The sequence below is a fragment of the Nannobrachium achirus genome (assembly GCF_963921795.1).
Source record: "Nannobrachium achirus genome assembly, chromosome: 9".
NCBI lineage: Eukaryota > Metazoa > Chordata > Actinopteri > Myctophiformes > Myctophidae > Nannobrachium > Nannobrachium achirus.
Window position 1 is genome coordinate 31,325,422 of NC_137818.1, and position 60,948 is coordinate 31,386,369.

General features: G+C 44.4%; 1 protein-coding gene across 1 annotated transcript; it reads left to right on the plus strand.

Moving 5' to 3' along the window:
- Positions 1 to 7,089: 7,089 nt before the first annotated feature.
- Positions 7,090 to 60,055, plus strand: wnk3 (WNK lysine deficient protein kinase 3; the record flags this gene model as incomplete). Its single annotated transcript, XM_080732683.1, has 27 exons — positions 7,090 to 7,821; positions 33,918 to 34,090; positions 34,368 to 34,588; positions 35,824 to 35,981; positions 36,160 to 36,248; positions 36,381 to 36,600; positions 37,820 to 38,141; positions 38,339 to 38,454; positions 38,561 to 38,761; positions 39,083 to 39,801; positions 40,196 to 40,608; positions 40,770 to 43,186; positions 43,398 to 43,441; positions 43,990 to 44,125; positions 45,429 to 45,545; positions 45,638 to 45,739; positions 45,873 to 45,921; positions 46,033 to 46,185; positions 46,298 to 47,082; positions 47,716 to 48,141; positions 48,331 to 49,128; positions 49,793 to 50,092; positions 52,596 to 52,939; positions 56,760 to 56,995; positions 57,211 to 57,300; positions 57,512 to 57,678; positions 59,483 to 60,055. 27 exons carry the CDS (start codon positions 7,090 to 7,092, stop codon positions 60,053 to 60,055), a joined length of 10,101 nt encoding a protein of 3,366 aa, XP_080588809.1.
- Between the last annotated feature and the right edge of the window lie 893 nt (positions 60,056 to 60,948).

Sequence of the window (60,948 nt, forward strand, 5' to 3'; positions counted from 1 at the left end):
CATGTGCCGACGAGTATTTGTCCTACTTTGTTGAACTTTGACAAGTTTGATATTTTGGTATGCGTTGGTCACTCCCCTGCCATCGTGCGTGTGTGACCGGAGCCTTAGAACTTTGGCCAGTGGCCTGGACTGTGGCTTAGCGGTCCAGGAACCTAGGCCCTCAAGTAGCCTGACAGTGCATCGCAGGTTAGAGTCCTGTTCCTAATGATCTTTACTGCATGTCTCTCCCCATCTCTCTCTCCGCGTTTCCTCCACTTTCGACTATAAATAAAGGGAGGCCCCCAAAAAATTTTTTTTGGCAGCAACTCTGTTACTACTGCCCTGTCTCCACATAGGTCTGCGCACTTCATCTCCTCCTTTAATCACTGTGGGGAGAAATGAAGATGAATGTAGAACGGAGTGGAGAGACTCAAACTGTTGCATTAATCATGCATGGAGAAGTTGCTGTTATAGGGAAGCACGGCAGGTCAGGACTTGATCTGCATAGTGCAATAGATGATGACCGAGCAAGTCCTTTGAACACAGCAGCATTTATTTTATGATAATATCTATTAGGACTGGGCTATATTATATCGATATCAAGACTTGACATCATCTGGGATTTTTTATGTTGCCGTGAATCCGTGATATAGCATATATTAACGAGTACCTATTTTGTCTTGTGTTTTCAAATAAGGCTAAAAATATAGCTTAAAAAGGCAATCTACAAGTAAAAATGTTGTGATATTCGATTTGGTCCATATCGCTGAGGCCTAATATTGATCTGGGAAGAGTTAAAGGCTGAAATAGGATTGTAATGGGCAATTCGATTGTCCCTGGATTTTGTAATGGCCTTAATTTAAGCCTACACTTGGTATGCAGCAGTGGCTGTACTTGCATAATACATCGGGAATGTCTAAAGAGTGGGTCTTTAACAACCTTTACCAGAGTCCCCCCTCACCCGGCCCACTGGATGTACCTACACAAACTGTTCCTGTGCCAATGCAGCCTTATGTAATTTATTCAGCCCATTCCAACCCATGAAATGATTATCTTCCTATAGTACTCCATGATATTACACTCTCCTCTCCAGTCCATGTACAACTGTAGTTGTTTTTGTTCAAGCAGAAATTTAGCTATAGTCACTGCTTTCATTCACACAAACACTGGCACATATTTTATCAGGCAAAATCCCCCCAACCCCTTTTTTGTCTGTGCCTCCCCCTCTCTTTATCTCTCTCTTGTTCTCTTTCACACACACATTTTTCCCACCCCTGCTACTAGCCAGTCCCCCCTCCCTCTCTCCCCCTCTTTCTCTTCTCTCTCTCTCTCTCTTTCTCTCTCCCCCTCTCTTCCACTGTCCACTGTCTCCCTCTCTTTGCCTCTCTCCCCGACCCCCCCTCTCTGTTCCCAGTTTGAAACCTTGTCTGCTCTGACCAACCAACTACAATCCCTTCCTGTCCCCCCCACCCACTTTTTTATTCACACTTTTCATCTACATGTCCCCCTCAATCACAAAACCGCGCTGTCTGCCTGCACACGCCCACACACACGCACATGCACACGCACACACACACACACACGCACGCACACACACACACACACACACACACACACACACACACACACACACACACACACACACACTGTCCCCCTGGCTTCTCCTTTGTCTGCCTGACTAATTCTCCAGCGGCCGTTCGGTCCCAGGGGATTAATGTGTGCGCGCCCATGAAGGGAGGGATGAAAAAGTGCAGGAGACAGAAGAGAGTGTGCGATATTTGTTATGTTTGCAGTTTGGAAACTATTGGAGAGAGGAAGGAAGCTGTGTCCTTGTCTTTGTCTTTTTTCTGCATGATGGAGAGTGACACTAGGCGATCTAGGGCACTTTATTTCCTTTTAATATATATTTATGTCTCTCTTTGACAGTCTCTAAACGTTTGGGTTCAGGACCACTGAAAGTTACAGCAAAAACAAAGTTTGAGCCTCATTGGGCTTGAGGGTGCAGTACAAATAATGTGTGAAAACTGCGTGTGAACAGATGCATTTCTGACATGATTTAAACCAAGCAATAGGCTGCAGGTGTTTCACCAAAGTAAAAGCTTAGTGGAAGCCTGCAGGGCAGGCAGAATGCACCCTGTCAGATGGCCCCTTCTCATGTGCTGTAGTGTCGGTAGAGGAATAAATGAATTAATTAATTAATGAACAATGATTCTGACATGTGAACACATCAACACGGCCTGTAGGCTGCATGTGCGGCTGAATTCATTTTTGTTTTCTTCCTTTTTTTTCCTTTTTTTTTTGCTGCCAAAGCGAGATGCCATAGTTTCAGTTGTTGTGCGTTTGTTATCCTTAACTCTTATAACCTCTGTGGTTTACAACATTTGCCCACATGGGCAGCCATTTGGTCATTTGGCTGGTGTCAGGAAATTCCTTTTTGACATTCTTCTTTTTGAAAGGGGACATGTGGTTTGGTTTGCGTGTGTGGGTTTACTGTGTTTGAGAGATAGAAAGAGAGAGAAAAAGAGAGAGAGAGAAAGAGAGCGAGAGCTTGTATACAGTACAGTATGACTGGTCTGGTATGTGTCTATTCACTTTCTGGGATGTACTTATGTGTAGTGTGTGCATGCATGCGTGCCGGCGCTAGTGCACCGGCACTGGTGTGTTTCTGATGTGGGCATCTGATGTTGTGCTTGCGTCATGTGTGTAGGTCTAGGACTGTGCGTTTGTGCACTAGTGCAGGGGTCTTCAACGTTTTCAGGCCAAGGACCCCTTAGTTGAGAGAGAGATGAAGCAGGGACCCCCACAACCTTATCATAGATTACATATAGTTTCATTGTTTGACAGCACAATCGACAGTGTATTTTGGATTCATGTCAATTTGTGTTTTCAATACTTAATACATTTGACCTTTCACTTTGTACTTAGTCTGCTCTTTTTCCCCTCTACACCAAAGCTCTTTGGTGTAGCCGATCTACAAGCTCACAACGCCTGCGCGAGGCATTGTGAGCTTGTAGATCAGCTATTCTTGGCTTAAAGTACTCAGAATATGGACGCTAGGGTTCAAGTTGTTAATATAAAAAGGATTGGAAGATTTGGAGGACCCCCTGTAGTAACTCTGACGACCCCCTAGGGGTCCCGGACCCCCTGTTGAAGACTCCTGCACTAGTGTGTCTTATTTTTTATTCGAATGCACTAGTGTGTTTTGCATGTGTTATTTTGTGCATTGCGTTTGAAAGCGAGTCTGGGAGGGTGTGAGAGACAGCGACGATGGGACTGAATGTGTTTGATGTACTGTGATAACTCTGTCCGGTATGTGGCTCTCATGGGAACTCCTTGCCCTGGGGACACTGGCAAATAAGCTCTTGTTTAAAGGAGAACTTCCCTCTCTTTATCGCCTGTTGTTTTTCCCCCGTGTCCCCCAACATCCTGTTAGCCTTTACCTTTTTTGTCCCTCTAGTGTCTAGGGTCACCCTAACACTGATCCCCCTGATTTAGGCCATATAAAAGGCAGACGCCATTCATTTGTGTGACAGGTAACTTATGGGTGGACGATTTGCATAAGAGGAAAACCAAATGCTTTTGGGAATTCACCTGCTACTTTTGTACGACTCAAGCATGTACTGAGACCTAGTCTCAGGCCCCTCCCATTAGTCAGTTGGTCTTTGATGAACGTATTGTATCTTTAATTTGACTGACAGCTATTGGCATTGGGTTGTCAGCCTCCCTCAATTTGAATCAGGCGAGAGGACATGCTTGACGTGAGTGCTAATGACTGTTTTATAAAAGAGTTAATGGCTGCTGTGAGCTACTGTACTTGCCGCCCGCAGCTCACAGTGGTTTTTGCTCATTAGAGCCAAAGTATTTAGGGGGGAAAGAAGCCCCAGCTTGCCTATAGTTTGACTGAGGTTTCCTTACCCCAAAAATGCATTCCGGTGGTTGTGATAGCTATAGGCTGTGTGGTCCGTTGAGCAGATCTCCAGGATTCTCAGTAATGTGTGAACAGTAACCTTAGACACGGGCAGTGAATGACAGTGGCACTTCGGTTAGTCAGTCATGTGTTCAGTTGTAAAGCAATATCCGAGCAGTTTGTATCCTGACCTGGAATACTTAGGCTATATATTGCTCCCCACTCAGTGCACCATTCATTATGTTAATTGAGACCATGTTTCTTCACCACAGCGTTTACTGGTGGCGTAGTGGTCATTAGTGCTCTCTCTCTCTTCCGGCAGGGTCACTTGTATAATCATAATGGTGACATCAGGCCTCATCATGTCCTTCATTTTAAGCCCAGCCTTGTGTGTTGGAAATTGGCCAAGTAGATAGTGTTACCGCCCTGTAACCTAAAGATCACAGGCTTGAATCCCCACAGCAGCTGATGTCATCAACAACCAAAGTGTCCTTGAGGAAGACACTGAAATTCCACCTGCTAACGAATTCTGAGTCACTCTAGATGAGAGTATGTAAACATTGTAGGCCTGGGCTCTCGCGGGCCACTGCCCAGCGCTGGTGAGACCACAGACAAGTCATGATCTGTCAGAAGTGAGAGCAGATATGACCGCAGGGCACAGATGGGTGGGTGATAGAGGAGAGGAGCCGATAAAGGCCTTCACCCAAGGGCCACCGAGGAACACACACACATACTGTACGACACAAAAACAGACACACAAAACCAATCACTCAATCACTGTGGCTTACAGCATTGCGGAGCATTAGCCAATGTCAGTTGAAACCCCTACTGATCAGTTTCACTGTCTGGTGAAACAGGATAACGTTAAGAGCCACTTAGAATCAACTCAGCTTGCCCTCCCTATCAAACACAGACTGAGTGGATGGCTGAATGTGTGTGGAGCGTTAGTGTGGGCAAACGCCTGTTGCTAATGATAATTACATTGATAACTCTGTATATTTATGAGCCCTTTGTGCACATCTGTGGCATTCACCAGCACAGTTCTACAATCCATCTGCTTGTAAATAATTCATGCTCAACTGGCCCATAGTGCATCATACATATTTAATGGTCAGTATCACATATTCCTAACAGCAATAGTCTATTGGCCAATGGTGCCACTGACACATGTGAAGTTGCAAGACATAAAAAACTAGACCAGGTCAACCTGGTTGTGCCAGACCCCCTGTCTGTCATCATCATTTATGACATCATGCCTTTTGTAGGCATGTCATCATCATGTCATCATCATATATACCCTTTATATAGAAAACCCGGACAGACATTTGCTTATGTAGGCCTACCCATTTCATGGGTCTGGCAAAAACATGCTTGATGAAAGGTGAAATGTGGAGGCTGTGGTAGTGGTTAGTCTTCTATTCTATGAGGTGGCTGTTCATTGAAACCCATAACAAAGATAAAGTTCTGTTTGGTTTTGATTAGCATATTTAATGGAGGCTGTCCTGTGCAGGATTTCGGATGTCCTCACCATATATGGGAACTTGTGGAAGTGGTTAGTGCTTAGTTTCCACCACGTCTAAATTAACAATGGACCAGTTAATCACCTTAAGTTCTTCTCTCGACCATTTAGAGCCATTTTTACGAGCTCAAGTTTTACTGTGTATCCGATTACTGAAACCTTCCACAAGTTCCACATGATCGTTTAAAAACAAATGTTATATCACAACCACCTACTAGGAAATATTACAAAATCTACTGTTCATTTATATGATGCTACATACCGTAGTAATATAATAGTATTATTATCAATGCTATACAGTGCTAAATAGCGGATAGGTCTTCAGGCAATCAACACCTACAAATCATATAATATAATCATATAATATGAATGTATGAAAATATCAATGGTCAGCTACATTGGGATACAGGCTGCTCCTGTATTTCAGCATTTTCTATTGAAAAGAACATTAGAGTATTTTCTTTTTTGCTTGTTTCGTCTGTATGTAGCATATTATTGTCCTGTATATGTTGTTTTGTATGTCTCTTTAAAAAAATGAAAAACAAAAATAAACATATTGTAAAAACTAGACCAGGTCAACCTGGTTGTGCCAGACCCCGGTTCTGCCAACCCTCTGGGCCTATAAATTTAATGGTACATTTATAGGCTGTCTGTCCCTTTATAGGCTGTCTGTCCCTCCCTCTGCTGACTATTTCCCTCATGATGTCTAAGCCCTAAAACCTTCTCTGCAATAAGTGTAAATACAAGCTTCTAATACTTGGCAGAACCCCGGTTCTGCCAACCCCCTGTCTGTCATCATTATTTATGACATCATGCCTTTTGTAGGCATGTCATCATCATGTCATCATCATATATACCCTTTATATAGAAAAGGGACAGACCGACATTTGCTTATGTAGGCCTACCCATTTCATGGGTCTGGCAAAAAGAAGAAAAAAAAGAACATTAGATGTCATTTCTAGTCTGATCAGGAAACATCTGTCTTGAAAAATGCATTGGAGGTTGGTGATATTGGTTTGTTTTGTGCCCGCACTGGTTTGCACACTTTCGGACCTTCCATCATCACCTCACTAATATTCTCCCAAAGCGTTCCACTTGAAAGGTTTGAATATGATAAACAATGTGACAATGTACTGTATATTCTAGTCTGGTGCATACTAATGGGTTGTTGTTGTTTTTTCTTTTTTTTTTTTTTTTGCAGGATTTACCTGAGGATATTCACACAGCGCTTTGAAAGAGGGACGTCTCGGAGAGGAGGCCCCTGGATCGGCCCACAGGCAGAGACTTAAAAGGCCCTTCCCTGGTTTAATGTGTGTTTCGTTATGTGAGAGTTGGACGAGCTGAGCTTTTTTTTTGGTCAAATATTGAATCCCAAGGGGGGAACGGGTATGTAGGGGATGGGGAGGGGTCAAGTGAGGACAGAACATCTTTGGTCTCAAACCCCTATGCTGCTGTAAGGCACCCAAAACGCAGAAGTACACGTATAGGGAGAGCGGGAGAGGGAGGTCAGTTCAGTTGAGGAAGACTCTTGAGTCACCTGCAGCACTGGAAGAGCAGACTGTTTGCAGGAGGTGAGGGGGGGATCACAGAAAGACAGAGAGACGGGGACTGACAGAGAAGCAGAGGTTCGGAGGAGGAGGAGGGGGAGGCGGGCGAGGAGGAGCTGCAAAGAAGGCCCTTCGCCATGGCGACCGACCCGGGCGAGCCCACGGGCACAGAGGACTCCTCTGAGAAACCTGATGGACAGAGGGAGGAGGATGCTGAGCGGGAGGGCAGGGCCGGCGGAGAGAGGGAGAGGACGCGCAGCACCCCCTCGGACTTCCCCTCCTCCCAGACCCAGGAGAGGAGAGCAGCAGGGGGGGAGGATGGAGGACCCAGAGGAGGAGGAGCAGGGGGAGGAAGGACGGTCAGCCTGGGGGGCGAAGAGCCCCTGGTCAGGCCCATGTCTTTCTCCACACCCTCCTCGCCAGCCGCCCAAGGCCGCAGCAGGCTGAGGAGGGAGAAGCGCTTCTTCAGGAAGAGTGTGGAGATCTGTGAGGAGGAGGACGAGGTGGAGGATCCCCATGTAGCGCCCCACAGTGCCCCTCACCTGGAGCTGTGCTCCTCAGACTCAGTTTTCACCAGCGGCCCGCAGCCGCAGGGGGCCGCCTCTGCGTGCGCCGCCCTGGGCAACGACCCGGCCTGCGCTGGCTCTGCTCAAGAGTCCGGCAAGGATGCTCCTACGTCTGCCACACTGCAGAAGGGCAAGGAGAGGGACCGTGAGCAGGAAGAGGAGGCAGAGATGAAAGCCGTGGCCACCTCACCTGGAGGCCGGTTCCTCAAATTTGACATTGAACTGGGCAGAGGAGCCTTCAAGACTGTGTATAAAGGCCTGGACACTGAGACATGGGTGGAGGTCGCCTGGTGTGAACTTCAGGTGAGAATAACTTCTCTGTTTCATTCATGATGAGAAACATGCAATTATAAACGTAGCACAAATGTACCGTATAATACCGAATATAAGACGATATTTTATTCTAATAAACATATACTCAAAATAGGGGGTCGTATTATAATCGGGGATTAGTCTTTTTCACCGGAGAGATACGTTATGTGTCTTTCAGGACCTTTCCCTGCTCTCGTCACAGCCCCCGCGAGCTCCTGTGGTAATTACCGTACACAACATATTGCTCAGCCTCCCGTTTGGCAAAGTTGGATGGCTTTGGCATTGAACTTACCGGGGCGCGTGCGTGTGTGTTGTTCTCGCGAACATCGGCGTGGGTGACGGGCGCACATGAGATCTTTAGCGTGGAAGTTTAATCCAAACAGCACATGAAGCTAATGCTGGCTGCCTAATAGCCTATGGTTCCTGTTTACAATGGAGAGTCGCATCTGAATGACGAAACGGGCTGCTAAGCTTGATGGGAAATGTAGTGTTTTTTATTCCCCAGCAGTATGCAGTATGGACTGAATTCTATTCTGATACACATTATGAGGAGCTGATTTTCAGTAAGAATTGGTTAATGCAATACAATACAGCAGAATGTTATCTCTGTATGAGCTTTTCTATTATACTTTTACAATAAAAACGTGTTTCTTTATAAATAACTTATAATATATATAATATTTTGTCTTCAACATATTTTTTTCCAAAAATGATAATTGAAAAATATCGGTCGTCTTATAATCAGAGTCGTACTATATTCGGAATAATACAGTATTTTTCACACACATTCACGTTATTCACACTTCATACCTGCTCCAATACAATCCTGTATATTTTTGGCCACAAGAACAATTGGGCTCTGGTGCCATGCTCAAGGGCACATGATGACCAACTGAGATGATTTTCACTTAGTCTGCCTGACTGCTCAGAAGTGAATTGCACCAGATTAATTTTGGAGCTCTCTCGCCTCTTCCTTGGAAAATCTCACTCTATTGTCTGCTTGCCATTCATTCTGTGAGAGTGCTGTTCAGTGGAGGCCAGGGTGAGAAGGCGGTGTAACACTTGTTGAGTGACAGACAGTGTTGTATGAATGCATGGGGCCTTTCTAGGATTTTTATGAATAATAGAATGTGAACTGCTGTAAGACGTTACCGTATTGTGATAGGTTGCAGAATATATTGGAACAGTCATCTTCAGTCTTGAATTAATATATTATGTTTGAGGTTTTTTCTTTTTTTTTCCTCATGCATAAGGAATCCGTGCCCAATGATAGGAATTGATATGGATTAAATAGCTTTCATCAGGAATAGGCGAATAGCTCAGACTCTGTGTGTGAGGTTATTCATAGTTGATGAGAGCTGTATTTGGGTCCATTAAGTTTAGCCTCACTTTACCTCGTGGTAGGCTGACATTTTGTTTGTTAAATGAGTGAATGTATTATCTACACATAGATTGAATTTCAATCACAAGACCCAAAGTCAGAAGATAAGAAATCTTAACTTAAAAGGTTAAGATAAGAAGGTTAGGACTTTATTATGTTGGTACATATAGTACATGTACAGTATGTTCCAACATATTTGTTTTTGTTGGCTAATATTTGAATAATATTATTTTTTAGAAAACTTAGGTCAGGCCTAAATGGGGAAGATTAGCCAAAAGATTTATAGTTAACATTATTTAGCTAATTAGCTTAATCTAAATGTACATGTTATATACTGCTCTATAGGGTCTTTACAGTCTTGGAACAATTATGAATCTACTGTATGACTCTGTTTTCTTGTGTCTCGGTCTGCACATGATGCAGTAGCTAATAAGGCAGAGATGGGAGATGAAATGGGCGTAGACATGGAGGACAGAAGCTCTGAATGGGCCATAGTTTCGGAACAAAGATGAAAAAGGACCACTGTAATGTCAGTACTCCTCACTGTAAAGAACTCTGTTCTGTGCTGCATGGACTGACGTGTGGTGGTGGAAGTCAAATGGGATCTTAATGGCGGTTTTCTGCTCGAGGAACACTCTTGGAAGTCTTTACATAGCTAACGTAATTTATGGCATTTTCAAAGCAATGGGGAACATTGTCAAACGAAGTGAGCTCAACATGTGGTGGGAGTGGGAGACGCGCTCGAGGAGGGGAGCGAAGAAAGTGGATACGTCTCTCTCTCTCTCTCCCCGACTCTTTCCCCCACAATAGAGAGCAGTGTGGTGGTTTGCCAGCTGATTTGGCTGCCGGCTTTTGTGTGAGAAAAAACTTCAGTCATGTGTTTGGTTTGGTGCTAATTCCAAAACAAGAGCCATAACTAATCCTCTGGTTCAGAGTCTGCGTGTTGGACTAACATGGGCTGCCATCCCCGCCCCCCCCCCCCCCCCCCCCCCCCCCGTTACCTACCTTGGTCTCCTTCCAACAGCTAGTAAATCAGCCTCACATCAGCAGCTCGCCTCTGTCTAATATCACTCACTGAGGCAACTGCTGCTTCTGGCCATACCTCCATCAAAGGCAACGGTCCCGGATAAATACTCGCTCCATCTCACAGAGTTTATCCAAGAGACCTGCTTAAGCTTGTAAAGATAGTCTGTTTAATTTAAAGTGGTGTTATATTGTTAACCACATCAACCCTTGCGTGCCTTTGATGGGCATGACATAATAGGGGAACATTCAGTGAAAATAGTAGATCTACAAGCTCACAACGCATTGTTTTGCGATTTATTTATAGATCATTGATCATCTAGAGATCTGTTGTAGAGGGGGGAAAAGAAGGGGGTGATACTTAAAGGGATATTTCACTTTAAAAAAAACTGTTGGTAATTTTATCGTCTAATCAGGCTTTTATGAACACCTTGAACAGTTTTTAATTTGCTTGATTCAATATTTAGATATTTGAGTAAATGTTACCAGTCCCTCCAGGCCCAGGGCCTCTCCCAACACACACCCATTGTAACTTCACACTTCATTTTAACCATGATAGATTCATTAAAAACACCCATATTACCCTCCTAATACGTGAGCAGGCCGTGTTTTTTCGATAACTTTTTTCATTTATTTTTAATATTTATTTTTTGTATTTCATTTTTTCCATTTTTCCAAAGAATTATTAAAAATAAATGAAGAAATGTATCGAAAAAACACAGCCTGCTCACATATTAGGAGGGTAGTATGAGTCACCAGAAAAAATAATGGATGTTTTTAAATGAATCTATCATAGTTAAAATGAAGTTTGAAGTTACAATGGGTGTGTGTATGTGAAGAAAAGCCCATGAGCTGTTTCCCTGTTGAAAGTGGAATATCCCTTTAACAATAGTTTTGCAATAGGACAGAAACATATAACACTGTAATGCAAACGATCCATCTCAAACTCAATGCTGATACCTTTGTTGTAGAGATGTTACCGATCAATCGGCAATGGATCGGATCGGGCCGATCAAAGCGTGATCGGCGATAATCGGTGGTTTAGATCAAAAGGTAAATTCACCGATCCGATCGGATCCGTGCATCCGATCAACCAGCCGTTCAGTATGCCCACTTGAGGCCATTTTGGGGTATTGATTTCCACAGTGCTGAAGGAATAATTAGTTACTGCTATGATAATAAATACATAGTAATGCTGGTAAATAACTATAAGGCAAATATATAAATGAATTCATGAGTGAATGAATGAATTAAAGTTAAAACATTAACATTTAGAAAATATAAATAACTAGAAGCAGTGCTCTTCCGAGCACAGGTCTCCACCAGGCCGTGCGTCCTGGTGGTGCAATCCTGCAAACTTTGGAAGCTAATATTAGCCAATCAGGATGGCATATGAAATATCAGACGGATCGGACTTGATCACATGACAATAGAGATACTGTGTACCGATTTGCGTGATTTTTGGATAAAATCTCAAGGAGTAATATCCAAAAATGTGTTTTACATAAGTCGGCCCAAAGGTGGTGCTATAAAAGGCTTATGTGAAAAATGCAGGGCAAAGGTTTATCCTTAGCTTCTAGGGAGTGCGCTTGCAAAGTTTGAAACTGATCGGTGGAGTTATAGGTAAAGGGCCTCGCAGACGAGGCTAAGATCAGATCTCGTCCCCGGGGGTTTATCGGTGGTCATTTCAAACGACAGCGATCCTCTGTCTTGAACTCGGGCCCGGTATATCCCGCTGTGCCAAGTGAAATATCTGATACCCTTTCAATTGAGCCAGATATCCTGGATGACCACCCCTAGCGATCTCGGGCCAGAGATGAGTGGGGAAAAAGTTTTATTTTATTTTTTCTGGCAGTTGATTGAATAAAGAAACAAGGCTCCAGCCTCCACGGATTGAGAAAGTGGCAGCGGTTCTCAAACTATGTGTCCCGACCCAACGTGGGGTCGGCGGATGGTGCCATGGGCTCGCACATTGCCGACCAATAGAATAAAAAATAAAGAATGAATAGGTCTATAACCAAGAAACGCTAAAAGTGAAGTCGTTGCGACCAGCGTGAAGCCAACGGACACGTTATATTATACCTACACATATACTGTGTAGGCTATAACGTGTATTTGCCCCTTTCCTTTTCTTTTTTTGCGCAGCCTATTAAGAGTTTTTTTTGTATATTTAATGGGCCCAACCACCCTATTCTACCACCCTATTCTATCACCTCTCAAAAAAGCCTTTCCCCACACGTGGGGATATATACTATCATTATTATATTTATATAAGATAGGCTAATAATATATTTGGCTTGGTCGGAGTCACAACGGTGAGGTTTGGTTTGACATTTAATTACCTTGAGTGCTGCATCTGTGATGTGATGTAGTCCACATTTTGAAGAATTAATCCGGTTTTAGGTGATATGCAATACCCTGACAGTGTAATGGAACTAAATGAATCCTACATGTCCATTTTCCTTTTTGGACAGTTGGTTGAAGGCTTGGATGAGGCGGTGGGACAGTCAGACCGACAGAGTTCAAGTTTAATCTCTCTCTCTTTTTTTTTTACTTGGCCTTTGAGCGCGGAGAAAGGCTCACCTGAAAGCATTCTCACTGATTAGGCCTACTTTTACCATCACTGCTCAAATTAACTGTTAATCAGCGTGAATACTTTCAGGTGTGTATCTGATCAATAGATGCCTTAATGGTCCACGTCACATTGATATAAACCAGTATGCGCACGCCGGTCGGCACCAAATGAACCCCACCGTTCATAGGATGCAATGGATGGCACTCGTGTTTAAAAATGCATTCCATCAAACTTTCAGATGCCGTTTTTCTCCCAGTGTGGAGGAAGAATGCTTAGGATTTTTACTGTAAATTCTCACTCTTGAAATATATAATCTTTAGTTTCTGTTGATTGTAAACAATAATAGCGATTCAAAACAGTTGTCCTTCAAACCCCACCTCTATTCACCGTCATCAGAACAGAGGGAGCGCTCCTCATGATCACCCACCCGATCCACTGGATCACCAGAGCGTCTACTGCTCGCCCAGCTGCAATCCATGAAGCCTAATTTATGCTCCGTCCTGCGACGGTGTCGCGCGCAGAGCCGCAGACCTCCAAGCTCAGAAGGGTTGCATTGGTGACGCGATGTCAGTTTGTATATCAGCTACTCTTGACGCGGAATACCGTTGCGCAATGAAGTATATATGTCTCGATAAGGGCGCTCCCATGGGAGCACCTCACTAGCACACAAGAGGAGGATGAATAACCAGTGCACCCCAAAACAACAGGTTTGGGGATCTGTTGGGAATTGATTACATGATACAGTCAGCTGTGCATTCAGTCTCAATGTTTGTAAACAAATAATTGGTCTATAGGAAATTGCCCATTAGGCTACATTCTGCATGACATCAAAGCGACATGTTGCGTGAGAGAGTTTGAACTTGAACATGGGCTTTGCCGACCAAAATAAATAAATAATGAATATTGTTGTAACCAACAGCGTGAAGCGAACAACGCGTCCTCTCCCTTTCCACACACACACACACACACACACACACACACACACACACACACACACACACACACACACTCAGTCAATCAAAAAAGCGTATAGGCCAAACCAATTAAGATCCACAGCTGATTCTAGACTTGCTAATAACTTTCCAGCTCTGCTCTCCTCTCCGTGCCGTCAGATTTGCAGGCCGTCGGAATATCGAGATTTAGCCACTTGCACGCCACTTTAAAGCCTATTCAGTTATTTTAAACAATAAGCCTACAGATCAGATCATATTCATATAGGTTGTCAGTTGTCAGAACGTGTCACTTTGTTGTCATGGTAGCTCTGTTTTGGACCATTGAACAAAGATGGATAATGATGGAATGGAATACCTACCAGCCAACGTGAGTAGCCGTTGTGACGCCGTAAAAGATGATTTGACAACTCCAAGCCAAATATATTATTAGCCTATCTTATATAAATATAATAAAGATATTATATATCCCCACGTGTTGTCGTGGGGAAAGGCTTAAAAAGTGAGGTGATAGAACAGCATACACTGCCCTAGCCAAATCTGCGCAGCAAAAAAAAGAGAGAAAAAAGAACGCCAGTGTCCACTCCTAAAAGGCATCAACCAGCATTTTAACGGCAACCAGCCAGACATTAAACAGACATGAGCTTAATCAGCTATGCAATTATGAATGTCCAAACCTAGGCTATTCTATTGTGAGGTGACAGAATAGCCTACACTCTGCGCAGCATGAAAAAAAGGGAGGAGGATCTGGCTTCATATAATTTGAAGCAATCCCGTGTGCTCATTCAGACGACAATAATTGTAAAGGATTCCTACCCGATGACCCGAGAATATCAAGCTTTTTTGATATTATCGGGAGCGCTCCCGACGAGTCCCGAGGTCATAAAAAGCTAATTAACATAATCCGATCGTGTCGGGGTACTGTTCAAACCCAAGACCGATTCCGGGGCCGACCAAACGATTTCCCCGGGGGATCATCCCGACAATCGGCCCCGGGGACTCGGCTCCGGGATCGGCTCAATGTGTATGGGCCTAATAACCACAAATCGGCCTGTTATAGTGCCACCATGAGGCTGATTTAAAAAGAATTAAGTGGAATTTCTTCCTCGGCCTAGTGGGAACGTGTGTGCACGGTTTCATGATAATCGCACTTTGCGTTTGTGATTTGAGGCATTTTGTTCAAAACGGCTCGATCCTAGAAACTTAGGAAGCCAATCTTAGCCAATCAGGATGGAATATGCAAAATCGGACAGATCCGTGTCGATCACATGACTGTCGAGATACTGCCTACCGATTTGTATGATTTTTGGACAAAATCTGTAAGAGTAGTGCACAGAAATGTGTTTTGTGAACATCGGCCACTAGGTGGCGCTAGAAAAGGCCCATTTGAAAAATTTAGGGCAGAGGTTCTAGATTGGCATTCAGGGAATGTGTGTGCTAACTTTGGCAGCGATCGGGCCAACGGTGACTGAGATTAGGTGCTCACAAACTGCGAGGACGCACGCACGGACGGACGGACGGACGGACGGACGGACGGACGGACGGACGGACGGACGGAGGGGAAAACATACTCTCCCCCATGCCTTCGGCTGGTGGAGACAATAACTTGATCGGATCGTTGATTGATCGGTATCGGGTGATCAAACTTTTGTGGTCGGTGCTCGCTGATCGGTTCCAAAAAACCTGATCGGACCATCCCTACTTTGTTGTATGCACCTCTACTTGTATGTGTGTCTCGGGGAATAGATCTTTGGGGGACACCGATCAATGAAGTATATACAGTAGGTGTTAAGTGCTTAAAAGGCTGTAACACCAAGCAATAAGTGGCTGTGCCCACAAGGCCTTTTGTTCCTGAGTGCAGCATATGTTTTGAATAGTTTTCAGTGGCAGCGCCATGTATTTACACTATACTGGAAATACCAGAAGCATGACGAGGTGGATGAGCGCCTTGTCTTCAACTGTGTAAAACGCTTTTGTGGACACACAAAAGCGTTTCTTTCCAGCATATCGTAAATATGAAAACAATTAACAAGAAAAAAGAAGGAAAGGTGGATACAGCCCTGAAGGTTTTTATGGCATGGTGCGCCATCTAGCAGAGCATTAGTCTGTATGCATGTCCCCAAAAATGTTGTGTCCGTCCATCCAGCCATCCGTGTCTGTTCGCAGCTAATCTCACAACCCACTACATGTTACCAGTAGGAAGTCAGTCTCGTGGCTCTGCAATAGGCTAGTCGTCTATGAGAGGGTCTGTGTCACACAAACCGCTGGACAGATCTGTGCCATTCTAATTATGCAATCTATGCATGCTGACAGTAGACCACAGAGGTACATAGTGCATACACTATTCTTTTTCACATATTTATTAAACTTACATTTTATACTGGAAGTCAATGGGGCTGTGATGAGGCTGAAACATTGTGTGAAGTCATACTTAATAGATGCATCATAGACAACTGATGCCATAGATGACTGAATGTCTGTGATACTCATTAGAACCACAATACCGTTCTCATATTGCATGTGAGCAGTCTCTTTTTTACATTTCAGTTACAGGTATGTACCCCTCTACTAAAGCCTGAGTTGTATGCCAATCTTCAAGCTCAACCGGTTGTTCTGTACAACCGGATCTCCACATACTTTATACCCATATATGGGCATAGTGGTTGGATTTGTCTTATCGACCGACTAGATGTCAGGCACCACACTTCCTCATTGGGCACCGGTCTACTCGAGAATAATGCAAGTCGGGAATGATGCAAGTTGAAAATGCCTTCTCCGTATGCAAAACCTGTTGTACCTGTTGTCAGAGTACCAGTTGTACCGTCTGTCTGTATGGAGATTTCTGTATCTGTCTGTGTCCCTTTTAATGCCCATAAATGGAGTTCTGTGTAAGGCACTACGAAATATGGAGTCTAGGCCTGTCTATGACATCATATTGATGACATCAGTATAATACTCACGAGTATGTGCACAACTTATATGTGGTTATGCCACATAAAATCTACAAGCTCACATAGGCCTCATGCAGCAATGTTTTTTCAAATGTCTCATATGTCACATCTGTTATATTTTCTCTTGATATAATTGGTCCGACTCCTCACTAATGCATTCATTATTCACCAGTAAGACTCCCTAATCGGGAGATAAGCGACCATCAGGTCGCATGTAAAAATCGCCCTGATGGTGGCGCTAAATGGGACAGATCCATGTTGATGACATGACTCTAGACATACTGTGTGCTGCTTTGTGTGATTTTAGGGCAAAATCTGTAGGAGCAGTGTCCAAAAATGTGTTTGAAAAATCGGCCTGATGGTGGCGCTAGAAGAGGGCCATGTGAGAAATGAGGGATGGTGGTTGTGGTTTGGCAGCCAAGAAGCGAGTGTGCAAAGCCGCGTGATTTTAGGGCAACATTTGTAGGAGCAGTGTCCAAAAATGTGTTTAGCAAGAATCGGCCTCATGGTGGTGCTAGAAGAGGGCCATGTGAGAAATGAGGGGTGGAGGTTGTGGTTTCGCAGCCAAGGAGCGTGTGTGCAAAGTTTGGCATGGATAGGGGCAACGGTGACGGAGATATGAGAAAGGGGAAAGTGTGATGTGACGTGACGTGACGTGACGTGACGTGACGTGACGTGATGTGACAGACAGACAGACTGACAGCCGGTGGAGGTTATGATAGTAACTGCGACCTGGCGGTACCAATTATAATATAATAATAATTTAAAACATCTACTCAGTTTGTGTCTCAGGAGGGCTGTGGGCAGTTCAGAAACCCACCTATCAGTGACTTCTTTGATGGGTAATCCAAGCTACAGTATTAGAAACCGCAGGCTTTCTCTTCCTGGAAAGTTAGCATGCTATACTGTAATTGAAGCCATTGGGCCTCATTCCCTATTAAACCTTGTTGTACAGGTGTATCTAAGTCACAAGCAAACAGACAGGTTATGATGACAGAGGTTTCCTTATTATTTAATAGGATATAAGGATATGGGCAAAAACTATATAATGGCCGCTTTTGAGATCCGGATCTGCAGATCCAGTCCTGGTCTTATTCCTAATTCAAATAGTAAAATTTACATGAAATTGTAATTCTTGGTATTATGCCGTACTGGGTAGTGAGGGGATTTTATAAGATATTTGACCAATCTGCGAAGTAAATCGTTACCAAGAAATTTCTTCACCAATGTGTTTCTAAAGGTGTGTAATAATATGTACTAAAAGGTTGAAATTCAACTCCCGGGGGAAACCTCATAAAAAAACTGATTTGTGTTTGTGTCCCATTAACTTTACTATACAGGAAAAAAATACAAAAAAATAAATCTGCTTTAAGTAGCATGTGAGGGGTCAAACTAGGGGTTTTTCCTGATGCTGAATCCATTGCAAGCATTTGTTTTGCACGAAGAACATTCCTTGGGCTAAAATCGGACCCACAAAACAATGGTTTAGTGATGAATCATCACTTTTCACCGTTTTGTGGGGGCCATTTGTCGCCCATGGAATGTTTTTCGTGACTTAAAGCAGATTTATTTTTTGTATTTTTTTTCCTGTATGGCAAAGTTAATGGGACACAAACACAAATCATTTTTTTTATGAGGTTTCCCCCGGGAGTTGAATTTCAACCTTTTAGTACATATTATTACACACCTTTAGAAACACATTGGTGAAGACATTTCTTGGTAACGATTTACTTCGCAGATTGTCTTATGTTCCCCTTACTATAGGTTATATATTGTCAGAATTTATTGTACAGTATGTGCTAAAAGAGTGACATTGAAAATAATATCAATTTACCAGTAAGACTCCCTAATCGGGAGATAAGCGACCGTAGGTCGCTTATCTCCACAAATAGGGCAAAAATGTGTTTTTCCAAAATCTTCCTGATCCATGTTGATGACATGAGTGTAGACATACTGTGTAGTGATTTTCGTGATTTTAGGGCAAAATCTGTAGGAGCAGTGTCCAAAAATGTGTTTTTAAAAATCGGCCTGAAGGTGGCGCTATATGGGACAGATTCATGTTGATGGGATGAGTGTAGACATACTGTGTAGCGATTTGCGTGATTTTAGGGCAAAAACTGTAGGAGCAGTGTCCAAAAATGTGTTTTAGAAATCGGCCTGAAGGTGGCGCTAGAAGAGGGCCATGTGAGAAATGAGGGGTGGGGTCTCCGCGTTGCCTTTGCGGACGAATAGGTACCGGCCCCGGCTCTCCCGGACGCTCCTAGCCGGAGTTACGGCATTTTATGTGAGTTGCAGTGGAGGGGGTCCTCCACTGGGGGCGCCACCACTTTTGCATCCGTTCTGGAGCACCAGGAGTGGGTGGTCCCCAGGAATTCCCCGTGAGCAGCCCCGTTGGGGTGGTCATTTGGTCATTTTTGCACATTTGGTCATTTTTTACACCTGGGGGTCCCCTAGGGACCTGGGGGTCCCTGGAGCTCCGGGGGTCCTTGGAGGTTGTAGTTTGGCAGGTAAGGAGTGTGTGTGCAAAATCTGGCATGGATGGGGGCAACGGTTGTGGAGATATGAGCAGGGCAAAAGTGTGACGTGTGACGTGTGACAGACGGACGGACGGACAGCCGGTGGAGGTTTTGATAGTAAATGCGACCTACGGTCGCAATAATCAATGTAGCTGTTGAAAATGGTTCCCCAGTGTTTGGAGTGTTTTGAATGAAGGCAAGTTAATTTAACTACACCCAAACATTTACCGAAAGTGTGCTTTATAAGTGAAGCAGAGCACACATCAAACATTACTGAGACAATTCTACATCATGAACTCTGCATATTCCACCGTCAAACTACCTCTCCTTCATAATATCAAGAGTAAGGCGCAGTCACTGAAAGAGTGAGTCACACAAGAGGGCCGTAGAAAGAAAGCAAAAGTGCACGACTTGAGTGGGGAGACAAATGTGTGAAAAAAGAGGTCCTGTGTTGGTGAGAGGGAAAGAGACAGAGTGAGAGAATTATGAGCCAAACACTGGATTATGGCATCCCTCACAGAGATCAGCCGTATGGCAAACGCTAAGCTACCCCACACATGCAGACAGACACGCGCACGCACGCACGCACGCACGCACGCACGCACACACGTACGCACGCACTGGTCACATGCCTGCCTGCAACTAGATCTAGGGCCACTGCAGGAACACTCTGGTCTGGTGACCTGTCCCATTTCCTACATCTGATGCCTGTTCTCACTTCTCAGTCTCCAGCCAAAGTGGACTGTGATTAGAATGACAACAATCATTAGATGGGATTGGCCGGCAGCATTAATGATTGGTTAGTTAGACAAAGTCATTGATTTGTCATCTGACTCCTGCCATGGGAACCAGTACAGTATGTAGCGACTGTATATTTCCATTTCAATTCAGGTCAATGTAATACAGATGTAATACAGAAGAGGGGGTTTTGTTCAGTATCCTGTGGATCATGGGATGTTAATGTGCCATTCTTAAAGGTGCTGTAAGTGATAGTCATTTCATTAAAACAAAAAATGTGTTACAAAGCTTGTGTTCCAGTTCAAGTTTTGTCTGCTCATTTATTATTAGTTATATATTGTCAGAATGATCTTTGTTTGCCTGGGTTTATGTCATTAAAATAATATTTTTTTGAATATTTCTAATCAATGTAGCAACTAATTTATTTATTTACTTATTTAATCACTTCCAATTTCAATTGTTTATCTATCCTGTGTACTGTATGAGTTCACTTTCCCGATTGGACGAAATTGGTATTCTGACATGAAAATGTATTTATTTAATAAAGCACTGGAGAGAGACAGTTTTCTTGAACAAACACTCTATAGCAGTGATTGCTGTGCGAATATAGAGCTATTGAACACTTGTTTTAAGAATATCACTTATAGCACCTTTAAGAAAACATGGGAGCAGAGAGCTAAGAGGTAGAATGTTATTACATATCTTTCACTTAGCCAAATTGTATTTACATTTTGCTGCATTGACTAACACAGCCAATAGCTTATTTTAGTTTGGAATGACACCCATTATACTGACTTGTCAAATCATATAAATATCGTCCATTGTTCGTTTTTTTTTTGGACAAGCAACATTTGTAGCCCAACTGCAGCTGCCAGTAATTAAATAAAATCACACCCAGTGTGAAATGAGCCTAATTTCATTAAGATGAGTTAATTTCATTAAGTGTCCCGCAAAGCTGGCCATGCAAACAAACACCAATTGACCAATTGTCCAGCCTGTCACAGGCTGGACAGACACGGGACAAACAGAAAAAGCTTAAATTTGGGCCTCATGCAGCAATATCCTACTATGATAAGTGTGCATCTCTGTCTGTCTGACGAGCAGGGGTGTCGCATCAAATTCTGGGCCCTGGGTACAAGGATTCACTGCGGGCTCCCCATGAATGTTCTTTATAGGGGGAGGGGGTTTAACCCATTTAGACTGGGAACGCATTATGACGCATTATTTTGTGCTTTAACTCTTACCACTTGGATCCTGGTTGTAAAACAATGCTATATGCTCCTGTAGAAGCCGCAAGTCTGTATGTAATCACTCTAGTTTTAAGAAGCACGTGTTTAATTCGCGATCTCACTGAGAAAAACGTAACTTGGTGGAGGTTAAGTTACTATAGAAATATTTCCGCTCCCACCCCCATGAAAGTCACGTGTGCTTTTATTTCCTTGATCCCACTGTCCGGAGTAGCAGATTTGCACAAATCAACAACAATATTAACACTATAATAAAGACAGCAATCTTTTTGTCTAGAATCGTTGGAAAGGTATGTGCAATGGCTCATGGGAGAAGCAGTTCCTTTAGTCTTAAAACATGTACACAGTCTTGTACCTTCGCCTTTTTTGTGGTTTCCACAAATTTGTAGACACAGAATCAAATGCCTTAAGGTTACGATTCATCAGGAGCCTGGTTGGCTTGGTTCAGGCTTTTTCCTGAAAATAACTTTAGAGATACTGTACTGTGTACCGCTTTGCGTGATTTTCGGCCAAAACCTTTTGAGCGGTGCTCCTGGAAGGAGCTAAGCTCCAACGTCTGGACGCGAAGTGTGGCCTACATCTGGCCTTCATCTTGGCACAATTTCACAAAGAGCTCAAAGTTTTACTTACTGGTTTATACTTACTGGTAGTTACCCACCTGTGTCGCTCATCATGCAAAATAGCAGCTATTTGGCTATTTATGGTGCACAACACCATGCACAACTATAAATCAGGCATAAGAATGATAAGCATGCATCATATTAAAGAAAGAAATGCATGTCCTTTAAACAAGTTAGCAACTTGAAGGGAAGTTAATACTACACACTACAATCTGCCCAGCTGTGACGAGCTACTCAGCCAACTTGTGTGGGAGTGTATTCAATAATCAAGTCAAATCACGCTTTGCTGGATAAACTTATGTACTGATGACAATGTTTAGAAATGACCTCAAGCTCTTTTTATGGCGTGGCCATTTCTTGTTCATACTGCTAGTACTAGTCTGTAAGCCACAGAAGTACGTACCTCCACGGCTCCACCCCAAATTAAGTCCATCCAGTATGCATTTGGCGTGATTCCTAAACCCACCAGGATTGAGTTAAGACCCGCCTCCTCTCGATAATCTTAAGTATGAAAGTGCCCATGAACGTTAGTGCTGCTCGCTCAAGTGCAAAGTACTACTACCTACTGATCCATTACAATAATACACACAGCATAATAGGCCCAAAGCCATATCCAAACCATAACAATTTAACTGATAATCAGTAAGAGTTTTTATTTTGAGCACAGTATAGTGACAAATTAATAGCTTTCTCAGTACGTTTTTCTCTTTAGCAAAGTTACAAAGTTTTGCCTTTATTAAGCACAGTACAATTAGTCAGTTTCAAGATTTTTTAGCACAGTTTATTTTGAGCACTGTTGTGAGAAATTAATAGTTGTGCATTGTGCAAATGCAGGCTTTTCTCAAGTACAAGTCTTCATGCCTCTGACTTTATCCACCCTCCATGTGTCAGGCAGGGATTTCAGCCACTCCTGGAAGTCCTCGCGTTTCCACAAGGCGGGTCTTAACTCAAGCCTGGTGGGTTTAGGAATCACGCATGCATTTGCTAAGGATGTATAATTTGCATAACTAGCCCTACCCGTTCAAAGATATGAGCTCCAAAATGATGTGCAGTGTGTGGGTTATGGGATGTGCACTGTGCATACAGTATATGAGGGATGGAAAGTAACTTTAACTGGTGCTTGCATGATAATATGTAGGAGCATCAATGTAAGAAATACCCGTTTCGTTTAATGGCTGTGTGGGTATATGAGGGATGGAAAGTAACTTTAACTGGTGTTTGCATGATAATATGTAGGCGCATCAATGTAAGAAATACCCGCTTCGTTTAATGGCTACAGAGATACTGTGTTCCAACCCCCCCCCCACACCCCCCCCCCCCCCGCCCGCCCACCCGCCTGCACACACACACACACACACACACACACACACACATACACAGAGCTGGTTAAACATGTTGCCCCATGCTAGATGCAGAATAGATATGCCTCATGCTAGATGCAGAATAGATAGTAGTTACACCATAAAAATGCTAATATACAGCATACGATTTGTGAAAGTGACAAACGGGCTTCACAGTTATGTCAGGTGTGTTCATATGCTAATGGTGATGCGATTTCAGATCAATTGCTCCAGCCACTGAGGAGAAACGCTGTGACAGACAGACAGACAGACAGACAGACACTCACTCACTCAGACAGACATTCGCAAAATTATAGTATAGATGTGTGCAGGAGTAGCTCTTGTACTTTTCTTTCTCATATGAATTAGTAGTTCATATGAGTTGTATGAGTTCTAATAGTTCTATCTCTCCCTCTGTGTCCCATGAAGATAGGGAAGCCACTCTGAGTAGGCACAGTAGTAGGAGACAGAGTTTACAGAACATTCCTCAACTGAAGGGGCAAGAGTATCATTACATATTTGTTGTTGTTTGTATCATAAATGTCAACATCCATCACAATGTGTTGGATGTAATGGTCCCCCCACATGAAAAGCGATTTTTTGAGGACATAGAAAATATTAATCTAAGATATTATTATTATTACCCTTATTATTGTTATTATTATCAATGTTTTTGTGTGTTTTCATGTGTATATCTATACATGATTTTTCTATGCAAGTGTGAGTTTGAGTGTACATGGCCTGGATGTAATTGGATGTACAGCGTCTCACTGCAGCTGGATGTAATTGGATGTACAGTAACTGTCTCTCTGCAGCTGTGTGGTTTTTACACGCTGCTGTCCAGAGTACGCATATGCCACCCTACGTGTCTGACCCCTCCCCCACCCGTCTACCCTCTCCCTGTCTCTCTCTCTCTCTCTCTCGCTCTCCCTCCCTCCCTCCATGCCTCTTTGTCTGTGTGAGTGAGTATACAGAGTGATCCAGGGAGTTAATTACAGTGGGTGCCTGTCAGGCTGGAAACAAAAACCCTGCACAGACAGCACAACTCGGGCGGCAGAAACCTGACTGGTTCAACCCAGTCCGCCCAGACTGGCCAAGCCTGGCCCAGCTCAGCTCAGCCCAGCCCAGGCCAGCTCTGCTCAGCTCAGCTCAGTTCAGTTCAGCTCAGCTCAGCTCAGCTCAGCTCAGCTCAGCTCAGCTCAGCTCAATTGAGTTCACCCCTAATCAATGTACACAGGCACACATCAGTCAACACCAATAGAAAGCTAGACCATACTACAGTAGCCCAGGGGAGGAGGTTGTAACGGTGGAATAGAGCTGTTCAAAGTCACATACACGTAGATGGCAATGGGATCACATAATCCAAACCTTCGGTCCTTGTTGGCTCCACCAGTTAATGCACCAACCAAACCTTATAGGCCCTATGTTACCCTCATCTGTGTACTGACCTTCCCATCTCGTAATAATGCGTAAATACCAGCACTAAGGTTTCTATGATACGATCTCAAAGTTGTGGTACTTGTGTCTCGCCAGAAACAGGCAGTAGCCTACCCCCTTTGTCCATCTGCAGATGGTAGCCAGCTTGAGCCTGTTTCTAAATACTTTGTCATACAGTATGACAGTGTTGTGTGCCAAACAACGCCTTGAGAATGGGACACGTGGATCTGCTATTTTCAACGCACAACACTGTCGTACATACAGTAAATTAAGCATTTGATATACAGTCTGCTACAAACACACAGCACAGTGTTTCCTGGCGAAATGGAGGTCAGGACATTAGAGTTCCTGACTTCCAGTCTACCCGTTTCACTTACTCACGTTTTTGAGCGGTGGTCACACCGTCTCCTATACATGGCCGTGTGTGTGGGTATGCGTGCGTGCGTGTCTGTCTGTCTGTCTGTCTGTCTGTATGTAGCCTGCAATACCTTTTCTGACCACACATGTTAAGGGAGGGGCGCTGCACACTCACACTCACATTCACACATGCACACGCACACACACACACACACACACTCACAAACACACACACACACACACACACACACGCAGCCTCCACCGCTCAGTTCACACGAGTGTGATTTTTTTATCTTCGCCAGGCCGGAACGGCTGGTAGGCACTAGGCAGAGAATATATTTTCGCCCCTGTCCATCTATGCGTATGTGGGTTTGTGTGTGTCTGTGAGCAGGTAATCTCCGGCACACTCCCAGTAGACCCAGATTTGTCTAATCATCCTCATGGTGGCAGACTTCACGTTTTGGCCTATAACTGTTGACCCATAGGTTGTACGGGTGCGCAGTGTTATTCCGACATCTCATTACTCCGACGTCGTCAGACTCTCCCCATTGACTAACACTATCTCTAACACTAACTCTAACCCTAACGCTAACCCTAACCCTAACCCTAACCCTAACCTCACACCGGAAAAATTAGACGTCAGACTTTCGCAATGTTCAGAGGTCGTACAATCGGTTTTCCTTGGATCATGACGAACCCATATAAGCCACGCCCGTTTCTGCCTGACAAGGTTTTCTGCCAATTTTTGTTTTCATATTGCGACCAGAGGTTGCAGTTTACCATGAGAAATGTCACAGCTTGTCCGCGTCCGTGTAGACGTGTGACGTGTGTGTACACATTTTTACAGTCTATGGGTTGGTTCCCTTGACACATCACTGTGACATCACAGGTGACATCACCTATGTAAAAGTCCATATATGGGTATTCCCCAGAATCCCTTTTATGCCCATATATGAAGGTCCCTGATGTCATCGATATATATCACTGGCCAGATGGCCAAGACATGGCCCATATCTGTGTGGCTGGTTCAGATAGGGAGCTCCATGTATTGGCAAAAAAGATATTGTATGTTGTGATGTCATGGGAACCACTCTAATCATTAAGCCCATATCTAACAGGACTTCATATGGGAATGCCCATATATGGAGGAAGACAGCCCATATCTGTGCGGCTGGTTCAGACAGGGATCTCCATGTATGGACATAAAAGGGTGTACAGTACTACTGTATATACAGTACATGGATCTCCATATATGGGTAACTGGTCCGATATACATCACTGGCCAGATGGCCAAGAATTGGCGTGAGGTTGCATGTCGCCCTGAGGCGTCTTACTAGTAAATACTAATCCCACAAATCTGTACACATTAACTCTGGAGTTACAGTGATAAAAGATGCACCAGTAAGATTTTTCTTTGATTCACAAGGGCTTGTTTTGGGCTTGTTTTGCACAAAATGTAAAATCCTGAACACAGCTTCCGATCTACCCCAAATTTGAATCACACATCGAAGGGCCTGTAACTATTTGTTGCTGATTCGTTCCACCAAATTAGGCACAAATGGCCTTGTTAGTCATGTGATAATGACTGTCAGACAGGGTTTTAACACACTTACTGTCTGCGTGTAATTGCCTTCAAAATGTGTGAGTGGGGCCAAAAAACAGCATACAGTATATAATGAATACAACATTCAATCATACACAAATTTGAATTGCATGTTTCTTTTCAAATCTTTTTATTATTTTTATTACACAGTGTCACATTGAGGCAGGTACACACACACAGTGATGACACCCCAAGTCCCATTCCCATCACAATAATCATTTGTTCAAAACAGCACAAGATCTGAGGCCATCACGGTGCGTAAAAGTTCAGTATAAAAAGAAAAACCCTGCCCATATAGGATAATAAAAGAAAACATTTTCTCCCCTCCGTATATACCCAATTTAGTGTTAAGCCAATTCCCCCATTCCCATACTCTATGCTAAACCCATCCCTTCTAATCCCCATAGTAGTCATTGGGAGGGTGAAGACAACAACGGGTCTCCTCCGATACCCGATCCGTCATGCCACCATCTTCTTTTCACCTGACATCAAGGAGCATCACCGGGGGGGCGTAACGCATTCGGAGGTACACGCTATCCTCCCCAGTTCCACCCCTCTCTGAACAGGCGCCCTGACCACTGTGGGAACCGTTAATGCAGAGACAGGAATCTGTCCCCCCTCCCCAATCGGCTTCCCTCCCACGAACAAATTTGAATTGCATGTTGAGGGGCCTCTATAGAGTGCATCTTCAAAACCGCTTTCACTTCTGCTCATAAGAGACACCACAAATGTGAATAGTTATGCCGTACAAACGGCATAACTGTCCCCCGCAGTTTCCTTGTGTCCTGGCGGCTGCAATCATTGATTGATATAGCCCTGGGTAGGTGCCTAGGCCTGGTGGAGATCTGTATGCGCTTTTCTAGTTTCTACTTGCTGTGGGCAATCGGGCAACCGTTTGTGTTGGCAACCCTGTCTAACGTGGTTGTAGTATCTCAGGGTCTATTGGTAGAATGAGATTTAAATCCTTTGAAATGTCCACCGGAGATGACCAGTCGTGGATAAATCCCATTACTTCACAGGATTCATAGCTGCTTATTCTACCGTTCTTTCTTGATAAGAACAACTGATTCATATGCTGATGAACACGACTTCGTATACTGAGATCCCCACTATTAATTATGAAAATGTCATGGATGTGTGTGTGTGTGTGTGTGTGTGTGTGTGTGTGTGTGCGTGTGTGCGTGTGTGCGTGTGTGCGTGTGTGTGTGCGTGCGTGCGTGCGTGCGTGCGTGCGTGCGTGCATGCATGCATGCATGTTTTCCTGGCATACAGTCATGTTAGGGTAATGAGCTGACTAAAATATCTGATAGTGTGTGTGCAGTATATGTTAGGGTTAAGTTGAGGCATGTGTCTGTTATGGTCAAGGTAACAGGTTAGGTTATGGTTAAGGTTCAGGATGTGAAATATATGAATGTCAATGCATTGTAAGTGAGCAAAACCATCTTTGTATGTGTCTTCATTTACTGTGTATGTGGTAGTGTTCTTGTTTGTACTCGAGAAGAACAGGTGAAATGTTAGTAGGGTGAGACAATGTGAGGCATTGGCATTTGCCTTCATTGTTTCCAATTACAAAACACTGCTTGGGTTAGGCAATGTGAACCAAACAACATATTATAATTGACTATTGAGATCTCCGCCTACTGATACGTCAGGGGAAATCCAAATTCAATACATGTGCTAGAACAGTGGCGAGAATGGCTGCCGACAAATGGCTTCGAAAACCAATCCTGGTACCATCCCAAAATCAAGAACGGGTCAGTCTTTGCTTGTATTTTAGCTCTACATTGAATTTAGATGTCACCAGATATATATTAGTAGGTGGATATCTCTGATCATCTGGCTACATACATCTAACTAGTGAGTAAAATTGGAGCAACACTGAATAAACCACAGTGGAATTGATTAACCTAAACCCAAACACAATTGAACCTGTGGATTGATCAGATGCTAATGCTCCAATTGTGCCGTATATCCTAACCATAATCTATTTAAACTAAAAACATTGTTAAAATGTGTATTTCTTAAGGATCCTTTAGATCAAATCTCCCCTCTGCACCTGTATTATTAAAGTACCATAAAACATGCCTCACTACATGCTTGGTATGCAGCCAGTAATATATGAACACCAGAAGGCTTTCATCTCCCTAATATAAAGTGAAGCCCAAGTGCGCAATTAAAGACTAATGAAATATTGATTGGAGGAGTTCCTGGGGTGTTCATCTTAAGCCTGTCATGTCTCTCAACTTGCTATGTTAGACGTTAATTATGGTATCAAAATGAAACTCATTACCAGTGTAAAGCTGAGGAATTCATTGCTGAGTTAACCAAACCCACAGCTGTCTATTATATAAGAGACATTTCCAGACAAAGATACAAACAAAACAAATCTCCAGCATAATGGAGAAAACGTCCTAGGCACAATGCTGTCCCAGCTAATGAGGAGCAACTAGCGGGCGGTAACTATGTAAGTGTCTACAATGAATGAACTTGGCCTACTAGCCTGCCGCGGTACTAATCCAGGGTGTGATACTGCCCTTTTCAACACATCCATCTTGTTGGTCTGAGCTGTTGTAGATTACAGTAATCTAATCCCAGCCATCCGCCACCTCACATTCCCACACACTAAAACGCTTACACATGCATGCGTGTACACAGGTCCGACATTGCTGAGAATAGCCCTGACCTCCTCGTCTCTGTTCCGCGACGCGCAACCCTTCCCCTCTGCTATTGATCGTGTTGCAGGTGAAGGATTCCCTCCCTGCCCCACCCCCACTCCTCCCTCTTCCTAGATGCAGGAAGAACGTAAATTATGATTCATGAGGCACATGATAATGTTCATGTGTGCCAAGTATAAGCTGCAATATTTGTGGGTGGGTTTGGCATCATGGGTCCTATTTCAGGGCCTCCCTGCCACTCCCCCCAGTGTCTCACCCTATAGACCACATCCTGTCCTTACATCATGCTCATGGTGTTTTATGAGTCTAAATCCAGAGCCTAACCTTCTGCTCTGCCAGGTGTCTGATCCAAAACAGTCTGGGAGTGTACGGTACATGTCGAGGTAAGCAGGTACACCATCTTGGCATGTTTTCCAAGTCACTTAATGTGGAAAGACCGACATGGTGGCTGCCACTTGCCAAAGTGCTGGATCGTTTACCAAACACAGAGAATTACAAGTCAGGGGGAGGTAGTGCTGTTGTGCAAATCCTCCATCTCATGTTTTCTGAGAAGCGACAGATGTTTTCACCCGGCTATCTTTTTGATTGGCGGGCCCATGAGAAGGCCTAACTCTAACCACCGGAGTGGTTCATGTGATTTTTTCATTAGTCAAAAGTCTACGCTCATATTACATGAACATTTTAATTGCTTTCTTGCGTCCCACCAGTTTCTTAACTGCTAGTAAGCAGAATAATGGCTTCAGTCCATATGTTTTACTCTACTTAGGGCCTGGGCTGGCATATGAACATATTCACAGAATGCAGAGAGGAAGAAAGGCATCCACAGGCTGCCAGGGAACAATGGCCCTCTTTCACTGGGCTCTTTCATGGCTTCATGGCTGCCCCCTTTTCACTCCCTCGGTATCGCTCTCTTTGTTGGTCTCTCTTTTCCATTTAGCTGATGGTCAAGAGGCTATTCTCCCCATTTACCTGATGGTCAAGAGGCTGTTCTCAAATCTTTTTCTTCCTGCAAGTTCATGGTGCATCATGTGTGATTTTGCCAGTTCTCCCCTTTTTCCCCCCGATTTTGTCACGTCCGTTGTGCTGAAGAAGATCTACTTCCTTCATTTCAAAGCAATTTGCTTAATATATAACCAGTGAATTTCCTAAATGTGGTAAGGGAGGGTAACCCTGAATGATTTAGAGGGTCCAGAGAGCTGGGCATGTCAGGAGCGTTGGAACATAACATACCACAGATACCAGGCTATGGCACCTACTGAATGCCCACCTTCATTTGGTTGTTAAATAACTGCTTGTCCATAAGTACATTTGCAAGTTAAGTCAGCAATTCCTACATAGTATAAGAAAAAAGGCTGCATTATTGAAAATATACGTACTCATTATCGAGCATATATGAGTGCTAAATTAAATCACTCTGTCTTAAAAAGTGTATTAATGTACATTAAAAAGTGTCAGTTTAAGTCATTGGGCCCGGGAGCCCAAGTGTTTGGGGCCCAGTATTTTTAGCCGTGTCCTTGACATTGACATTCTTTTTATTGCTGCAATTGTGGAGGGCATATCGCCTTTCACCTGAAGATGTTTGTTAAAACTTGCATAGTAAAATTCTTCTCTGTATTCTGTTCACTTTTGTACATTAAATAAACACAGAGGATTCTGTGTGTGTGTGTGTGTGTGTGTGTGTGTGTGTGTGTGTGTGTGTGTGTGTGTGTGTGTCTGTGTGTTACACAAAATGTGTCCCTGGCATAACTCAGACAGCGTCCGATGTTGCATATAAATGACATGCCCAAAATAGGGATGGCCGGTTGAAAGTGGTTAAGTCTGTCTGTGGGTTGTATAAATATTTAACCGATGAAAGATCTTAACAAGAACTTGTGACTAATAACTACCCTGGCTCCAATAGAACAGTGTTTCTTTTTTCTATTTCCTGAAAAGTAATGTTTTTTGACAGCAACAATATGACATACCGGTACAGATAGATGTGAAGGGCAAAGGGGGAGAGCAGGCTGTGTAGACAGAGACTCACAGACAAGCACTCTGTCTCACACAATTCCAGAGTGTCAGAGTGACTGATGCTCTGACTGGATGAGATATACAAGAGAAATGACACTCAACACACAACCCAGAAGTAAGATAGATAGATAGATCAGACAGTCAGACAGACCATTATCCCATAGCACATAACAAGGTTAGTTAAGAACACAGCACAAAAAGGGCCACGGGTAAAAAAAAAAAAAAAATCCGAAAAAGTTATTTTGCATTTCACTGAGCAAAATAAAACATAATATGAAAAGATTAGCAATCCACTCCATATAGTGTTTACTTTAAGGAAAATGAGACCTCATTCATTTCACCAAACAGTCCAAATACGCAGTGAGATGCTTTTAAACATAAAAAAGACACAAACAAATTTGCACATTGTGTTGGTAGACACACACATGTGCACACACATGTGCACATGCACACACACACACACACACACACACACACACACACACACACACACACACACACACACACACACACACACACACACACACACACACACACACACACACACACACACAGATACACATTTTCCAAATTCACTCACGACATGTGGACAGACCTGCACATAGAATGTGAAGTGCAAGAAAGGAGAAGAAGGGGGGCAGGCCCAGGACGAGCAACTTATTTTTTAGCCAAAACCATGCGATGAAGAGCAGTCTCCCTGTGTTGATGCTCTGTCTCTGAATACAGGAGAAGAGCGGAGTGGGAGGTGGTGGTCCTCCGCTCATACTTCCAGAAAAGGACATGGATCCAGTTTAGACAGAGTGAAAGGTCTTGGAAAAGCTTATGTACCAAACAAAAGCTGAGAGGGAGAGAGGGAGAGCAGAAGAGCAAAATAATTATCTACAAGGGAAACTTAATGAATTGGAAAAGACCAGTATGTAAAAGAATCAAGCTAATTTGCTCCGTACGGCAACATCTGCTGTACTGTACATCATCTGCATTCAGACAACTTAGTCCAAACAAACAATGGGTCCCAGCATCAATAGAATCGATTAGTGGAAAGACTGTGTTATGATGACTGCTATTTTTAGGGAGGTCTATTTGTGACACTGCAATGCATCCCGCGTTCTCTCAGTGTTCAAATTACACCGTGGCTTTTGGGGGAGTCCTATTTTTCAGCGGTGGGGGTTGGGAATGGGAAGGTACTTATATACATTCATGCACATACATGAATGCACCCACCCATGTGCAAAAATATACTGGCAGTGGCAATACATTTCAATTCATACATACATAGTATTTAGCCAAAATAAACAAATAGTATTCACTGTTGTAATGTTTAGTTTTAGCCATTTTATCGCTTTTTGCTGAAGAACAATAAAATTGCCAATACACAGTTAGTGGACAGGCTATGGTTTGCATACTTAGTTAAACAGACCAGACATAAGTTGCATCCCATGACAATCATGAACAGGCCCACAGCTTCAAACACCAAGAGTCGTTCCCTTGAAAGGCAATATAAGCTGTGAAACATGCGTTGACTTCAGTGCACATGCATGGCCACAGCAGCAACTGACATATTTATCCAGGAAAATATACATGAATACAGGCTTTCTGGGGAGTACCAAGCTCCGTAGCTCTCCCTGTATTTCGAACCCGGTTACTGCTCCTTCACAGTTGTTACATGTATAGGATGTTGTTGTGACATGTTACAAGAAGTAAGGATGTAGTGCATTTTTTTGTGTGCAAATTGTTTCCTTTTACATAAAGGTCAAGTGACAACAATGTCTCTTGTGTTTTTGTAAGACTTTAGCCATGAGCTGTAAAAGTGTGTTGTTGTTGTTTGTTAAAGCTGCCTGTTGGGCAACACACCATGGATTAGCAAGTCACAAGGTCCAACAAAGGTTAAAAGGCCAAAGACCATGCATAAGCAAATAATCTAATTAAAGACTGTGATGATCACCTTTTGCTTTGAATATCAAGTTTACATGTGTTTGTATGTAACTTTAAATAATGATGATGCCCATTCACAGTGTATCTGTTGAGGGAGGTGTGACGTTTCATTGATTGTAAGTTGTGGAAGAAAACACTATAGGCTCGCTAGATAAATGTATTTTCTAAGTACATTTCCCCAGCATGTTTTATTTTATTTTATTGCAGAGCAAAATGATAATTGCTGTTCTGTACAACTGTTTCCAGGAAGCTTCTGTAAGGCTAATGCCTCCATATGAATAGGCTGTTTGCCAGTGGGCTTAGTGACTTGCTGTCCCTGCTCCTGGGGGATGCTGCCTGCCTGCGCCAGTCAGTGGAATTTCTGCAGCATCCATCGTATCCGCCATGCTGGAGCAGCGGCTGTGTGGCAGATGCTGCAGAAAATGTGTTTTTATAAAACTCAGCTTGGGTGTTGTCTGGCCACTTTCACAACCCTGTTTTGCTAGCACCATCTAGTGGTACTGTAGCAGATGTGTGAAGTGCCAGCCACTTAGCAAGAGGTTGTGGGAGTGTAGTTTGAGGTTGCCTTTTAATATGAGGCAGTCCCAGACTCCCAGAGCCGTGTATTTCAATTTGCACACACGCACGCACGCACGCACGCACACACGCGCACGCACGCGCGCACGCACACACGCACGCACACGCGTATACAGTGTATATATATAACAGTGTATTCTGCATCTCGTATTCCAGGACCGCAAGCTGACCAAGGCAGAGCAACAGCGCTTCAAAGAGGAGGCGGAGATGCTGAAGGGGCTCCAGCACCCCAACATTGTCCGCTTCTATGACTCCTGGGAGTCAGTTCTCCGTGGCAAGAAGTGCATCGTCCTGGTCACTGAACTCATGACCTCAGGAACACTGAAAACGTCAGAGCTCATTTTACACACACACACACACACACACACACACACACACACACACACACATGCGCGCGTGCACACGCACACGCACACGCACGCACACACACACACACACATACAAACACACACTTATTTATTCAGGTCCTTTTTATGTTGTTCCAGTATTAGCATTCACCACTTAACCCGTTCATTTACTTTTCCATGAGCTTTTTGTCATTGATATATTACAATTACTTCCTTACCTGACCATAACACTCACCATTCTCCTTCTCTCTCCATGCAGTTACCTGAAGCGTTTTAAGGTAATGAAGCCCAAGGTTCTGAGGAGCTGGTGCCGACAGATCTTGAAGGGCCTTCATTTCCTCCACACCAGAACGCCTCCCATAGTCCACAGGGACCTCAAATGCGACAACATCTTCATCACAGGGCCCACAGGCTCAGTTAAGATAGGGGACCTGGGGCTGGCCACACTAATGAGGACCTCCTTCGCCAAGAGTGTCATAGGTACCCCAATTTAACTTTTCTGCTTTCGTAGTTTGCTAAGTCAAAATATTTTTTTCTTTTAACAAGAATAATTTATCATTTGGTCATACTCATAGGAAAGAGGGTTTAAATAGTTGGACACTTTTGCTTAATTAAAAAAAAAAGAAAAACCTTGTTCAGTTCACAATTCCAATTCTGTCACGCTCTACAGAGGCTGATAACAACAAGACATAATATTATTTACATCGGCAAACTGACTCCGGCAGTTTAAATGACTATTTCACTGTATTGAACTCTGGCCTACAGCCTCTGGACACTTATTTAAAGGGCACCAGCTGCCCAGGAGTATAGATCATTATTGAAACGATCTCTCCAAAATCCATATGGGCAGCACTTACTGTAAATATAGACCTTAGATTATACATTTGTCTTTGAGAGCCCACCAGAACATTGCACTTAGAGTACATTTTAGGTCGATAAAATGTAACCCTGGGAACAGTCGCAGTCGCTATAGGAAGATTCTTATCAGCTCTGAATTGAATCTGGCAAATGGATAGTCTGCATTTAAATAACGCCTTTTTCCAAAACATTTTACAGTGTATGCAATACATTCACTCATACGCTATATGACCAAAAGTCATATCATTTCTAGTTAGTTCCTGTTCTGCTCTTTGTTCCAGTGAATGGAAATCTTACAGCTACAATTACATTCTAGAGAATTGTGTGCTTCTAATTCATCCTGTTTCAGAATGACAATCCCTGTGTCCCCCCACGACCCCCCCAATACAGAAATGATTTGTTGAGATGATTTTGGAAGAACTTGACTGGCATGCACAAATCTCTGACCTTAAGCCTATCAAACACATCTGGAATGTACTGGAACACCAAATGCGAACCAGGAATTGGGGCGGCAGTGGGTCAGGTGGTAGAGGCTCCCAGTCTCCCCCAGAGTTGGTGTTGAAGTGTCCTTGAGCAAGACACTGAACCCCTAATTGCTCCCGATGAGAAGGTTGATGTCTTGCATGGTATGAATGTGTGAGTGAATAAGTGAATGTACATTATTGATTGGTCCCCCATTTTTTACTATTACTCGATTTCCAGACATCAGCTCTTAGCCAATCTGGAGTCTCCTTTATTTACATAACTCTCTGGATAGCATTGGACATGCTTCAGTGAATACAAATAATGAGAGCGGCAAAGAGATATTTCACTTTTTTGGGGTAATTGACTGGTGACTCATTGTCTGCTTTTTACAGGAACCCCAGAGTTCATGGCTCCAGAGATGTATGAGGAGCATTATGATGAGTCTGTAGACGTCTATGCCTTTGGGATGTGTATGCTGGAGATGGCCACTTCAGAATACCCCTACTCCGAGTGCCAGAACGCTGCTCAAATCTACCGCAAAGTCACAAGTGTGAGTCTCTCTCACTGCCTGGAACTGCATTATTCTCCTAATATGTAGAAGATGGAAAGAATTGTCCTCAGTGATGATATCCATTATTGAGTTGCGGTTGCCAAACTATAATGATCTAATTTCCTGTTTTGATAGGAGGCCTACCCTGTTAAATAAAACCCCTCATTTTCCATTGCAGGGTATAAAACCAGCCAGCTTCGATAAAGTTAACGACCCAGAGATTAAAGAGATCATCGAGTGCTGCATTCGTCAGAACAAGACCCAGAGGTAAGCATTTTTTTCGTGATAACAATTACATGATGTATTATCCTGTGGATAGCTGTTGACAGAGCACTTATAAAACATCACGGTGCTTCTGCTTCATGTGTTTTCTTCTATTGCCTTCTTTTTTGGGGGCAGACTCTCAATCCGGGACCTCCTGAACCATGCGTTCTTTGGGGAGGACACAGGGGTGCGTGTGGAGCTGGCAGAGGAGGACACAGGGTGCCAGGACTGCCTTGCCCTGCGGATTTGGGTGGAGGAGCCCAAGAAGCTGAAGGGCAAGCACAAGGACAATGAGGCCATCGAGTTCAGCTATGACCTGGAAAATGACAGTGCTGAGGAGGTGGCGCTGGAGATGGTGAGACATTGTGCTTGACTGACAGGGGGAAATGAGGTGGGCCCAGTACAGATGATCATGGGCGTTTGGTAGGCTTTGCTGTCTTATGGAAGGCAGAATGCTGAAAGAAAGGCACAAGTACAGTAACTTTGATGTATTACTAAATCCCACAGCTCATTTATCAGGTGTTCCTACAGTAGCCAACTATGTCTGACCTAGATTCACTCAAATTACCTTCTGCCCCAATTCATGAATAATGTCGACACACTCTTTCTCTCTCCCTCTCTGTCAATTCATTTCAACAAGTTTTATTGCCTTGAGCGCAAACACAATCGCCAAAGCTTCTAGTACAATGGATAATATCTAAAAAGCTAATAAATTGAATAAAAATTGAAGTAAAATGATATCAGAATAAAAGAAAATGAGAAAAAAATTGAAAACGTGCTCCTTGGAGCACAAGTCTCCGCTACGTCACTTAGGTTATTGTGGGCCAGCAATAATCTGTCTTGATCACATGACTGACTATAGAGATAATGTGTACTGATTTGCATTGGACAAAATCTGTAGGAGTAATATCAAGAAATGTGATTAGGTTTATGATTTGAGACATTTTGTTGAAAACAAGTCACTCCTGCAAACCAATGCCAATCTTAGCCAATCAGGGTGGAATATGAAAGATCTGACAGATCCATGTTGATCACATGGCCATAGTATTCTGTGTGGGTCAGACGTTCTGCTCTGGCATCCAGGGAGTTTGTGTGCACATTTTCATGCCGATCAGGCAAACGATTCAGGAGATTAGCTGTTCACAGACGGACAGATGACATACAGACAGACAGGGTGGAAAATATAGTGTTGGCCACGCCTAAGGCCTTGCGGAGACAAAGAGGAAGGATAGAGAATGATGGAGATAAAATGATTATATGAAAGTCAGATCATCTCATTCAGAATTAACTCTCATTCTGTGACAGTTATAGACATATTTTGCTGCTATGGCGGCTGTTTGACCTTCACCCATGAGTATTGTTTTTGAGTAGGACATTTGAGCAGGAAAAGCATCTCTGTCTCTGTCTCTGCTGTATGGTGAACATATACTATATTTGCCCCTCTGTGAATAGCCATCTATTTTTGCATTTGGTACCAGTTGGTGTTCAGTCTCTGCTTTTTATCTCTGACAGATCTACATAACAATTTGAACATCTTTTATCTGTTTTCTCTCTCCTCTCTCTCTCTTCCTCAGGTGAAGTCAGGCTTCTTCCATGAGAGTGATGCGAAGCTGGTGAGCAAGTCCATCCGAGACCGAGTTACACAGATCAAGAAGTCAAGGGAGCGCCGCCAGCAACAGCAACAGCTGCTACAGCAGCAGCAGGGCTTTGAAGAGAGGAGAGACTCCACCCTCGCATCCTACACCTGCCCTCATCCCTCCTGCCCCTCCTCACTGGGACCAGGGACCACTGCGCCAATGACAGCAGCAGGAGGACAAGAGACTGAGGAGCTGCCAGAGGTTGTCCAGCATGTCAGGCAGCCGCCTATTGTCAGTGGGCCGGTCCTCACTGTGCCAGGTAGAGTGTTGTGCTACAGCACAGAGCTAAGATCATGCAAGATTACATTTTCTTTTACTACTTTGTAGTGATAGACTGAAAAGAAATGAACATGTACTTGATAAATTACGGCATTTGTAATTAATGTATTTATTAATAATAATGTAATTCATGTAATTTATAATATTGTAATCACTCTATTGTTTTTCCATCATAAGGTGAGAGCATTGGATCAGTGAGCTGTGAATCTTATGCAAGTGGTCAGAGTCAGGCCTACTCTCAACAAGGAGAGTCATACGCCCTCTCCCAAGCTAGCCATCCCTCTAATGCTTCTGTAAGTTGTTTTCTGTTACCGCCCTGGTCACAAACTATAACAAATTCATCCATTTGCTTTTATGTGAATTCATTCAATCACGTTAGCAATCTCTATGGCCCTGCAGAGCACTGGGGTGATGTCTCATCCCCAAATGCTTCCCGTTGGACAGAGCGGAGGTGTTCCAAGTGTGCCTGTTGGTCAGAGTGGTGGTCTCTCCAGCCTGTCTGTAGGCCAAAGTGGAGGGGTACCTGTTGGCCAGACATTCATTCAGCCTGGTGCCCTGGTGACACAGATCTCACCAAGTGCACCTCAACAATATTCCCAGGTGACAATTCCTGCTGATTTCAAGTGGTTAGCTTAAAGCCAAAGGCTATTGTGACTGTCAGTCTTGGACTATAGCTATAATAACCACACTACCTGATTATGTGTTGTGTTTCTCTCCTCAATTAAACAATTCATCTTTTTACCCAAATACAAAATTATCCTCATCACATTACTAGTATTGACTTTGTGATTTTAAATGTTTCAATGATTAATAACATCACCCCTTGCCAAAGCTTAATCTTACCTTATTTTTCTACCGCTGTCTCTTCCTTCCTCTTTCAACATCACTCATCATCCTCTCATTATCACTGAACAAACACAGCCATACCATTCAGATGGATCACAGATTGCCACTCCCCAGGCATCAATGGCCCCCTCACAGTCATACATACCCCCGGTCTCTCCACAAGCGCCCATCAATGTCCTCACTACGCCCCTCTCGGGCGGTGATCCCACTAGACTAGCGGGGGGCATTGTGCCCCTCGCTCAGCAGACCCAGCCCCCTGCCACTCCCATGCAGCCCACTGACATCATCCCCCAGGCAGCACCCCAGCAAACACAGCCTGTCATGATCCCTCAGCAGACCATTGTTCATCAACAACAGATAGGGATGGAGCCACAGACCATCACCCTTCAGCAGCAACAGCAAATGGAGGCCCAGGCTGCTCTGCTCCAACAACAGCAACAAGCGAATGCCACACAGCAGCCACAGCAACCTACAACGGTCTTACATCCACAGATAGAACAGCAGCAAAACCTCTCAACTACAGCGGTCCATCATCAACCTGAGCCTCAGCAGCAGATCTATGTACAGCAACCATTGGGTCAACAGCCTCATGTCCAGCTACCCCCCCAGCAGTCTGTTTTACCAACGAAACCAAGCATGGAACCACCGCAGCAGCAAGCCTTGTCACTACCACCACAGCCTGTTGAGCAACCTCAGACCTACATACAGCAACCACAGATGGAGGCTTTGATACAACAGCAGCAGCAGCAGCAACAGCAAGCGTTGTTACTGCAACAGCAACAACAGCAGCAACAGCAACAACAGCAGCAACAGCAACAACAACAACAGCAGCAACAACAACAGCAACAACTACAGCTGCAGCAACAACAACAACAGCAGCAGCAGCAGCAGCAACATTTGGAGCAACAGCAGCAACATCAGCAACCAGCTATACAGTTTGAGAAACAACAACAGGCATACGTACAACAGCAGCAGCTGGAACACCAGCAGCAACATTTGGAGCAACAACAGCAACCAGCTATACTGTTGGAGCAACAACAACAGGCATACTTACAACAGCAGCAGATGGAACAGCAGCAGCAACAACAGCTGCAGCAACAACAGCAACAACAACAACAGCAACAACAACAACAACAACAACAACAACAACAACAACAACAACAACAGCAACATTTGGAGCAACAGCAGCAACATCAACAACAACAACCAGCTGTACTGCTGGAGCAACAACAACAGGTGTACATACAACAGCAGCTGGAACAACAGCAGCAACATTTGGAGAAACATCAACAACCAGCTATACTGTTGGAGCAACAACAACAGGCGTACATACAACAGCAGCTGGAACAGCAACAGCAAGCATTGTTTCAACAGCAGCAGGGCCTGTTGTCCCAACTACAGCAGCAGCAACTTGATCAACAACAACAAACTCTCATACAGAAACAAATCCTGGAGCAACAGCAACAGCAAGCTCTTCTGCGACAACAACAAGAGCAACAGCAACAAGCACTTCTACAGCAACAACAGGCCCAGCTACAGCAACAACAAGAACAACAACACCAGGCCCTTCTACAACATCAAATGGAACAACAACAGCAGCAGCAACAACAACAGCAAGCAATTTTACAGCAACAGCAGCAACTGGAGCAACAGCAGCTTAATCAAATGCAACAACAAATTGAGCCACCACCACAAAAGCAGCAAGTTGTAATACAACAGCTGCCTCAGTTGCAACCACAAATTGAACAACAGCAAACTGTAGTGCAGCAACAGGCACAGATGCCACAGCAAACTGAACAGCAAGTTGCATTGCAACAGCCGACCCAGTTGAAACAACAACAAATGGAGCCACAATTACAGCAGCAAGCATTACTTCAACAGCAAATGGAGCAACAACAGCAACACATGCTATTACAGCAACATTTACAACAACAAGCTATTTTACAACAGCAGCAGCAACAGCAAAGTCTCCTCCAGCAACAGCAACTGGAGCAACAACATGCCCAACTGAAGAAACAATTGGAACAGCAGCAGCAACAGGCTCTCCTACAACAGCAAATAGAACAACAACGTCAACAGCAAGCACTGTTACAACAACAGCAGCAGCACGCAGAGAGACTCCAGCACCAAGCACTGATGCAACACGTTCAGGAACAACAGCCGCAACAAACTGCTATCATTCAACAGCAGCAAACTGAGAAACAAGAAGCTGTACCTATTCAACAGCAGAGTGAGCAGCAGGTTTTGATTCAACAGCAACCGCTTGATGTACAGCAGGCATGTATCCTTCAACAAAACACTACACAGTTTCAGCCTCACACCACCCTCACACAGCAGCAAGTAATAGAGCAACAACAGCAAACAGCTCTGATCCAACAACAGCAAGCCTACTTAGCCCAGACGCAGCACCGCAGCTCTATAGTGGAGCCTCGTATACCCATTGGAGCCCCAGCCGTCACTGAGGCTATCCAGTTGCAAACTCAAATGCTGTCCCAGGCTCAGGTCCCTGTGGTCATTCAGACCACCCAAATTCCGACCCAGACGCCCGCTGTGCTCCAAACTCAAGTCGTCACCCAGCAGGGCCAAAGTAACCCTCACTCCCAGAACCAAGCCCAAGTCCCAGTCCAACTCCAATCCCTGTCTGCTACCCAGGCATCACAGGCTACTATCGAGGCCCAAATGATTCCTCAAGTTGTTGCTTCCATTCAGGGGTCGACTCAGCCTGCCCCGACCCAGCAAGTTCAGATACAGGCCACAACTCCAATCCATGTAGCTCCTATACAGGGCCAGGGTGTTGCACAACCATTAATCAAGGCCCAGGCTCTGAATCCAGTCATTAATCAGCCTCAGCCACCACAGGGACAGATCGCCACCATCGACTCTCAGATGATTGCCCAGCAGAGTCAAGCCCACATTGAGGCTCCAGCTGCAGTTGCCTCAGTTCCTAGTCAGATCCAGCAAGAGACCGCTGTGCAACCGAATGCTCAGATACATGGCTTGTTACCGCCCAATCTCCAGCCACAGAGCCAGCTACAGGCTCAGGCTCAAGCTGGCCTTTTACCACCACAATACATTCCTGCACCACAATCCACCCGCCAAGCTATGCCATCAGTCCAACAGGATGTCACTCTCATTGCACAGCAGCAGCAACCTCAAGCACTGCAGTATCAGCAGATGATTCTGTCTCCAGGTACGACTGGAAGTGTTGGAACTATCATGTCTGCTTCCGGCTCAGTAGTTGAACCCACAACATTTACCCCTGCATCCCAGCCTATTCAACAGACTGGACAGGCCTATGCTCAGGGCCAAACACAGCTACAACAAGTTGTTCAAGCCCAGCCGCAGCCCACTGGAAGCACAGTTGTACCTTCTGTGATCCAATCGATCCCTCCACCTGCTTTGCCTCAATCTATTGAGCGGTACCAACAACAGCTGCAGAAGGTTCCATTGGTGGTGCAACAACAACATCAACTAGCAGCATCACCTCCACAGCTACAGGTCCAGTTACCAACCCAAACACCCTCAACACTCATTCAAAAGCCACCTCCCTCTCAACAGGTCCAAATACCTCTCGATCAGAGTCAACTGCCTTCTCAGCCCCAAATGGCTCCACAACTAGTACCCCAACCTGCTGCACAGATAGTCGCTAGTAATGTATCCCAGCTGCATCCCCAGTCCAGGGCACTGCCCCTCTATAGTCAAGTAGTGGCGGGTCCGTCTCCCGCCCCCCAGCACCAAGCCAAACAGGTTTTACCAGCTCAGACGCAGACACAAACTAGCATCCAGGCACACACACTCACCCACACACAGACACTCACTCAGACACAGGCCCCTTCTCACACACAGATGCAAGCTGAGACACCCGCTGCTGAACAGCCTGTTTTGCCTCAAGCTGTCCTCCCGATTCAACAAATACTTCCCAGCCCCTCTCATACATCCTGCCCCCCAGCATCACTGGCATCTCTCCCATCCCTTCCATCCCTCTATCCTGCCACTGCTCAAGCTCAAGAGCTATCCACGCCTACATCAGAGGCCCCGATAACCTTACTGGGGCGGGCTGACATTATCCCCACCTCCCCTCCTCCCGTGACCAGTCTCCAGACCTTTGACTCTAACTCTCCCCTGCTGCCCCAAACCTCGCTGCAAGACTGTGATCCTCCCCTGCTGGGTGTTTCTCAGGTACAGGATGTACGCACCACACCGCTTTTAATTAATTGATCTTCTTTTGCTTGAATACACTAGTACTAATGTACCCATAATGAGTTTGAAAACTATTCAATGAAAAGGTCTATGAATAAAACAAACTAACCATTAGCTCAATTTCATACAGCTAATGATTTGGGTTGTGTATGTCTGTGTTTCTCTCTGTATGTCTACTGTCACTCCACAGGATAGTACACATCTGTCTGGCACAGAGCGACATTCTTCATCTGGGTACGTGTCACATTCAGATTATTTGTAGTTGAATACATTTCTAATTATATGCTCAGGAACTGTAACTACTGTGAATTTACATTGACATGTTACACATTTAGCTGATGCTCTCGTTGGAGTGATTTGCAAGGAGTGAAGCAGATACGGTTACTAGTGTGTTGTTTAAGGGGGACGTTTTATGAGCGCTTTATTGTCCAAAGTACTTGCACTAAGTGTTGCTGTGCTCAAATGTCATGTGATCTGCATTATTAGCACAAATAAGCTAGTTGAAACACCGGTTCAGACCGTAAATGTGAAATTTATGAGCAGCGCTTCTCTCCAAAAAGTTGAACTATTTTCTGTTGAATGGCAAACAGCCGGCACTGGGAAGAGGAGCGCTCCAGCACGTCTTTACCAAATGTATGGCAGAAAGGCGCTGACAGCTCATAACACGCTTTCTGTAGACACAGCACCTTAGGACGCTCCTTCTGGGACGTTCTTTCATGCCGCACTTTCTCTGTACACTCATGTATTGTCATTGATCATCACTGACTCTGCCACTCCAACAGGTATGTTCCAGCCAATGGAGAAGATCCCCTGCAACTCTTTGCCAATGGCAAACTAGACAGACTGAAGACTCAAAGAAGACCTTCCTGTCATAGGCCAGAGAAAGCCTCACAACAGTTTCAATTGAGCATGCTGCAGGTGTGATTTACAATGTACATTATACAACAGTTAGTTTGGGTTGAGTAATTCTATTGGACAAGAGGAAGTCCATGAATGCTTAATATACACTACTAGCCCTTACCCGTTCAAAGATATGAGCTCCAAAATGATGTGCAGTGTGTGGGTTATGGGATGTGCACTGTGCACACAGTATATGAGGGATGGAAAGTAACTTTAAAGTAACTTTAACTGGTGCTTGCATGATGTAGGAGCATCAGTGTAAGAAACCCGTTTCGTTTAATGGCTACAGAGATACTGTTCCCCCCCCCCCCCCCCCCCCCCCCAGCCCGCCCGCCCGCCCACCCGCCTGCACACACACCCGCCTGCCTGCACACACACACACACACACACACACACACACACACACACACACACACACACAGAGCTGGTTAAACATTTTGCCTCAAGCTAGATGCAGAATAGATGTGCCTCATGCTAGATGCAGAATAGATAGTAGATACAGCATAAAAATGCTAATATACAGCATACGATTTGTGAAAGTGACAAACGGCCTTCACAGTTATGTCAGGTGTGTTCATATGCTGATGGTGATGCGATTTCAGATCAATTGCTCCAGCCACCGAGGAGAAACGCTGGGACAGACAGACAGACAGACAGACAGACAGACAGACAGACATTCGCAAAATTATAGTATAGATATACAGTATAACAATGCTATATACATACTGTGTGTGCTGTATATCACTATGATTGTTTTTGACACTCGGTCTGTGTGCTACTCATCCAATCCCAACCAATGTTGGGTAATGTTATTTTTAAAAGTAACTTGTTATGTAACAGCGTTATTGCCATTAAAAAGTAATCTGTTACGTTACCGCGTTATTACCATTAAAAAGTAATCCGTTACGTTACATCAGTCACCGATTTTCGTGAAACACCCAGGTGAGATTTGCGACTGTGCGTGCATGTCTCTGTTGACAGAGACAAGCTAATTTATCAGGAAACAGTGCAAATGCTTCAGATGGATTCTGTTTCCTTTGTGGCGACAGAAAGAACAGGGAAATATAGGTCTTAAATGTAACTAAGTTGGAAAAGGTAAGTAACTAACTACTAAATTGCAAAACTAACTCATTAGGTTACTCTGTTACCCAAAAAAGTAATCCGTTACAGTAATTTTTACGCTGTTACCCCAAACACTGATCCCAACTGCTTATAGACAATATAACAGCACTGTGTCTCTTGTGACATTGCTTAAATGTAGTCATATTAAATGCAAAAAATGTATCAAGAAAGATCATAATTATTCTTGTCCTCCACACAGGTGTCTGGCAGTGGGGACAATATGGTAGAATGTCAGTTGGAGACACATAGTAACAAGATGGTAACATTCAAATTTGACAGTGAAGGGGATGCACCTGAGGACATTGCCGATTACATGGTAGGTTACTCTTATACACTCTTTTGCAATGATTGTTTAAATGCTATATTCTGTGTATGAGTAATGACTTCCCTGTTAATGTTATTTTATAGGTGGAGGAGGACTTTCTTGTTGAGTTGGAAAAAGAGAAATTTGTGGAGGACCTCAGAGCCATTGTAAAGAAAGCCCAGGAAATTCTTCTGACAAATGCACAGGTGTGTTGATTTACAGATTCAACACTTATGCTCTTCTATAAATACCTCTTCTATAAATATTCTTAATGTAACATCAATGTTATGGTAATGTTTGGCTGAATAAGAGCTTGAATCTTTTTTATCTACCTGCTAGACTGGATCTATTGACCAGTTTCATGTGAGCACTCCCACTGGCACCACAGGTTAGTTTGCGTAGGTCTCTTTCACTTGTGCATGAATTAAATAAACTCTCTGATTAATACATCTTTACATATCTGCATATATCTGCATGTACTTGTCTCTCTGCCTCCCAGTGGACACAGCACCCCAATCCTCACCAGTGGGACGCTGGCGCTTCTTCATCAACCAGACCATCCGCCACAGAGATTCTCAGTCCAACCAGGGAGCTGCCACACCACCACCTACTGGAGAGACAAGGGTGCCACAGTCCCCTAAAGTAGAGAGAGGTAAGATCTTCCAAAATGACCCTGGCAGCTGTGCAGCTAATTAACCTATTTGAGTGGGCCGACTGACTCCTAACACAAACTAACCATGTGTCCCTCTCTCTGGTGACTGTAGAAGGATGCCAGAGGTCGGAGTCTTTGACTGGATTGGTTTCCCCTCCCTGCCCACCCCTGTCTGCCACCTCTCCCCCTGTCTCCACTGTCTCCGCCCCCGCCTCCATGTCTGCCCCAGGCACCTCTGCCCCCGCTCCTGACACCAGTGTCTCTGACAGCATCTCTGCCCCAGCCTCATCTCTCAATAGTGCAGCCATAACCTCTGTCCCTGCTGCTGCTCCTCCTCCGGCTGGCATAGACCAGCCAGTTTCCACCACTGCAGTTCCAGTTGACAAAACACCCAGTTCCACTTCATCCATGGCCACTCTAATAAGCGCCGCTGCCACCGTGGCCGCTGCTCCTGCTGCTATGCCTCGCACACTTCCAACCTGTTTGCCTGAAGTCCTCATGTCCCCTGGGAATAGTGGTGGCTCCACTGTAGGTCGCAGCCTGGGGGATGCGGGACTAGCTCCCGTTGGGCATAGCATGTCTGGAGGGAACCACTCGTCCACCTCTGTACATTCCCCTCCTCCTCTTGCTGCTGCAGTGACATCTCCTCCAGCGAGTCATGCTGGCATAGAGCAACAGCTGACACTTGCCCAGATGACCAGACCGGCTCAGCCACAATCACAGGCCCAGGTTCAACCGGCATTACAGCAGCCAGTAAAACCATCTCCACCGCAACCACCGATGGTGCAGCTTCAACAAATACCACTGACCCAACAGATACAGCAGGTCCCGCTGCCGCAACAACAACAAACACAACAGCAAGTGTTGCAGGAGCAGGTTCAACTGCAGCAGCAACAAGTGCTACAGCAAACTCTCCAGCAATTACAGCAACAACAGCTACTGCAGCAGCAGCAGCTACAACAACAGCAACAACAACAACAACAACAACAACAACAACAACAACTACAACTACAACCACCACAACAGCAACCACCACAACAACAACCACCACCACCACAACAACAACAACAGCAAAAACAACCACTACCACAACAACAACAACAGCAACAACAACCACTACCACCACAACAGCAAAAACAACCACTACCACAACAACAACCACCACCACAACAATCTCTACAACCACAACAACAGCAACAACAACCACAACCACAACAACAGCAACAACAACCACAACCACAACAATCTCTACAACCACAACAACAGCAACAACAACCACCACCACAACAACAGCAGCAACCACAACAATCTCTACAACCACCACTACAACAACAGCTACCACAACCACAACAACAATCACAACAGCAACAGCCACCACCACCACAACAGCAACAACAACAGCAACCACCACCACCACCACAACAACAACAACAACAACAACAACCACAACCACAACCACCACCACAACAACAACCTCAACAACAACAACCACCACAACAACAACAACAACAACTGACACTTCAACAACAGCAAACTGAGGTGCGGCTTCCACAGCAGCCTTGTCAAACGGAGCTGTTGCAGCAGCCTGTCCCTCTCCAACAGTCCCTGCCCCTGGCAGAAATGCTGTCGGCACCCTTACAACAGAACCAGCAAGTACCTGCTCAACAGCAAGCACCACAGTACAGCTCACAGTTACTGCAGCAACCTCAGTTGCAGCAGTTACCACAGCAAGCTGTGGCACAACACACAGCTGCAATGCCTCAACAGCAGGCCCAGATTGATCTGCAACATCCACAGCAGTTGGGTCTACAACAGACCATACACTTACAGCAACAGCAAATGCTACAGCAGCAGCAACAACAACAACAACAACAACAGCAACAGCGACAACAACAGCAACAGCAACAGCAGCAGTTATTTATGTCTGCTGATCAAAGTCATATGTTGCCCCAGTCAGTCAGTCAACAGCTTGTCCAACAACAGTCAGCACAACCTGTTACTCCTAATGTTAGCCTTGCGCAGCAGCAGCAGCAGCAGCAGCAGCAACAACAACAACAACAACAACAGCAGCAGCAACAGCAACAACCCCAGATCCCTATAGAGGATACTCAGCAGTTTGTACAGTCACAGCCGTTGCTACAGCAGGTTCAACAGCAGCAGGAGTTGGTTAAATCCATGGAGCTGCCACAGCAACAGCAGCAAGCTCCATTACATAAGCAGCCCTCCTTCCAGCAATCAGAGTCTGAACTTTCCACGGGAGAGGCCAGTATCACAGAGGACACAGGCAGTCACTCTGCCCCCCCTTATCCTTCCTCCGACTCCTCTTTGCCCCCCCTGCCTCTGGTCACAAGCGAGGCCTCCTTGCCCCCACTCTCCCTCACCATGACCCCATCCCCTGTTCAGCCCTCCTCCGTGGCCGAGTCAGACAGCGAGGGCCCTCCCAAAATTGAGTTTGTGGACAACCGGATGAAGACACTGGACGAGAAGCTGCGGAACTTGTTGTATCAGGAGTACAGCGGCGGGGGAACGGTGGCAGGTGGAGCCACTGCAGCCCCCACATCCACATCAGCCGCCTCCACTTCGGCAGGAGGGGATGAGTCTTCCGAGCCTCACCCACTCCGCCCTTCGTCTTATCCCCTGTCCGCCTTCTCCTCCTCAGACACCTCCCCTCACTCCTCCTCTTCCACCACCTCGTCGTCAACCACCTCCCGATCCTCCTCCACGTCCCCGGACCTGGAGAGGGGCAGAGCAGGTGAGGAGGCCTCCCCAGCAACCATGTCTGCTGAGTTGGGCCCATTGGAGCAGCAGCCTGCCCCATCTCTCCCCTCCACCTCTGCTTCTGCCTCCACCTCTGCTACCCCCCCTTCCTCCCTTTTGGCTCTTCCACAGGATGACCCCATGGGGCCCCTGCGCCCAGCCGTACCTGGAGAACCAACCATTCTTGTAAGTGAATCTCGTAAGCCGAATCTGAAAATAGTCTTTTAAAGTAAATTAAAATAAATGTTCGAAACGTATCCAGTCCCTTCAAATGGACGATAACACACATTGTTTTGATACTGTGAATAGATGTATCCAAGTTTGGACACTTCATTCAGTTCTTGAAGGCGTAAATATGGCGTAACTAAGTAACCCTTTCTTTTCGGAAAAAATTGAAAAGGGTGGAAATTTCTAACTTAAATACAGTGAGTGCTTCACCCTGGCTCTGGGGACCCCCGGTCAACTTAGTATGTACGTATGGTTTAAGTGGTTAACCAAATTGTCTCACCAGCTAGAGTTCAAGTGATTAAACCATGTCACATCAGAGTTCAAGTTGTTAAACCATGTCGCAAAGTCAAAGCGTTTTTGGCCTCATGGCCTTCATCAGTATATGAAATCGTGTCATTGAGTGCGTCCTATCTTCGATACTGTGTATATAGTATAAATCATCATAGTAATACATGTGACACCTAATGCTTCCTTTTCAGCCAGTAGGCACTGTATATGTGTGGTGTTTCAATGTCTCTTGTCTTTTCCTCTTTGTGAGCCTCAACCCTGTACAGCCACCCACCCTTAATTGTCACTGTGCCTTATTCCCTTTACTGTCCTCCCCACCTGCCCCTATCCCCAGGCTGTCCCCCCACACTCTGACTTCAGTACCACAGGAGACGCCTCGTGGCCACATAATCATCAGCAACTGATCCCCCTCCGGCCCGGACAGCAGCAGCAGCACAATGCAGGAGGTGGATATTTTGGCCTAAACCTGACATGTCCTAGTATCAGAAATCCTGTTAGCAAGAAATCCTGGACTCGCAAATTCAAAAGCTGGGCATGCAAACTGCGCCACTCCGCCAGCTTGTTCAAGAAGCCCAGAGTCCAGCAAGGTAGCGTCTTCTTAGAGAGCGAGAGAGAGAGCGAGAGAGAGCATGGGGTGTTGGGGGCATGGACTTAAAACCTAATGTCTCGTTGTTAGTGTTAACATAGTAGATGTAATGTTCTAGACTGTCAGGAATTAATATTTATTAATTTTAAACTGTTTATACAGTAGCTAAATTAGTCTTTTTTTGTACATTGTAACGTGACTGTAATCCCTGTATAGTGTCAGTGTTGGTATCACAACATACTTTATTGTTTTTGAATGATTTGATTTTGCTGAATTGCTTTTTTCCCCCTTTTTTTCTTTATATTTTTTTAACTAAATTTCATTTATTCCCTTTTGGCTATCTTTCTTTTTGCATGGGTTACTCACCCAGTGGCGAGAACAGTGGCGAGTATACAGTAGAAGGGTGGGAGATTGGCACAGTGTAGGAGGATGTTGGCATAAGAGGAGTCTGATGCCCTTCCCCAGTTGCAGATGAGCTCTCTGGACTAAAGGCCGGCTGCGATATGAACCCCCAGTCCTCAGGCACTGCCAACACCAACCATCTCACTTCACCTCCACCTGCTGACACAGAGTAGTCTACAACACCATGCACCTTGGCATCAGATCTCAGTCTCATATACATCATCTCGTCTATACACAAATAGATCAGAATAAGTCACTGTGTGGTCGGCTGTCGATTGAGAATATACTGTAATATCCTGAGTGTTCATTTAACTCTTGAGAGTGCACAAATGGAACCAAATGGACCCTGTTGTGCACACAGAGCACTTGCTGTTGTCAGAGTTAAAATAACACTGAGGATTTCACTGTGTACTCATACACTTGTGCATGACACAGTCAGCTCATGCAGCATCACACCACAAGAGCTGCATAATATGCTGTAGATGGCATGCTGTTTATGCACACTACTTACCGCAAATTGCAACATTTGTGATATCCAGATTATGATGAAAGTCATCATTCCTGCTACATAGTGTATACATTGTCCAGGGCTTACAAGTTACTGTCAGTTTTCCTTCTTAGCGGCTTTGTATATGGCTAATGCCTAATTCATGCTTCCACCCACGACGGCGTTGCATGTAAAAAATAGCAGACCTACAAGCTCACGTGTTGCAGATGTGCTGCGTTATGAGCTTGTAGACCAGCTATTTCCGTTGTACGACGCCACCGTCCAAACGAATTATGAATCGAGCTTAAGCTTGAAAAAGCTTAATATTTTAGTAAGCTAACATCCTTGCATGTACTGTATATTTTATGTGTGTAGCAGTAATTTAGCTCCATGTATAGATATAGATACCGTATTGTTATTTGAGCATATGTATGACATAATGCACAGTCTCAGTCTGTGCATTATATTCAGCATATGTGTGTCTATATGGCGATAACATTATGGGTTAACTCCATAAACATATGCTGCTCATTCCCAAGTGCATCTCAAATGTTGCAGCAAATCCATATACACACTTTTAGTGTTGTAGTGTTCCATATACCAAATGCGCTGAACAATCTCACTTGTGAATCTGAGTACAGACTTCAAAGGTGACATTGATCTCTGTTGTCTGGTATATGAGTGGAACAGTGAGTCAGTAAGAATGGAGAGAGTGGATGTGTGGGTGGGTGAGGGTACACTGTATTAAGCATTCAACTGACATTCCATAATATATTCTTTTCTGTTTAATGACTTTCTGTGTTTATTTATTGACTTATTGATTTCTTTATTAATCACATTCCACCCCTCCCCACATCCCCCATAATGTATAGTCTGTTTGCTTAAAACATTTGCTTTTTTACTACCACAAAAGCTTACTTCCATTGTTGAGTTTCCATTGTTGAGTTTATTACTTTCACTGAAAGAAAATTATGACACAATATTCAATATAAATGTTTACACTTTGTCATAGTTCCATGCATGTGTAAGTCATATAAGTCACAGAGGTTGTTAATGTGTCATGATATTTGTGGGTGATTTCTAATCCTGTGTCTCTGTGTCTGTGTCTGTATGTCTGTCTGCTTGGTACACCCCTCTGTGCTGTACATTTTTTCCTGTTTTCCTGCATGCTTCGGTTTGTCTTTGTCTTCATTTGTGTGCGTCTTCATATCTGTGTCTCTGTGTTCCTTGTCTCCGGTGTCCTTGTCTCTCCCCTATTTGTTTTTCATTTCCCTGATCTCTTTATTAGATGGACATCCTAGCAGTCAAGCTATAAAGGAGGATATTAAGGAGGTTGTCCCACTAGATCCACTACAGTCGCGCAAAGGACGATTTCAGGTGGGGACATTACATGCAACATTAGCCTTGAAAAGACACCCTCTGTGATACAATGCCCATAATCATAAAGAATGTGTTCAGGATGGTTTTCTTAATCCCATACAATCTCAATCCCATATGGCAAGCGATTTAAATCTTAACCTCATACTGTATGTATCCTGTGCTCAGCCACATATATATATATATATATATATATATATATATATATATATATATATATACTGTATATATATATATATATATAATTTATTTTACCCATAGAATATAATATTTTCTTGCCATCAGGTGACTCCAGTGCCTCAGCTTCCTGAAGGCTCTCCCCTCAAGGAGGCACCCTCAGGCCAGGACAGTGGCCACAGGAAAGTGGGGCGCTTCTCTGTCACCCAGGCCGAAACCAAGAAAGATGAGGCACTGACCGACAGTTCCCCGGTGTCTCCTGACTTAGAGAGGGAGAGGAGAAGAACCCGGGGGAAGGAGGGAGAGAAGGAGGAGGGTAGGAGGACACCATCATTGGCCCACCCTCCACGAGGTCATGGACATGGCCACTCTCCTTTGGGCAGCAGTGATGATGATGAGAGTGAACTTGAGGATGAAGACCTGAGGAGAGAACTACACAAGCTCAGAGAGAAGTGAGACAGGGAAGGGGTAGTGGGATCAGTATTGTCTTGAAATGTTTTTGATATGGGCGAAGGTCATGCTATCTCTGGAACAGGGTTTGTCTGTATGTATGAACCGGTATGTAGTAGCCGGGGAGCCACTGTGCCAAAATGAGAGAAGACCTGTGATGTCATGACATACTCCAAATTTTTGTTTTTCCTATTAATTTGGTCAATAAGGTACACAGAATGAGAGGCCTGCTCTGCCGGAAACACTGCGAAAAAAGGTTTCCCATTGACTTCACTATACTGGAAAAAAACACACCAAAAAAAGTAGCATGTGAGGGGTCAAACTAAGGGTTCTTCATGATTCTGAATCCATTGCAAGCATTTGTTTTGCATGAAAAACATTCCTTGGGCTAGATTTCAGCCTCTCAAACCTGTGAAAAGTGATGAGTCATCACTTTTCACCGTTATTTTGGTCCGTTTTCTACCCCAAGGAATGTTTTTCATGCAAAACAAATGCTTGCAATGGATTCAGAATCATCAAGAACCCCTAGTTTGACCCCTCACATGCTACTTAAAGCATATTTCTTTTGGTGTGTTTCTTTCCTGTATATTGAAGTCGATGGAGTGAATATACAAATGGCCATAACTTTTTTTCTTGGAGTTTCCGGCAGAGCAGGCCTCTCATTCTGTGTACCTTAATGACCAAATGAATAGAAAAAACAAAAATAAAAAGTATGTCATGACGTCACAGGTAAAACCCTGTTCTTTGAGCTTTTGGGCCTGTGGCTCCCCGGCTATAGGTACGTCCCCTCAAATGTTGACCAATCATATCTCACGCCACTACAGTATGTGCATGCAGCCTCAAACAATTAAAACCATTAACGAACACAGTATGAATAGTCCAGCCTGGCTCCAGCCCCATAATTCAAGACTGAATAATGGGGTGAAACTAAATGAAAATTCAGGCTGAGTGTCAGGCTATGAATAGTCTGTACAACCAGGAAATGCCTGGTGACGTGAAGTTAAAACAAAGAGTGTGAAAGCTGGATCAAATTTGATGATCTTGTGCTTTTATGAATCTCTTAGTTATAACAAGATATTTCTTATGAAGCACTTTTGTACTTATAGGTGAAGTAAATTATTTATAAAGATAGCAATTCACGTTTAACTAAAGTGTCACCACACTATTCAAAATCATGCCTACTAAACACTGTATTGCGATATGATTTTTGTGTCTTCATTCAACTGCGATACAACTGCGATGTAGTTGTCCCTGTCCATTAACTACTGGACAGGGAGGCCACACCATTATTAGATCATTTCTTGTTTTCCGATGGATGTTCTTATATACAGATTCTCTCATCTGCTCATTCAGTTGTCCAGTTCCTGTCTATTATGGGACTGATTATACTTGCCGTGTCTGCATAGCAACAGGGGTCCGTGAGCGGTGGATGAGTGTGACAGTATCTGATTATACTTCAATGTGGTGTCTGTAGACACTCCTGATTTCTTGAAAGAAAGAGAAACATGAGATGCACTCAATACAAGGCACAATCTAATGACCTTCTTCCTAACCGCGGATCCCAGGCTTGCTTTCTCAGGGGGGGGGACTCACCCACATCAATAGGGTCTTCTACAGCAAAGACCTAATGAAATTAAAAATATGTTTTTCACACTATTAGAGCAAATCATATCAGTGGCCACATAACGAAGACATTCTTAACAATAGATGCCCACGCTGGCCTACTGGTCCAGGCACATACCACGTAGGCATTGCCACATAGGCACGGATGCCTGGCGGAGGCGCCGGTTCGATTCCCGATCTGGACGACCTTTGCAGCGTGTCGCTCCCCATCTCTCCCCCCATTTCCTGTCAGTCTACTGTCCTATCCAATAAAGGCATAAAAGCCCAAAGTAAAAAAATAAACAAAAAGGGGTGAAGAAATTGATGTTTGTGTATTTTTATGTCAAAACTCAAAAGTCACGCATGATTTATTATGTCAGCAACCCCTTATGAAAAAATAAGAATCATGATTTCATTCACCTGTGTTATTCCCATAGCTCGTGTTAGTTCTGCTAGTCTGTAAATCTAAATCAGGATGACGGCTGGACGGTGCATTACTTTTTACGCTTTAAACTTAAAAGGTACACTAAAAATATGTATCTGAAAACATTTGAGGCCTCAACCAGCAATCTCATAGTTATGAGTTGTCGGTTGCTACTGGTTGCTTCTGTGATTGGTTGAGGCATGAACATCCCTCTGTTTTCACAGCAAAAAAAAACATTTCATCACATCTTTAAACTACTAGTCTACCATAGAGCTTTATGTTATCTGGAGAGCCCACTGAAGTATCTCTCCTTCCAGGTTTGGGCCAGTGGGTATGATGACATCATAAACTCATAAACATGTGCATTAGTGTCCTTTATGCGTCTATGTCTCACAAACTACCTCCTTGTTGTGCAAGCTCTGTGAGTCAAACTCATTGGTTAATACTAGAAGCAGTGCTCTTCCGAGCACAGGTCTCCACCAGGCCACACAAATCGGCCTGTTATAGCGCCACCATGAGGCTGATTTAAAAAATGTGGGGCAGAGGTTCTGAATTAGCATCCAGGGAGTGTGTGTGCTCAGTTTGGCAGCGATCGGGCCAACGGCGCCGGAGATTAGCTGGTAACAACCAGGCCACACAAATCGGCCTGTTATAGCGCCACCATGAGGCTGATTTGAAAAATGTGGGGCAGAGGTTCTAGATTGGCATCCAGGGAATGTGTGTGCTCAGTTTGGCAGCGACCGGGCCAACGGCGACTGAGATTAGCTGCACACAAACTGCGAGGACACACGCACGGACGCACGGACGGACGGACACACGGACGGACGGAGGGGAAAACATACTCTCCCTCAGCCTTCGGCTGGTGGAGACAATAAGTCTGTTTAGCTCATTCATGATTAGGGCCCAGCTGCAGTACCAGAGTTGGCCACTTGGAAGCTTTTGCTTCAAAAAGGCTTCCCAGTTCTTGGGGATTTATTACTGCTCAATGAAACAAACATGGCGACTGCAGCAAGTTAACGGTACACCAACAAAAGCTGATGATATGTGTCATGTTTGTTTATATTGTGCAGAGCACATACCCTAGGCAATGTTTTAATGAATTTCTCTGCCAATTTAGCTGATATATAAATTGTTTGATTAAATTTTGGTTTGCACCCGGTCGGAAAAAGACAGACAGACTGGTCCTGTTACCACTCAATCACAGTTTATCCAAGCCCCAGGGAGTGAGCTGCTAACTCATTCTATCCACTGTTTCAAATGAGAGTTTCTCCAGACCATCATTCGGAGTGGATTGAGATCAAAGGCTTTGCCACCCGAGTTGTCTTCCAGACAACTGAGGGACATGTGCCATGGCAAGAGGCCATTGTGATAGGAAGTCTAATATAGTTTACTCTAACTTGCGTAAATTATTTCTGTGCATTCCTATTATTCTTTGAAGCTTCGATGCTTTTTATACCTTGCCATGCCTGGAGGCATTATGTTTTCAGCTTCCATCCGTCCGTCTGTCTATCCCATCACATTCTCATGAACACAATATTTCAGGAACGCCTTGAGGTACTGTATTTCATTACAGTTGACAGAACTTGGCACAAATGTACTATGAGTTTGGACAGACAAACTCATATGTTCATATGTAAAGTGCAACTGTTGGCTTCTAACAGAGAGTCCATGTTTCTGTTCTAGCACATGTCCAGTCAGTCAGTGTACACGGCATGCTGTCACAAAATCCGGGATGCGTTTGTACATGATTACTCACCCAAACTCCATTTTCTTGATTTGTACCCCCTTCTCTTTAGGCACATTAAAGAAGTGGTGTCCCTCCAGTCACAGCAGAACAGGGAGCTGCAGGAGTTGTACAGACAGCTCCGCTCACTCAAAGACCACAGGCAGACCCTGCCTCTCCCTCTGCCCCGGACACCTCCCCTGCCCACGGGACCCCCGGCCCTCTCCCCTCGTAGGTCCCGGCCGCTCAAAGTCAAGCTCCGGCCTCGGCCTCACTCTCACCTGGACAACAATGGAATTGCACATCCAGGTGCAGTAACTTTTTCATATTAATATTCCATTCAACATTCCTCTTTTTCCCCCCTACATATCCACTCGATGTTTCTCTTCTCTTCCCTCAATATTCCACTCAATGTTCCACTTTTCTTCCCTCAACCTTCCACTCAACATTCCTCTATGTTGTCTCTCGCTTGTTGCTCTGTTTCTTTGACGTTGTGTGACTATTTCATTATGGCTCTCCTACAGGCATACAGCAGTCCAGTAGTTTCTCAGGTGGTGAACAGAGCAGATTGTACTGCAACCCAGACCATCCCACATCACTGACTACCAAAAAAGGTGAGGCTTGTCACTATCACATGGAGGCAACATACAGTCAGCGATGATGATGGTGCTCAATGAAGTGTCCCTTCACTTCATTACACACTTTTATAGCCTGATAACAGTCTGTTTCTTCTTGTACAATTCTTCCTTTGTTGTTATGCTGTGTGAAGTGGTTTGTAATTGTAAACTGCTATACAAATAGTTTTTTTTATTATTATTACTGCAGACCAGAGTCCTCCTAGAAAGAGCACATTCACAGATGAATTGCACAAACTTGTTGATGATTGGACGAAGGAGACGGTGGGTGCCACTCCTCCCAAGCCGTCGCTCAATCAGATCAAGCAGATTCAGCAGGTGCAGGAGTTGGCTGGAGGCTGGAGCCAGCCAGCTGAGGTAAAGCATAAATAAATAAATTACATACTGTTTAAGAATTTACCCTAGTTTTAATATTAGTCAGGGGAAGTTTCTTCACAGATATTTTTGTAAAGGTGAATAATCCCATTTTAAAAAGTTGAAATTCAACTCCCCTAGGGGAACTGGTGACAGCTGCTCAAGGTTGGGGTATCCGCAACCATATCCGGGAAATTGTAACACAAACCATGCACCACATGGAGGTCTTATAACCACACAGCCATGCACCACATGGTGGTCTAAGAATCACCACCTCAGGGGACCGACTCACCATTTCCCAATCTCACCGCTCTTGTCCCGGGCTTCCAAGAGCGCCACATAGCCCGAGGGACATGTTTGAGCCAGCTGTTGGAGGTTCTTCACCTTGGACATGGGAGAGGGGAGAAGCCCTGGCCTCCTGGGTACAGCCCTGCGTGGGAATGTTTTCTTAGTCCCTCTCCTGCCGCTCCCATTGGATTTCTGATCATTCCTGCTGAAACTGTGATTGGTCAGCAGTTTTGTGGTTTTGTGGGTGTGATTTTGTCAAATTTGTTTCCGTATTCAGTCCAAGGCATTCAGCCCAAGGCTTCATTCTGATGCCATCCACGGGTACTGCACTGCTGTGTAGAAGTGGCAAAACTTTATATCAAGGTTTTTAACAAGCAGCTGTAGATGTGAAATCAATGAGGATTTTGCAATGTGCAACTACATGGCATATTTAATTTGTAAAATGTATAAATCGTTCACAAACAAGCTGCCATAGGCGAGCTTTGAGTGGCTCCTGCTTGTGTCTGTGTCTTCCTTTATGCTTTGCTGCGGCTCTCTCAATTCCAACCTCCAGGAGGTTGAATTGACCTCTGTGTGACCTTAAACACACAAGAAATGGCAAAACCACAACGTGTCGGATGAGAGAAGAGTTTAGTAGGAGTATGAATGGGCATTTGTCTGTCCAACGTTTTTTTTTTGGACAGGCCTGCCAAAAAACCTTTGGACGTCGGATGGCCAATTTTGAAGCGAGACAGAGATATCCATTACAGCACCATGGACAGCGACAGAGTGGGCTCAGTTGGATTTACATTTGCACATACACATTCCCATCCACAGCAATTTAAAGGGATACTACTTCACTTTCAAATAAAAGAAAAAGGTAATGGAGAAATCATGGGCTCCTCATGCATTAGAAGGACCTAATGCCTGAGCCAGACATAGTATAGGAGAGGGGAGAATAGCCTCCTTAAGCCAGCTCTCCACCACACTGATATCGGCCTGATATCGCCTGCAGAAGGAGATAGTCTCCTGCCGACAACTTGTCGTCGGCACAGCGTTATCGATGGGTCGGGGCCTGGTCGGGACTTCTAGATGGACGCTGATCACCAACCGGACTTGTTCGGTCAGATTTAACATTTTCGAAAATAAAAATAATTGATAACAAAAAAAAAGATTTAACATTTTCCAAGATAAGATTGTGGGTACCCCATTCATTCCGGGAAATCATCGGTGTCATTTTAGCTATATAGCAACATACATTTTTCAGAAAACTGTTTTAAAGGGCATTTTTTTAATCGGCCTCAGGTCTTAATGGGTTAAGCAGCTATCACGGGTTCTCCTCGGGCAGTTGAATTTCAACTTTTTGATACTTTTTGTTACTAGTAGTCATCTTACGAACACATTGGTGAAGAATTAGTTGGTAACTATTTTGTTGCAAGATTTATTATGTAATATTCCCTGCATGTATGATAGTGTAAAAGGTTTCATGATCGTTTACATAAATGTAAAATGTGTCATTGTGCTGATCTTCTCCACACAGGTGGCTCCACCTGGCTGGTTCCAAGTAGCTCCACTGAACCCCCAGACCTCCCCAGCCCCTACCAGTCTTCCTGTATCCACCTCGTCTCACTACACAGGAGGCGGGACCCTGGCCACCCTGCGCTCACCACCAGGGCCAGCGCCACCAACGCACATGGCTCAAGTCCCACAGCTGCAGCAAAGTTTACACCTCCATCAGCAGATGCCCTACCAGCAGCCGTCAATGCTCCAGCAGATGCCTCATCCCCGGATGCAAGCGCCCTTACTGTCTCAGACCCAGCCCATGCAACCACAGACACAGACCATCGCCCAGCTGCCCCACTCGCCACCTCAGAGCCAACCTCTGTTGCCTTCCCAAATGCCTCCAACTTCAATGCCCCCGGCTGGGTCACTGCTGCCTGGCACTGGCACTACAGTGCCCACAGACACTGTCACTGCGACTGGGGGGACATTCTGCTCCTGTTCCTCCTCCTGCTCCTCGTGCTCCTCCTCTTGCTCTACTGCTGCTCTGCCTTCCAGTGCCAAACTTCACCCAACACCCCCCACTTCCACTCTTCCTCTGGGACAGCAGTAAAAACAAAACCAAGGGAAAGTGATTTTTAAAGGAGCGAAGGACCGGAATATTAAGTTGGAGCAAGATGACACGTGTGTGTGTGTGTGTGTGTGTGTGTGTGTGTGTCGGTATGTGCGCGCGCGCATGTGTGTGTGTGTGTGTGTGTGTGTGTGTGTGTGAGAGAGAGAGAGAGAGAGGGGGAGAGAGTGAGAGAGAGTGAGAGAGAGCGCGAGAGAGATAGTGAGAGAAGGATGTGACTGATAATGGGAATATGGATTTGTGTGTATTTCTTGAAAAGATGGGAGTGAATATGAGAGATGGTAGATTCTAGTATGTATAGAGGGCTATATGGAAACCCAAGGACAGTGGGTTATGAATAAAGGTATGTTTGGGTGTTGAGTTGTATATGGTACATTCTGTAGTGTGTACTGTATGTGTGCGTGTGTGCGTGCGTGTGCGTGCGTGTGTGTATGCTCGTGCACACATTTGTGATTGTGTGTTTGTGATGTCCTGTGTTGTCTGAGTACATATCGCTTCGTCTTTTGACCTCAATTAATGGTCATGTTTCTATTTTCAGTCCAACTCTGTTAGATCTGAAGCTGAGACATGAAGGACACAAAGATCTTTGACATCATTTATTGATATTTTATGTTTTATTTGTCAATGCTTACTTACATTGAAAGGACTATGAATTTAAAAGTGCAATTAGTAACTGTCATCTAAATTGATCAATATGTATTGTAGTGATTTGTCTGTAAGGCATAAAAATGATATTTTTATAGAAGCACGTTGAAAAAAATAAATCAAAGACAGAATCAACTGACCTTTAAAAAGTATAAGCCTATAGCACAAAGTGTTTCAAGGGGCAGTGAACTATAACGCAGTTAAGACAACAGCATGTTACACAGTAGAGC